A 71,861-nucleotide genomic window follows, 5' to 3' on the forward strand; every position below is an offset into this window, starting at 1 on the left:
CCATCCTTTGCTCTATTTTATTATTTTGTGACTACAAAGTCATCAATATATTTCAATTGGACTGTTGTAACATCACAGAGAAAGTCTTAAGTTTACACAAATCTAGACATTCTGGCTGCTGGTATGTTTCATGTATAGTGATGCATGTTACCTCATTAGAACTTAAATATATTTTATTTTTTATTGAATACAAGTTTTCAGCTTTATGATTCCACAATTCAATAACTGCAACAATTGATCTGATGTGTGGGGACTCAACCATACATTATCTGATTCTGACTTATGGACAGGGATGGAAGATATCAAGCTTTTATTACTCATACTTTATAAAGGCATTCAGATGTTATATCGCTAAATGCTACATCATTTATAAATAAAACAAGCTATTAATAAGAAGTTCTCACACTATATAGTAATTGTGTGCTATTATTTTGTACTATTAAAAGAACACCTCAATATCAAGTCCAGGAGGTGTCTAAGTGATTAAACAGTTCTCTGATTAAAAAAATGATTGACAGAGCAATGGAATGACCAAGCTGTTAAATACACAACCGCATCGAAGGGCTTTAGGCGATCCAGCCAGGTTGGTCAGAGTAAGAGGAAAAATGTGCCTAACAACAATGTATTAGCACAACCAGCTCTTGGTGGAGCCACCACTCACCAACGGCTACACCGTTGGGAGAGGCTTCGTTACGTCTTTCAAGTACTTTTCCAGTGGAGTGTGAGAGGACACTACAACCAGCCAGATCATGGTTGGTGTCTCCAGCCCGCTCTGCCACGATGGAGACAGACTGCAACACCAGGCAGCTGCCAGAGACGGGACATCATAGACTCCTCCACGTGCCCACCCAATTTATCCTACCATGCATTTCCCTGGCTCCACGGCAATGCTAAGATCTGGCCAAGGCCGCATGAGTAGATGAGCCAGGTAGAGGTGACCATCAAGTTAAGGACTGAACTGGTGGGCCATGCTCCGCACGTCAGCTCGCAGAGCTGGAGGGGGTCCCAGCGCCATGCTGCGTAAGTGTGTGAGGTACTGCCCGTCCGCAGGAAAGCCTGAGATGAGAGCCAATTGTGCGAACAGTACACTCCATGCACAAGACCTGGTCTGATTTCTTCCCATTATTAATTTGCCATGGGCTTTAACTGGCAGAAGACTGAAAACTGCTGAACTAAGAGCATAAATGCAAATGAAGTTAACACAGAAATCTGTATTTAACTAGCCAAAAATCCCACATGACCACTACCATTCTCCTCTTCCCCACAGCTGGGCACTGTCTACCTCCTAGCAAACAGCCACTAGAAATGTGTGGCAGTAACTGGAAACTGCTAAAATTTCACTCTTTTTGAAAAGTTTCAACAGCACATTCACAAATTTCAATAAAATATCATAGTCACAGTATATGCGCATAGAGAAAGTTTGAACAATTCTAAGTAGAAAAATAAAACACACCTGTCAAATAAAATCAGATTGTATTTTATGCTGAATTATCCTCTCACACTTGGTAACTGCAAAATTCTGTAACTCATAATAAATTTCCCAAGTCACACAATTTAGTGACGGTACTGTATGAAAGAATACAATCTGGATAAAGTTTCAGTATTATACGGTATCAGCTTGACTATTCTGCTTAAATGCTACATTATACCGTGTGAAGATTCTGTTTTGTTATTTGGAGAACTGCAACTAGAAAGTGCTGTTTATCTTGAAGTATTAATGTAAGACATTTTCTGTTACCTATGTGCAGCAAATTTGCCCATATAATGACTGCAGCCATGACCTTTCAGTCCACAATCAGATATAACATTTTTCATCTATGCATTTAAATGCTAAGTTGAGTGTAATATTGCAGAAACCAACAGCCCCAATCAGAAGTAAAGTTACATTATCCTTTTTTATAATTTGATTAATCCAAACTCCACAAGTCTTAGGGAGCAAGATTTTTTATACAAAGGTTATCTATAACCCTTCTCCCCCCTCCCCCAACAAACACAAAATTTATCAGGTCTACATCCAAGTACTGTGCTGGAAGCCCTCTTCCTCATAAATCTTCTGTTACCCTTTCCAGTAATCCCACTGCCCCTTCTTTCTCCATCCCATAGCTTTGTTTCTGCCACCCCAATAGATTTCCGGAACCTATTTCCAAATTTTCCTAGCTGAAGTTTTGAATTCAGACACAACGCTCACGCTTCTTAAAAGTTCTTGTATCAGAGAGTCGTACTGCTGCCAACTTCAAAAGTCAGTAAAAAGAAAACCCATACATATATTTACTTTTACAAGAGTCTTATGTACGCCAGATACCTTATTTTTGAACTCTTAACACTCATGTTCCAGCATACTCTTCAAACAACTAATTTTGGTGAGTCTCCCAACAGCATGACTGTTGTGTGAAAACACACGTAACCCTTGAATTTCTGAATTTTTTCTGTGGTTGATCCTTTTTGTGAAAACAGCATCAAGAGCTTCTTTTCTAAGCAAAGTGAGCAGAGAACTCAGCATGACTCCTGCAAATGCTCTCATTAGCCTCTCCTCTCCAGGAAACATGGAAAAAGTCAGCCACACAGAGGATACCTTCCCCTAGGCAAGGCTGAAAAATTCAACAAGACTAGAGCTTCTCAAAGTACTACCAGAACAGCTCTAATAAGGGCTGAGTCAAATTATATCACAATGATTTTTTTCACCTGCCTTTTCAAAAACAAAGTCTGAGCCTGTACAACTGAAATTAGTAAGAATTCTATTACAGACTAAAGCAAAATAAAGGAAGTGGAAAGAAGGGAAAAGAATAATGAAAACATCTGTATTTTGAAGTTAAGGTTCTTATAATATATAGCCCAAACACATTCTGGTGTATGTTAGTATTTTCTTCAATGGTGCAACTAGTTAGCCATAAAATGGGTACCCTGTATTTATTCATGGATATGGAAGGAAAAAAAATGATTTTCATGCTTTTGGAAAAATGCGTATTAGCAACGGGGAAGCAAAAACGTACAATAAACTGACCAAAAAATACTTGTTTGTATCACCTAGATAGTATTTGCCATTTCATCCTTTACAGATTCAAGTTTTTTAATGGCACTAAGTAGACATTTACTTCATCTGTAAGGGTATCAATTTTATCAATTATCTGTCGATACTTTCCATTGAACTAAGAAAAGAAACAGAAACTTGCTCTAAACACATTTTAGTGATTTTAGGAGTAAAAAGTTCCTAGCCATGAGCCGCCCTCTCCAGGCTGGGACTTCTGGGCTCATCTCGCTTCCACTGAAAGAGCCTGCAAAATCCCTTCTGAGCTGCCCAGTAATAAGCTCACTGGGCTGGCACAGTTCACCACTGTAGCCATCCAGCTTCTTCCTAACCAGATGGGTTAATACAATGCTCCGTTACAGGTGGTTATCAATTCCGTTGTTGAGGAATTGGCTGGGAGCCCATGCAGCAACACAGCGGTTGACATGCCAGTGTAGATTAGCAGTTTGTCTTGCTCAATATACTGTTTCTAAGCTCCACAGAGGTTATGGGAAAGCTTGCGTGTTGGTGAAGCTGCTCCTTTTCAGTTGGTAACTGGCTCATAACCTTGAACAAGAAACACATCCCCTGTAAAAATACAACTGCTCATTCTAGCTCTTGCCACAGATGCCTGTTTATGTTTTTTAAATAAACTGTTGGCCACAAGTTTCTCAGGTTGATAAATGTTTCCTTTTAGTCTTTTATTGCTTACTTTCCTCTTGAAAGGAGATAAACAAGAGAAGAGGTTTTTAGAAGTCTACATTCAATTCAAAACAAAGCAAGTTTTTTTTAAACAAAGTTTTTTTGTTTTTTTTTTAGTTTGACAAGTGGTACTGTCTTAACACATATTAAAAGTTTGGATATTTATTGCTTGAAGTTCATCTATTTTAGGGATTTCTTTGTAATAATAAGACAAGATCCTATAGCGTGTGTTAGTCATGATATTAAACACGTAGAATTCACTTTTCCTTTCCTTACACTGCCGCTTTGGTAATCAGTGCACACAAAAACCCACGTTCACTTATTTAAAGATCTTTCCCCCTTTCTCCTTTAGCATCAGTTAATTTGGAAGCCAGCAACATGTAAAAGCTCACTTGAAACTTCCCAAAGTTTCTCATTTGTCACCAAATCCCATCGACCACTGTGCTGCTTACTGCCTGTTCTCCTAGCTTTCGTAACAACTGGAAAAGAGGATGTATAGCTACCTATAATCTCGGTTACCCTGCATCGCTTTGCACCCTTTACAAATGTCTCACATTTTCAAAGTCATTAGAAAGGGATTAGCCCACCCTGAGTCTAACACAGGCCGTTGTTTCCTAATTCCTTGACAGCCGAATTGAACTGCATCAAAGGCTCTTTGAGACGCTGAGTGTGTAATCTGGTGCTGCTTCATCCCTTATTTCGTTAACACGCCCAGATACAATGGAACAGCCATCCTTGCTTTTCCACATTATCTTTTATGGATGTTTCAATCACGGCATCACCGGGAAGCCCTTCCAAGGGGCAGACGGCTCTGGCCCCTCTCCGGGGAGCGCGTTGCCCGGCTGGGCCTGGCGCCATTTCCCCCCGCCGGGCCCCAACGGAGCGGCAGCCAGCCGGGCCGCCAGCCCGCGGCACGACGCGCGAAGCCACCTCAGCTCCCAGCGCCTCAGGCGGGCCCAGGCCGCGCTCCCGCCACCGCTCCCGCCCGGCCGCGCGCGCGCGCGGCCCCTGAGAAGGCGGCAACGCCCCGCCCCCACCCCAACGGTTCTGCGGCTGCCGCGCGCCTCCCGCCGCCCGCGACCCCGCCCCCTCTGCCGCCTCGGCGCTGCCAGCCCCGCCCACACGCCCGGTGCCCTCCCCTCTGACCCCTCCCCTCCCCCCCCCCCCCCCGCGCCTTCCCGGGCAGCGGGGTCCCTCTGCATAAGGCTTTCCCGGAAAGGTTCTCTTTCCGGTCCGCCACAGCTGTTCGCTTCCGGTTCCGTGCCCCCAACATGGCGGCGGCCCCTGTGCCGAGCGGGTTCTGAGCGCCGCGGAGCCCCCTCGGCGCCGCCGCCGCCTCTCGCCCCAGCACCGGCCCCCCTCCCCGCGCCTGCCCGCCCCTCTCCGGGGCCGCCTCGCTCCCTCCCTCTGCGGGGGAGGGGGCGATCGGGCCGGCTGCCTCGGGCTGCTGAGCGGATCGTGCCCGGGGTCGAGGCGCCGCCGCCATGGCGCCGGTGCAGCTGGAGAACAACCAGCTGGTGCCGGCCGGCGGGGGCCCTGCATCAGCCCCGGCCCCGCCGGCCCCCGGCGCCGTGACAGCCGCCGCCAGCCCCGGCTACCGCCTCAGCACCCTCATCGACTTCCTCCTGCACCGGACCTACGCCGAGCTCACCGTGCTCGCCGATCTGTGAGTGCCCCGAGGTGCCCCGGGCCGGCCCCTTGCGCCAGCAGCGCGGCGGCGGTTCGTGCTGCTGCCGGGACGAGGAGAAGGGGACCCTGTCTGCCCGCCGGGCCCCGAGCGGGGTCGGCGCGGGCGGCGGCGGTGGCTCCTCTCCTTCTCCCGGCCCGGGGGAATGCCCCGTCTCTGCGGTGCGCTGTGCTTCAGGGCCTGGGGAAAGCTATCGATAAAGTCGGATAAAGATTAGAAGGGGCTGTGAGGGAAGCGGAATAACTGAACGCAGTTTATGTTGTTGAATAATCAAGTTCATCCCCAAGTTGCTGCCCCCCCCCCCCAAAAAAAAAAAATCTTCTGTTGTTTGAACTAATGTCTTAAAATACTGAATGATGTGAAGCTAAGATATTTCAGATATTACACTCCTTAAGCATGAATTATCTATATGCTCCTTCAAATACCATTTCGTTATTTTGGAAGAGATGAATAAAATTATTTATATCTCACTTCTTACTTTACTATGCTTTACTGTCTGCTGTGCTAATTTTGTTGTGTATGGAGCTGCAAAACAAAGAAGTGTTCTGGGGTCTAGAAAAACTTCCCTGGAAACACTTTGACTGAACAAACCTATTTCCTTTTTAGTTTGAACCTTAGAGGTTCCTATGAGGGTCGTGTACATTTTAAAAAATGGCCTACAGAGCAGATACAGTGTTCTACAAGAACAACGTATTTTTTATATCTGAAAAATTGACAAAATAGTTTTGCTCGACTTGGTGTTGAGAATGTTCAGTCTCTAGAAAGGACAAGGACTTTGGGAATCTCAGTTTTTTTCATGGAAAAACTGAAATGTATAGGAAAGACTTACTGATAAACGTTTATGATGCATAAGGACAGTGACTGATACTGTATGCATTCTTGTAGGCATATGTGCCTGTGATGTTGTCTCTTATGCTTTGTTTTATGGTATGGAACTTGTCCTTGTGACTTCGATATGTAATTAAGGTACAAAGTAATGTGAGTGGTGTGAACAATACATAGAGAATGCTTTGGGTGCTGTGAATCGCCAAGAAGCTTATAAGCTGTGTGGCTTATAAGCTATAAAGTTCTCCCCTAGAAGTGGAGCGAGCTGGTGGTTCTACTGTATTACACCTTGAAGTGTGGATTTGGCTAACGAAACAAAACAAAGCAATTCCTTTAGAAAGTATTCTCCTCTTCCCTCCATCAAGGTGAACTCTCTCTCATATTAGGCATCAGCCTAATTCTACAATAGAGGGGAAAAAATACTCAAAACTTCTAAATGAGATGGCTCTGGTTTACAAAAGTACACAAGGTACTATCCCAGCAGAGAGTAAAGTTTAGGAATAGGCATTTCTTCACTTTCAGATTAATTTGTTGTAGCAATCCTGGATCATCTGCAGCACATGTTAAATCTGACTATTTCCTGGCTTACCTGAAATGAGTTGCTTTACCCTATTTAATCAATTAACTCTCACTATGAGTACTTAGTGAGAATCACCAGTTACAAAGTAAAAGCTGTGATACTACCTGACTCACTAAATGGGCAAAAGTCTTGAGATTTTAACACCATTCAGTCTTTTAACTTTAACTGAAATGAACAAATGAACTTAACTGGCATGTAGTAGTAGCAGGTGCCAATGTGCTATTATATACCTGTTTCCCCCCAGCCCTCATAACTAGGCTCTTTTCTAGGACTATAAAGCTGCCTTCTTTATCATTTATGAATGATTTTCCTAAACGAGAGGAAAAAGCTTTAAAATGCTCTGTATAATTGTGTAGTAGTTTTTGTTGTTCTTTTCAAGTAGCCTGAAATGTAATAGAATAATGTATAGTAATGTATTTTTTTTTCTCTTTAATATAGATTACCAAGAAAGACTGATATGGAGAGGTGAGTTGCAACAAGATATGCTGTGACGCGTGCTGAAGTATAGACCTCTGCTTAAGATGTTAAGGTTAACATGGAACTGTTCAAATAAAATATTTTTTCATAATTTTAGATTTTATACAATAAAATAAGCTTTGCTTGTCTTGCTATTACTACATAGATTCAAGGTTTTTCTCAGCATCAATGGCAATACTAGTGTGTGGGGGTGGATTTGCCCTTCTGTTCAGGAGGAATTGTAACTGTTGCTACTATAGTAGGTCAGCTCCATTAAGGACATTTTTCCCTTGATGACAAAGAATTTTGAAGCAATAGTATGACAATAAACCTGATGTGAAAGGGAACTGGAAAACCCATATAGATCCTGATTTGTGTAATAGAGAATATTTTTGTTCAGAAGTAGCAATTCAACAATCAAAACACTATAGAATCTTCTTTTCTACCTTTTTTTTTCCATGCAACCTGGTCATCTTTCCCATCATAAGATGCTAACTGAGAACCTTACCTTCTATGTTTATACTTTAGAAATACACAGAATAAAGATTACTAGGAAACAAACCAAAGAGATCAGAACAGGGCCCCCTACCTCCCTATCCCTGAGATGAAAGAACTCTGTTTCTTTGTTACCTTGAATATGGAAGTTGCCAGGAAATTGGTTCCTTTATCTGTGTTAATGTTCTAATTGATCTAATTTACTTCAGAGATGTATTGCACCTACACAGTTTAATTATCCAGATTATTCTGTTTTACTAAGTTTGAGAGCCATGATGACAATAATCAATGTACTTCAAGCACTGTTTCTTGAAGCTGGCCTGGTAGCATGGCATACATGCTTTAATGAAGATGTAATGGTGTTATTCTCTGATGAAAATACAACATCTGTGTGCCTGACTTAAGGACTCTAAGATAAGAAAAACTGGTAGGAAATCATGAATCTTAATATAATAGGGGCTTTCTTTGCAAATCATTGCTGTTCTTTATTACTAATAATATCACTTTCAACATCTTTTTGCAGCAAGGAAGAAAAGTAGTTGGATAGGAAACATTAGTATTGTGGTGCAAAATAGTACTGAGAATGTGAAACATCTGTAGGGGAAATCCAGGGACTTGTTTCTTGAGGAGGGAGACTTTATTTGCTCAGTATATTTCTTTTCCTTTTTAATCCTTCAGTAGTGTAGCATGTGCCAGATTTTTATTCAAATACATTAATAATTGTTTAAGTTTTAATTGGAACTTGGGTTATAATGACTTCAAGGCTATATTTTCTAATGTGGGAAAATGGAAGGCAAAACTTATACCTGCTTTCCTGAACTAAGACTTCCTGATGAGAAGTATTCAAGAGTATTGTTTAAGTATTTCCAGCAACCATATGGACATGTTGTTTTCCTAAATGTTTTGCAGTAATTAGTGAACGAAGCTGTTCTTTCTCAAACTTGCAGCAAAGACCCTATCATGTACATGGGAAGATCAAAAAACAAGATTTTAGTACTGTTGTAAAAACAGGCTGTTCATGACTGAGAACAGTGCAGTTACACATCTATCTTTGTGTGAAATGTTGCTTTCCATTCTTTTCTAGTGACAGAACAACAGGTCCAACTCCCTGCTGAAAGTTACAGCCCATTTCAAAGTTTGTTCAGGCTGCACAGGGTTATATCCAAATGAGTTTTAAATATCTGAAGATGGAGAGGTTTTACTCCTAGTATTTTGCTAGTGTTTCACTCCTGTAGTTTGTAACTGTTGTCCCTCATCGTTTTGCACTTTTGAGAAGAATCTGACTCTGCCTTCTCTTATACACCTTCAGGTATTTGAAGGTAGCAGTAGGATCTCGCCGTAGCCTTCTCTTAAGCATAAGCAAGTACAGCTTTCTCAGCCTCTGCTTGTACATCATGTATTCTAGCCCCTAACTCATTTTGGTGCATCAATGTCTGTCTTGCACTGGGGAGCCAAAAACTGGACATACTGCTTTAGCTGCAGTCTCACAAATGCTTTTTAGAGGGGAATAATTACCTTCTTGACCAGCTGGCTGTTCTGATGCTAATACAGCCCCTCATTGTTGCAAGGGCATACTGCTGATTCCTCTCTGCTGGTTCACCAGGACCCTCAGGTCCTTTTCTGTGGAGCTGTTACCAGTCACTCAGTTCTCAACCTGTACTATTATGCGAGTTTATTTGATTCCCCAAGTGGAGAACTTTGCGTTTGTTTTTCTTGAAACTTGTGAGATTCCTGATGGCCCATTCCTCCAGCTAGCTGAGGTCCTTCTGATTGCTCCCTTCAGCTTGATATCCTCTGCAAAACTGTTAAGGATATGTTCCTTCATATCAGGTGGGCTCATGATGGAGGAGTTAAATTGTATTGGCCCCAGTATTGACTCTTAAGGAACACCAGTAGTAAGGGAATCCAGTTGGCAGCCAGTAACAACCTTCCATGCCTGGCAGTCCAGCCGTTTTTTCCTCTAACTAATTGTCCACTTGTCCAGGCCATATTTTACCAATACAGGGATATTATAGGAGATCTTGTCAAAAGCTTTGCTAAAGTCAAGATAAATCCTCTTGACCCTGTATGCCATCCTTAGAAGCCCATCATGTTGATCTGGGATAGTTTGCCCATGGTAGTTTTATGCTGGCTGTTCCCATTTACCTTGTTCTTTATTTGTCTGGATGTAGCTTCTAGGAAGATCTACTCCATTATTTTTTTTTATGAACTGAGATTAGTCTGTCTAGCCTCTGTGTCCCTGGATCTTTCTTCTACCTTGAAGATGGGCATGATGCTTGCCTTTTTCAAATTTATAGTTTCATATTAATAAAATGGTTATTGGAATAGTGTCTAGTTTTTTCAGTAATTAAAACTACATTATTAAATTGCTATGTTTTTTTCTGACTTTTGCACAGCTTTGGTTTCCAGCCATAAAACATCATTCTGAATTTTTCTTGCTAGTTTTTATCCCCCTCAGCAGTTTGATTGACATAACTACTTTTTAGATTTTTAGCGACTTCTATAGTGAGTTTGCCTGAGAGATTGCTGGCACTCTGAAGTCTCGCTATAGACATCTTCCAAATCTCATAATGGTTTTCTGAACCTTTAAAATCTTCAGCATCTTGCTTTAATATTGTAATTACTATTAGAGCTATGTACACATTAGTAGCTTGTCCAGCACCTGGAATTTTAATATCAGTCTGGATGTCATTCAAAAAGATATTCTCCAGAACACAAGTTACTGGCTCAATGCACAAATTCTTGGGTGAGATTTGTAGTTTGTTATGCAGACACTGAACCATATAATATTAACAGTGCTTTTGGCCTAAAAGTTTGTCAGCTATAATCAGATTATGCTTTATGTATTGCCCAATAGGCTTAACCTTATTTAACCTCAAAATCAAAGGGTTAACCAAGATGTTCAACAGAAACACTGCTTTTAACTGAGAATACATTATACCCATGGAATGGGTAGAACAAGGTGTATTGTAGATTAGAATCAAAGAAAGGAGGTGCAAGCTCTATTTATTAGAGACCAGTATCTGATGTGATGGATTTTGTCCAAGTGCTTTTGTCATTTTAGAAAATGTCATCAATAAAACAACTTCCCGCCTCTCCCCAAGTAACTGAAAAACTGTGATGTATAGAAAGGGAGGAAAACATCTGTGAACAGTGGATGAAATGAGATTTCAGAGTCCCTCCCATAGTGAAGGGGGAAAAGTCAAAATGAGGCAGTGTACATCTCCATGCCTTACTAGAGGTCTTTTTCCTTAAAGAGAGCGTAGTAGGGGCACACCCCAATTATCTCATACAAAGCATAGTGGGAAGAATATTGTCTATCGGTAATTTCTTATTATACTGATCACTTTGCAAGGCAGGAGTAATGGGGAAAGTAAGAATTTTCTGTGTCACTCCCCCTCCCTCCCTTCTGGCAACATGGAAGCGTATTGTAATGTACAGTGTAAAAACTTCTTAAAACTATTAGAGTAGTGTTTAGTATTTGATTGTATTTTTTTAAATCAGTGTAATAGTACTATTGGGTCCCATAACACTTAGGTAATTTGCTTTGTCTACTTTACACTGACAGGATTTCCCCAGGATTTATGATTAAAAGATTAGAAAAATAAAATAAAATCTGAGTTCACCATAGGATTGCTTCTCTTAAAATAGGTGATTCATTTGTGTGAGTATGCCTTCTTTGTTTTCCCAGACAGTCTTGGTTGCTTAGAATCCATGTATCTTTTTAGTTCTTAGAAAACAGTGAGCTCAACTTTTTTCAACATTCTATTCAAACAAGTCTGCTGTTAATGATGCCTGCATGAACACAATTAGAAGTTGTTACAGTTTTATGTTGTCACAGAGTTGAATTGCAGCCATCTTAAATATCTGAGCACTGACTTAATGTTTTTTGTTTTTTTTTTTTTACAGAAAAATAGAAATTGTGCAGTTTGCAAGCCGCACTCGTCAACTGTTTGTTCGTTTGTTAGCCTTAGTCAAATGGGCTAATAATGCTGGAAAGGTGGAAAAATGTGCAGTAAGTTAGCAACAGAGTTTAATATGAAATAATCTTTAAGTAGTAGTATGGGATTTTGATACATTCTAACTTTTTCTTAATATGGACATGTTATATATGTAACCTGTTTCTTCCTGCTGAGAAATTATATAAATTTGTCATTTAGCAGTTAGTGTTCCCCGGAACTCATCCGTGGTGAAGAAAGGTATGTCTGCACATTATCAGGAGTCCTTGGGGTTAGTGACAGGACAGGAAAGATGGTGATCTCAGTGTTAGTTCCTATAATCATGTTCATCCTGCTCTTGGTTAAATAAGAGTAAAGTCCAGAAGGTTGTGAAAAGCCAGCCCTGAGTGAATACAAACAAGATGGGTTGCATTCCAATAGCAATCATCAAATGAGGAGCTGTGATGCTTTGCAGATCTGCCACACTGTCAGAAATGACATACAGATTTAAAGGGTCCTTGCATAAGAATGTAATAAATGGCCAGAGCATTCATTCTTTCTTTGTTTATAGATTTGATTACTTGAACTGGGAGTAAGTGACAAATAATCATCTTCATCACGTATACTTAGATGAACTGAATGCTGGGGGTGTTGATTTGTGCATTTGTTGACATGCATGCATATTTTCTCTCCATCTCCCCCCACCCTCACTTCCTCTGCAGATGATATCAAGCTTTTTAGATCAGCAAGCCATTCTGTTTGTGGACACTGCTGATCGTCTAGCATCACTAGCTAGAGATGCTTTGGTTCATGCTCGTCTACCCAGTTTTGCTATCCCATATGCTATTGATGTTCTGACAACTGGATCATACCCACGTCTGCCTACCTGCATAAGGGTAAATAATGTTACAACATGGCTGGAAAGAATAATCCCCTGCATGATATCAAATGCATATTAATGAAACAAATTTTCTAATATTTTTAAATGGAAGTGTAGTGTAATACATGCCTGGTATCAAGTTTCTGTGCTGTCAGATCCTGACATGGAGCATTTCCTATTTTAACACATTATGCTTTCCTGTTCTCTGTTTAAACTGGTTCAGCTCTAGTACTGGTGTTATAGCAACACTTCTCCCTTGGTTCTTTATGTATTTGCACATGTTAAGCCAACGTCCCAGAAGAATGCAGTCTAAAAATGAGGTATTGATATCTGTTATTCTCGGTAGTTTTGGCTGCAGCATATTTTATCCAGAGATGTACTGAAATGCATAGAACTATCCTTAATCCTGCTGCCTTATCTTCCTGAGAAAAGGCAAAATAAACATGATTCTGTGAAGTAATTTAACCAGTAGAGTCTGTAACTAATATCTATCCCTACAGATAAGGATTGGCTTTAGATTTTAATATTTAAAAATGTATTTAACATGATATAAAGCCCAGAATTGTTTTAACTAATCTGAGTTGAACAATTTTGTCCACAGTGGTCAGTCTAGGGTAAAATCTAATTACTTGGAAGATGAAAAAATCTAGATGCAAAATTTAAAACTCCGTTTTTGTGTAATGGCCTGTAGTATTTATATTTTCGGATTTCTAGTCTGGTTAATTTTCATCATTGTTACTGATGATGCACTTTATGTGTTTGGGATGTGTAAATTTGTTTTCATCTTAACAGGATAAAATAATCCCTCCCGATCCCATTACAAAGAGTGAGAAGCAAACTACACTTCATCAGCTAAACCAGATTCTTCGACATCGACTAGTGACTACAGATCTCCCTCCCCAGCTGGCAAATCTTACTGTTGGTGAGACCTCAAGTTACTTTTTGAAGAATGGTTTATTGCAGGGTGATTTTAAAGTTGTTGGTTGAGTACTAAAGCAAAGCTAAAAGATAGCTTACACAAGGTCATTAGGCATACTTAATATAGTAAGCCTGGGATCCTGTCTCTGCATAACAACAAAGTATGTTTTTTCCTCTCTTGAAAACCCAGGACACTGATAATGTTGCTGAAATATTTACTCTCAAAAAGAAGTCCTGTGCTGATAATGGCAAAAGGTTGAAGACACTGTCTTGTTCTTTTGGCAAATATATTATGAAAGGTTCTCCCCTTCTTTGAAGATAATGCAAAAACGTAGACAGAGATGGTCATATCCCAGACCCTGTTAGATGTAAAAATAAAACTGTTTAATTGTAAGTTAGTTTAAAAATCCAATTTAATTAAACTTTGTAGAAACTCTTTGAACTTAGGTTAAACAACTTGGTCTAATGTTGCTCGTCTTTTTAATCTGTTTTAATATTCATCTTCATGCACAAAGTTTGTTCATATTTCTGCTTGTGAATTGTTCTGCAGCTCATGCTTTCTTCTTCTCACTGCCACCCCTCATTACTCCTTCTGCCTCTAGTATAGGGTATCTTCCATTTGTTACTGATTAGTAACTGTGTTTTAATTGCTGTTTTCATTTAGCACAAGTAGTGGCAGAAGAAAAATTTTATAGGAAAGATGGACTAAATTATTACAAAATCACAGAAAAATAGGGCTGGAATGGACCTACTCTTTGCTTTTGAGGCAACGTTAGCCATGTATAAACCATATCCCACAGATGCAGATTGAATACATCCTTGAAAAACCTTAGTAATAGTTTTCATTATTTCCCTATATGAACCATTGCAATTTTGATATTGGATCTATTTTTGCATAAATGAAGTGTGAATAGTACGTCTGAGTTCTTCAGATTTTTCAGTTAAATATTTGAATGACTTAGTTTTCGATGTTTGGCAGTGTGTTTTAAAAGTGTGTTTAGGGTCTTTTGAAAATCAAACTTCAGTTCATGAGTTAGAAATATTCCTGTAGAAATTTTAACTTTGTGTTAGGAGTTGTCAGGATGCATGGCATATTTTGTTAGGTGGTTGAGAAGAAGATTGACCCACTGTTTATGGTAAGGACTTGTACTAAATAGTTTGCTTTGCCACTTATTTCCTTTATGACTTTGCTGATGTAGTTTTGCCTGTTCTGTTCTTGAAATAGAATAGCATTGTCCAAAAAGTTGTGAGAATATGTATGTCAATTGGATAAATAGTCTGCATAATCTCTATGTGTGTGTGTGTGTGTATATATATATATATATATATGTACACACACACGCACATATATATACACACGCACATATACATATATACTATATATATATATATATATATACACACACACACACATACACACAGAGTATATATATCTTGACCACATGGAAATGGAGTTAAAATATTTTAACTTTACATAAATGGTTTGCAGTGTTATCTAAGATATTCATTGTTGATTTAGTAAAGAATTTAAAAAAGAAAAAAGAAACTAGACCTTTTATCTATGTAATTTGTGAGGCTGGTAGTCAGCTCCGAATTTTATTCTGTATTAAAGTAACATGAATGTTAACAAGTTATCATGACTAAAGTATTGCTGTTCTAGACAGGTTTTTTGACTTCTGTCCATGCTGCTTAGTGGTGCTGGTTCTGTTGCAAAAAGTTGCCAAATCATCAGAGTTATATGGAAATATATACTGCACAACAGACTCTTTGGGGAAGTAATCAATATTTGAGTGCTAGAAGCTACCATATTGATATTCTGTGGCATCTTGTGAGATTGAGTAAAATAAAACATTTTTCTTCCTTTAGCCAATGGTCGTGTGAAGTTTCGAGTGGAGGGGGAGTTTGAGGCTACCTTGACAGTGATGGGTGATGACCCAGACATCCCTTGGCGCCTTCTCAAACTGGAAATTTTGGTTGAAGACAAAGAAACTGGTGGTAAAAATAAATTAAAATATATTTACATTTTATTCTTTCAGCATGATGTTTATCGCTGCTGTGTAAGTCCTTATTATACAATGTCTTTTGCATGCCACAACTCAAGATAATGAAGCTATATGTACTATACTGTTTTCTCAACACCTTGCACTGTGCGTTTTTGATTTCTTGCCAATAGTGGACTGTAGCTAATGTTTCCTAAGTGAACTAAAGACTAGGTTATTTCTTAGAAATTTTGGTTGGTAAATATTTTTTAATATTAACCTTTTGCCTGATGCCTAATGTGCATTATTTTTTATTTGTGAAAGATGGTCGAGCCTTGGTTCACAGCATGCAGATCAACTTCATCCATCAGTTGGTTCAGTCACGACTGTTTGCTGATGAAAAGCCACTTCAGGACATGTACAACTGTCTGCGTATCCTTCTGAAAGTTGCTTTTGAGTAAACTGATACAGCCTTGCTCTTTCCAGTAGCTGGAGGTCAAGAAAGATGGATGCTAGGGAAGAATGTCTGTAAGTGGAGTACAAATGATAGCCTAAAAAGATCTGTTATTGGCTTGCTTGGGCTGGTAATCTGGAATCAAATCAGTACACAGTTAATATCAAGGGTAAAGGTGAGATACTGGAGACAGCAGGATGTATAAGTAGTCAGAAGGAGCAGCTGGCTGTGTGTGCTGATTCTTGAGATGCAATACAATGCTGGCTTTTAAGGTGCAGTAGCTATCAATACCTAGTCTCAGGAACTGTAGTAGGGTGGAGCTTAGCCAGTGCAGTGACTTCCAATGTGCAAAGGAAAAATTGCTGATGTAATGTGAAATGGCTTTCAGTGAAATGCTGGTTTTCTGGAGAAATGCACGGTGTTTCTTAAGAGTGAATGAACGTGGAAGATGGGCTTAATGGGTAACTATAACGTGAACTGAATTTCTTTGCTAGTAATCCTTTCCCCAGCAGATGATCAGAATTAAAATCTGAGATAAAATTACTGTGCTGCTCTTGCCTAACACTCTACATATGTGTGGCAGGGGGAACCTTGAAATATATCTCTTGGTTTGTATGTTAATGTATTTTCAGACAGCATCTTGTCTTTGACAAATGGATTTGTGTAGTGTACAGGCTCTGTTTGGATTTCTTTTATTTTCTTAACTCTGTTCTTTAGACTCCTTCTGCTTAGCACTTCAGTTGGAAGTCTTGCATTCACAAACACTAATGCTGATTCGAGAGCGCTGGGGTGACCTTGTGCAAGTGGAGCGATACCATGCAGGGAAATGTCTCTCACTATCAGTTTGGAAGTAAGTTAATTTCCAAGGGCTGTTCTTAACAAACTGGAATAAAATAATGAGATCATATCATTTACTAAGCTTGAGTCAGAAATTTCAGAACTGGATTTTCTGTTTTTAATGTGAGGCTCTTGAACTCCTATATTTAAGTACCTAAACACGTTTGACTCTCAAAACAGCAAGGGATGTACATTAATGTATAGGAGGGCAATGGATGCAGTCATAAGATCAACTCATGTTTAGGTGGTTGTCTAACTCAATATATTATCTAGTTCTTTGTCAGTCTTTTGTGATCATTATTTGTCCCTGGAGGTATTGCTTGACTTGCCCTACATAGAATTAAAAAAACCTGTAATACAGATGTTCATCTGGCTCCAATAGAGAATTTTTAGCATTCTAAATATTAACACAGCATTTAATAAACTATAACTCACAAAGATGTTTTAAACTAAAACACAGTATGTCAGCTGAATTACAATGAAGAAGTTACTTCTATGCAGAGCTCCGAAAATTAGGATTGGCTACTGAAGAACATACTTCCTACCATTATGATTATTTTTTTAATTATTCTGTTTATTTTAAGCCAACAGGTGCTTGGCAGGAAAACAGGAACTGCCTCTGTTCATAAAGTCACTATTAAGATTGATGAGACTGATGTCTCAAAACCTTTACAAATATCTCACGAGCCTCCCCTGCCAGCTTGTGATTCCAAACTGATGGAAAGAGCCATGAAGGTAAAGATTTGCTTTACAGTAGGCATCTAGTTTTATAAATCAAAAACTTAAATACTTTGTGTTAATGTTTTGTTTTGCTTTGATTATTTTTAATGAGCTGTTTCTAAGATTTCTGCCTGTTATTCTAGGTCATGATGTGTTTATGTTGAGACCTTAATTGTTGTTACAAATTACTGGTCTTGAGTTCATCTGAAAAATTAAACGTTTTTTTTTTCAGTGTCTGGTATACTGTATTATGAGACAATGCTGAGTGGAGAAACAGTAGCCAAGTTTCAGTTATGATTAGTGTTTGGTTTAAAAAAGACAATTTTTCCTTCTCCTGTTTTTGAGATGCTGTGTAATCTTCCTCTGCAAATCAGCTTCTCTGTGCGTCTTGAGTTGCTGTTCCCTTTCGTATAAAAAAGCATAACATAGGATTTTCTTAAAGAGTGAACATGACTTGTTTGTTAGAAGTGTTAGATAAAGTCTGGTTTTACATTATCACTAAGCAAGTTATGTCAGCTGGTCTATTTGATTGTATCTTTCTATTATGCAAATGCCTAAATGTTAAAGGTGGGATAGTTGAAATGATCCAAAACGAAGAACTGCAGTCCTCCTTCCTACTTGGATGAGACATCACTGTGGTAATTCCAGCTCTCAGCCAATGGTATCTAAGAAAAACTTCCTTCTCATCTTTATAGTGAAGATCCTGTATTTATGCCCAAATATAGGAAAATGTACATAATTTAGAACATCTGCTGAAGTTCCACTGGGGTTGGTGGAATCTAAGGAAGCTTATAGAATGGGGACTACAGATCACAGAACTGGATGTGAGGCCATTTTCTGTGTCAGTGTTAACACTGACTCCCTTTATAACCTGTTAATCTGAACTTAAAAATTTTATTGGCTTTTATACATTGCCATTCTACTACTTAAATAATGATTGCATAACTGTAATAACATAGCAAGCTATGCATCTGTTTATTTTAAATACCATACAAAGCAGTAGCGCAAACAAATATGCTTGTCTGAGGAGGTTATTATACATAAATTTACTGAAAATTTTACCTAGCTAGAGAAGAAGCTCCACTCAGTCCTCTGTGAGGAAGAGCACTAAGCAGTAGTAGCTGCCAGGTTGAAATGCTCTTGTGGATGGATAAACACATGTTTTTAAGGCCTTGTTTTGGAAAGCTAATATTCAGGGGAAGGTCATCCTGGTATACAAAGGCATGTACTGAAAGTTTGTATAATTCTGTACTGCTGTAAATCTTATCTGCATTTATTTTCTTACACTAGAAAAAAATTTGGTTTTGATTCATCTCAAACAGTTTGCAAAGCAATGAGAGATTAATTGGAAAAAGGTTCTTTCTAAAGTGACTGCTTTATTAAGCTCAGTAGCTTGGTTATGCATGAACACACTTTGACATCTGCACATCAAATTTGTACTTTCTCATGTATATTCCTTTTTACAGATTGACCACCTGTCCATAGAAAAACTCCTAATAGACAGTGTCCATGCAAGATCTCATCAAAAACTCCAGGAGCTGAAAGCCATTCTTAAGAGCTACAATGTTAATGACAACTGTATGTATTTTCTGTTGTACTTTGTTTCAGTTTTATTTCTCTGTGTGCCTAGGATTGTTTTCTTGATGCTGCTTGTTTTCAGTAATTTGAATAGAAAATATATGAACATAAATAAAGGAAAATTGTTCAGAAGTAACAAGACCTAGCTTTAAACTGTTCTGCATTAATAGCTCTAAAATACTTAATATATATTTCTAATGTAGTGTAATAAATGAAGCTGTTAGTGCATTATATTCTGAAAGAAGAGTTAAAAATTGTTTACTGTAAAAACTTGTGTTCAGAATCTAAATTAATCTTTCACCATTGTGAGCTGACTTTAGATGAGATAGCTCTAACTACTGTTTAAACTACTGGAATTCAGACTGAGCCTATAATCTTGATGCAGTTAGTCAAGATATTCAAGGATTTATCATCTCCTTCTTTAAATTGAATGTGACTTCCCCAGTGGCTGATTTTGTGTTATTAGAACTATTTTCACAGAGGAGTTCATATACTTCAATTCCCTCTTTATATAAACTGTATGGTAACATGCAAATAGACTTACTGAGTTCAGGACTACTGCAAGTAAAGTTTGGTCCCGTAAACTATTAAAAAAAAATAAAAAAGAGGGGGTTGTGATTATAATGGGCTAAGTTTTACTGTAATGAGCCTGAATTTTGTGTCAAATTATTAACATCAATTTTTCTGTAGCATTCATTGAAACAGCTCTTCCAACTCTCGTAATTCCAATTTTGGAACCATGTGGTCGTTCAGAGTGTCTACATGTTTTTGTTGATCTCCATTCTGGAATGTTTCAACTGATGCTGCATGGTGTTGGTAAGTAGCTGAAACAGCTTGTACTTAGTATCTTGAGAGAATTCTGAGTTATTGCAGTAATTTTCCATGAACAATTTTATCAAATCTGTGAAGTCTGTAAGGGTTATATGAGTGAATACTGCATGCTAGGTCATTAGCTGGGTATTGGAGCTGATGAAGAATGGAGAATTTGATCTTTGTGCTTAGATTTGTAACTCAGCTAGGTATATTTTAGGAGGACAGGCTAAATCTTGTTGTGCTTCATTTGCAATGCATGTTCTGTATGACTCACGCTGTCAGGGCAGTGCCCTTAATGGATGCAGTCATGTAATATGCAACTAATTCAGAGTTATGTTATGGGACCTTACGCTACTTGAGATATGTTCAACATAATGAATGCTATCTTGATGTATCAGACTGCTTAAGAAAAGGAAAAGGAAGAATATGGGTTGTTTTAGTTTATTTGTCTAATTGCATAAAACTGTGGTTCTACAAGCATCACAGGTCACTCTTTGAGTGTCTTAATTGTGATTGTCATATTAGTTGAGACACTTTCACTAAAAGGTCAAAATTTCTGTTTGAAATGTGGCTGTTAGGACTGTTCACTCAACTAATATTCTTATAGATCAACTGACGTTAGATGACATAGAGAAGTCTGTTAATGATGATATGAAGCGCATCGTTCCTTGGCTCCAGCAGCTCAAGTAAGCAACTTGAATGATCCATTTAGTTTTCATAGCACAATCACCATATTTGTGTTTTGTAGGGACATGCTTGCATAGCTTTTTGCTTTAACACAGACAGGAAAATACTTTATCCCTATTCTAAGCAGCTTTGAATACTTGCTGTCCCTGCTAAATGGGTGGAGGAAACTGCTTTTGCTGGGAGTCAGTTCCATAGTCATCCCTGGTCTGCCTGCCTGCATGTAGTCCCATGCATTGCTGCATGCACACTCTGCATGAAATGTTCTCACTTTAAGTCAGTAGCAAACCACTTGCTTCCTGGGGGTCTTATTTTGTGCTCATGCTTGTTTCCTTTCTCATTTATTCTGCTCTGTTTCTACAGCTGAACACTGCTTGTTTCTCTGCTTGTTTCTCTGCAAGAAGGACCCCCCTTTTCATAATGCAAGCAGAAACCTAGGAAGTGGCCTAAGATAATTTAAATTAATAGCCATTTTTCTTTTTAATGCTTCAACCCTTGCTAGTTTAAACTTTGATCTTGCCTCCTTGAAGCCCTGAGACTTAGATGCCCACTAGTACTTAATGCAAGATATATTTGGCTCCCATGAGCGGTTGTAGCAAATAATGCAAACAGTTTGCTTTGTCTTTTTGAAATTTCTGAATACTCTGACCAAATCTCAGAGTGAAACCTCTACTTCAGGAATTTTGCTTCTAAAAGAAGCACGATGACTCATGTAGCACTGGCACCTCAGAGCAACTAATCAACCTCCCTTTGTTACAAATGACATCTAGTTAATGGTTTGGGTAGTGCTGCAGTTCTTGAAGTAGCTAGACAGTCCCCTGAAATGCATTTTAGGACAAATATATCTAAAATATATCTGTAAGAATAAACATGTATGTTGCCTGAGAGGTGCTGAACATCCATACCTTCCATTACTGTTTTAATTGGAAGTTTGACTGAAAACTAAGCTGTACATTTCTGAACTCCCTTCAACCCTGGGTGGGTTTTGTGGTCTATCACTGAAGCCAAAATCCTTTGGAATATAATTAAGCTTGGTTCCAAATATCAGAATAAATTTACTGTCTTGCATGTGGTTCTGCATTTCCAAACTTATTCATGCAAATGAGTTCATTGATAACATAATCGAGAGTGACCTTAATCCAGCTTTGACCTTTATACTGTATTGCTTACCAGCATGTGGGAGCAAAGGTTTTCTGATGGCTGTCTGTTTCCCAAGCTGATGACAATTAGTAAAGGTAGTGATAAGGAAAGGTAAACCCTGAAATCTTCTGTGTAATATTCTGTGTAAAACTTGTGCAACAGTGATAAAGATTGATTTAGAATATGGCTGACTCTTTAATTTGACACTGGTGCTCTAAAAAACAGTATACAGTCACAGAGTACTAATGCCTTTCTTCCAATGCAAGGTTCTGGCTTGGACAGCAACGTTGCAAACAGTCTATAAAACATCTGCCTACAGTGAGCAGTGAAACTCTTCAGCTGGCTAATTATGCTAGCCATCCAGTGGGAAACCTTTCCAAACACAAATTGTTTATCAAACTCACCCGGCTTCCACAATACTACATTGTAAGTAATGGAGAAATGCTTCTTATCTTTTGCTCCCAGGCATGGATATACAAGCCAGTTTGTACTGTTAACTCCACTATTAGGAACCAGCTGATTGCTATAAGCCTTGACTATCCCTCTGCCTCCCTTCTCTCACTCAATGGGTTTGTTAAGCTGACAGGCTCATAACAAGGAGGGGACATAAGTTTATTACTCAGCAAACAGGGTGAGGGGCAGACAGAAACTGAGATACACTTAATCTTAAATTGAGGGTCTTCTCAATTAGTTGCTTTGTTTAAATGCAGGTTGTAGAGATGTTTGATGTTCCTGGCAACCCTACAGAACTAGAATACAAATACCATTTTCTCTCTGTGAGCTATGCTGAAGGAGATGACAGCCCTGCTACTGCACTTTTACTACAGCAGTTCAAACCAAACATTGAAGAGCTTGTACTAGACACAAAAAGTGGCAAGCAAATTAAAAGCGGTGTCAAACGCAAGGTATGTGCTTCAAAAGCTGTCAGGCTTGTTCTAAAATATGAAAGCTAAACGTATGTTCTTAGCATCGTATGTTCTTAGCATCAATGCCAATTTTAGTAGTAGTATTTCCAAAATCTGGAATTCCAAAATTCCAAATGGCTGATGTCTCATATATATTGCAGCTTGATTCTCTAGTCTGCTTCTAGAGATACTGGGAAGCTATTTTGCAATAGTTATTGTGTTTGAATTCATACCAGGCCTTCCCAGCTGGTCTAAAGACCCAAAGCAGAACACTTAGAGGTAGCTAGACTAACTTGTATAAGCAGAGCACTGGTGTCCCCAAGATGTGTATTGTGCCATGAAGGCATAATCTTGAAGGGACCAAAAAGAGTTACTTTATGGGATCAGGTTGACCTAGCTTACATATGGAAATTTGGTGATGTGCAAATATTGTTTTGAGGAAGGAGGTGACTGTAACATTAAATTAATTGTTTTAGTCCTAAAGTAAAGCTTTTCCTTGGAGGAGTTTGTGCTTGAGCTGTAATTCATTTAAAACTTGGATAAATGAAATTATTCTCTATCATATTTTTGAAATGCTTACTCCAAATATGCAAATACATTTGTGTCTATTTTAATTCTAGTTATCTGGTGATCCATGTTCAACAGAACCTAAGAAACCAAAACGGTCAGGAGAAATGTGTGCCTTCAATAAAGTCTTAGCTCATATTGTAGCCATGTGTGATACAAATATGCCATTCATAGGGCTTCGTTTGGAGGTATGTATCGAACACCGTTTCTGCCTTCCCTACTTCTCCCCTTCTACCACTCAATTCCTTTGTCTAGATGTGACTGTTTGGAGAAGTTGTAGATATGTGTTCACTTCGTAGTTCCCTTGATCAGCTGAGCCTGGGTGTCTTATGTTTCACACTGGCTTGCTCTAGTTGTGTTGCTGCTGGTTTTTTAATACTGAGCACTGTGGAAAAGACTTGGAAAAGTGAGGGGAAGGGAAAGGATGAAAGAGATCCTTGTAGGATCAGGGGATGGGAGAAAACTTTATACTCATTTTATACAATCTGAGTTTTGGCATTCCAGTGCTTCAGAATGTGAAACATCTGTGCAACCCTTAGCCAAAAAAATGTTGGTTTACTTGACTTTTTGCTTAGGATAATGTTTTTCTCATTCATTCTTAGCTGTCTAATATGGACATTCCTCACCAAGGAGTACAAGTAGAAGGAGATGGCTTCAGCCATGCCATACGTTTATTGAAGTAAGAAGATGTGCTCTCATGCTTGATTTTATTATTGTGTATATGTCTAAAAGAAAAAGGAATAGATCTGGAGAGCAGCACTAAAAATATCTGGGGGGGGTTAGGAGATTTTTGTTCTGTTTTTTAACCATCGTGGATCTTGAACCCCTAAGTGAAGAAAAGGGGGGGATACTGAAGAAAGGGAAGAGAAGAATAGACTTAGAGCCCAAACTGGGTTTGTTTCCTTCATTAGCCTAAATTAGGGAACTCTGAGAATAGTTCCTGATAGTTTTCAGGCCTGAAATCTCAGCAGTGCTGAGATTTGATGCAGGTATGATGCAATGATTCATTAACGTGAAATTGTGATTTTAGATCAAAGGCCTGATTACTCTGTGTATTATTTGACGGTGACTGGTTTTTGATATTCCAAAGGAAAATAAAGGAATCCCCGAAAGGACAGTTGCATGATGAACAGTGTGTATAGGAAGCACTTCAGAATCACACAGTCCTTTGGAGTGGAAAGGGCCTGGGGGAGGTCATCTAGTTCAACTTCCTGTTCAACCTCCCAAATTTTCAAATCTCTGGAAGATTTGTGTCCTCTCTGGACACAGTATTTGAGGTGTGATCTCACAGATACTGACTAGAGGGAAATACTCACTTCCCTTGACTACCTGGTTATGTTGATGCTAATGCAGCCCAAGATGCAGTTGCCTGTCAGTGCTGCAGTGGTACGCAGCTGACTCCTGTTCAGCTTATCTCCCAGGACCCCCGGGTCTATTCATGCAGAGGTGCTACCCAGACAGTCAGTGCCCTGCCTGGGCTGTTGCGTAAGATCATTTGGTCCCAAATCCAGGATTTTGTGCTTGTTTTTGCTTAACTTCATGAGTTTCCTGTTAGCCCAGTTCTCCAACAAGCTGTGGTCCCTCTGAATAACATCTCTGCTTTCCAGCCTATTGATTGCTTCCCTCAATTTTGTGGCATCTTCAAAATTGTTCTTCCTCTGTATCATGTAGGTTATTGAAGATGTTAAATTTTATTAGCCTCTGTTAACTCCTGAGGAATGCCAGCCATAACCAGCCTCCAGTTAGACTTAGAACTGTTGACCGTGGTGCCTTCTGTCTGACAGTCCAGCCAGCTTTTCACACTTCTTAGAGTCCACCTTAAGTCTACCAGTTAAACTTTGGCTTATGTCTTCAAATAAAACCCATTATCTCATTTTAAAAAATATATACCTTTTTGAATTTAAACAGCGTCAACTTCTTTTATACTGCAGAAATATGCAGTGATACGAATACATCACTCCAAATGAATCAGGGCACTACCTTTTTAACTTTGCATATGAGCTGAGAAGTCCTGATAACTTGTTAGCTGAAGTTGAAGGTGGTGCATCAGATTTTCACATCGCTGAGAGTTTATTTTGGAAGTTTGACGTGTTTTTATTTAAGCTTTATTTAGTCTGTCCTTTGAGCTAAATTCTTGCATTGAAATATGAATAAGTTAGTGGGTACCAAGATAACTGCCAGTGTTCACTGCATTGTGAATGAACTTGTTCTAAGAGGAGAACTGATTCATGAATTCAGGTTGTCATAATTTCTTTATCTTCATCTTTTGCTTTTTTTCTCTGTATAAAAGCTTTATATCAATTTGTTCATACACATCAGGAGACCAGGCCAATCCAATTCAGCTGATCCCTTAACAGTTTACAATTTGCAGGTGTTGAATCCATATAAAAGTTGGTCTTAACTAAGACTGCTTGTAGAGTACATTTTTTCTCTCTCCCCCTCCCCCTGCAGATTTGTGAAGAGAAGTAAGATATCTGACTATTCTTTGCAGTCCAACTGCTTCTTCTTTTTTTTTTTTTTTTAACCATTAATTTGTTCATTCCTTCAATACTCAAGTTTACTTAAGTCTTTCAGGAACTGTTAAATTAATTGTGTCACTTTTGGAGCTGCACTGTGTACAATTGATATCCTCTTTTCTTCATGAATAGAATTCCTCCTTGTAAAGGTGTAAATGAGGAAACACAGAAGGCTCTGGACCGATCTCTTCTTGATTGCACTTTCCGATTACAAGGTAGAAATAATCGCACATGGGTCGCTGAGCTGGTGTTTGCAAATTGTCCACTTAATAGCACTTCGTCCAGGGAGCAAGGTAGGTTTTATTGTAAAGTCTAATAAATTTTGTTTCTTTATGTCTTGTGTTAATCTGATTCTGTAGCTCTGATCTGCATTAATGGACAGCCCTCAAGATTTGTAATGAACCACTGTGCAACTGAATGAAACTTTTGACTGCTGAGATGACACATTCTTACTATTTTAATAGGCTTCCAGGTTACTTACCGCATTTCAACCATAGTCTGTAAAACACAATTTGGGAACCTCTAGTTTAATCAGTATTTACCATTCTCCTAACGCTACAGGACCAACACGACATGTTTACTTGACATACGAAAACCAGTTGTCTGAACCAGTTGGAGGTCGCAAAGTTGTTGAGATGTTCCTCAATGACTGGAACAGTATTGCTCGGCTGTATGAATGTGTCCTGGAGTTTGCACGATCCCTACCAGGTTCAAAAATGACTTCCTTTTTTTAAATTATTCTTTTTGTTACATGTTTACAGATTATGACATCTTTCTCACTCTACCTCTTTTCCTTCCTCTCTTCAAAGACATACCCAACCACTTAAACATTTTTTCAGAAGTTCGTGTCTACAATTATCGAAAACTTATCCTTTGTTACGGAACTACCAAGGGGAGCTCAGTAAGTAACTCCTAAGCACACTTAAAATGTTTTTTTGAAAACAGAATGGATAGGCTTCGAGCTCTCAGAATTGAGCTACAAAAAGTTTCATTGTATTATATTATTGTAAAATTAGTATTGCTGAATATAGGAACTAGTGCTAGATTACTAATTTGGTAGGTTCCTAGGTGTTTGGAATTTTTGAGGATTTGTACAGTATGCTCGTTCATTATAAAGACAGGTGCGTGCTCTTTCTGTATGCTTCTGAAGCTGTTGATGGATTGAAATCTGGTATGGTATACCAGGGTTATATGCAATTCTCTTTCTAACAGACTTATCTTAAGCATTGCTGTTGGTCACTGTAGTATTAGGATATATGGAGCATTTGATCTGAACAGAAGGTATGTGCTTAATGCTGCCTTTAAAAGAAAGGACTTTAGCAAAGATTTCAATGTAATGTTGTGCTCTCAAATGAGCCAATCTCTATTTTTTGTAGCAGCACTGTCCCATCATTCAGAACTGTAGCTTACTGTTTGACTGTTCTCTGTAGTGTTTGAATTTACAGCATATTTGGCTACTTTGACAATTTTCTGTGTACTTGCTCATACCCTTGCATTGAATTAAATTCTGGGTAGGGGAGGAACCAACCATGCATTTATCACGGGCTTAATATAACTTTGTGTACAGTTGAGGCAAAGTAGCTGGTGCACTTGAAATTCACATCCTGAGAGGTCTTTTCAATGTTTATATTCTAAGAAAAAATTTTAAGAGCATTTCTGTGCATTTTATTGTGACAATTTAATCTTACTAAGTAGCAGGAGTAGCTCTGTGGATTTTGCGTGTCGCTTCCTTATATATTAACATACCCAGTTCTCATTTCCATGTAATAGCTGACAAAATCAGTCTACCTGCAGCAACTCATTAATTACTTCTCTGCAGCAAGAATTCCTTGATTGGATTGACATACTCAAGTAACTGCCCAATTTGACTGTTGCCGGCAGTCCTGTTAGCTAAACATAGAAGTTTTATAATAAAAGCCAACAGTATTTGCTCGGAATTGCAAAAACTTTTGATGAAAGTGAGTTAGGATTCTTTTGAGGTCAGATGAAAAAACAAAAAGTGAGAGCAGATCAACTTTCTTGTTATAAAAACTTAATTGTTCTAGTTTCCAAGACCATTTTGTGTTCTTGATGTTGCAGATCAGCATTCAGTGGAATTCCATACTTCAGAAGTTCCACATTTCACTGGGAACTGTTGGCCCAAACTCAGGTTGCAGTAACTGTCATAACACAATTCTACACCAGCTCCAGGAGATGTTTAATAAAACACCAAATGTGGTGCAGCTGTTACAGGTAACATTTTGTAAATTATTTTTTAAAAAAATGTAAGATAACTGGGATCTGAATTCAGATGAAAACCTGCTCTTCAAAATTATGTATGTTTTTATTGCTTATGCATCTCATTGGAAGAAAGTGGCTTCCAGAAGATTGTATCTCTTTTCAGGTTTTCCCTGACTTTCACTTTAAAGATGAGCTACTTGATCTCTTTATTTGTTTTCTCTCAGGTTCTATTTGACACTCAGGCTCCATTAAATGCCATCAACAAACTTCCAACTGTGCCCATGCTGGGTCTGACTCAACGCACCAACACTGCCTATCAGTGTTTCTCAATTCTGCCACAGTCACCCACGCATATCAGGCTGGCTTTTAGGAATATGTACTGCATTGACATCTACTGCCGGAGTCGTGGCGTTGTAGCGATACGTGATGGAGCATACAGTCTCTTTGACAACAGCAAAATAGTCGAAGGCTTTTACCCTGCACCTGGGTTAAAGGTGACTGTTTCTGTGTTTTCTGGCATGTTGTAAGTAGAAGTGAGCTTAACCTGAAGTATGGATTTGACAAATTTTGTGAGGAGTTACAGTACTTCCAAAACCCTGAGCACAAAATGGATTTTCTGATTTATAAGTAATCTGTTAGAGTTAAAATATTTTCTTTAAAACAACTAGCATCCTTTTATTTTATTTTATTTTATTTTAAACTCCATAATAAAATAACATAGAGGCCATTTTAGGCATTCAGGTATTCTTTTTGTTAAAATTTGCTGAAGCTTTGTGACTAGCCTAGGTTTATTCTTCAGGATTAAAAGTGACTTTCTCCCAAATTTTGTGCTGTGGAACAGTGCTTATCTGTTGCAGATGAGGAAATATTCTATATCAAGTGCTTCTAGATACTTTTCTTAAAATGATTTCCACTGGTGTGTGGCAGGAGGCTGTGGCTTTGATCTTAAATATGATGTTAACTCATTCTAACTACACCTAAAACAGGGCAGTTTTAGGTGTAGTGCAATAGACTAGTAGCTAATGAGGAGTGGTTCTGGAACGGCTCTAGAGCTACCAATGTATAGAAATGGAAAGGGCTATTTCGAACTATTTCCAAGCACAAATAGTTTATTATTTTTTAAGAAAAATAATTGTTGCTTCTTCAGATACCTTGCTCATTAACATGAAATATCTCTAGTTATCTTGTCTGGTGGTTTTATAAGACTTTTTTTTAAAAAAAGAAAAAAAAAAAGAAGAAGAAAAAAGACTGGAGGGCATAAGCTTAAACATCCACTGAGGAGCTATGTTTGTGGATTGATATACTCTTTTAAGCTAGTATATGACTAATACTGGTTCTAGAGACCTACCTGTTTGTGTACTGTGGCTAGTAACGGTAATATTAAACTTCAACAAATACTGTGCTTAATTATCTAATAACATTTAATTAGAGAAAATGTTCACTAACTAAACTGATATATCCACAGACATTCCTGAACATGTTTGTTGACAGCAATCAGGATGCACGAAGACGATCTGTAAACGAAGATGATAATCCACCTTCTCCTATCGGAGGTGACATGATGGACTCATTGATATCACAGCTCCAACCCCAGCAACCACCACAGCAACCACAACAACAGGTAACATCCAGGCAAAATAAGAACTGTTGATCATCTTCCACAACTGTAGATTTTTAACAGTTTACCTTCTGAAAGGATTAGCAGTAAGTGAAGGGAGAATATATAACTGTTCTCTTCCAGAATTGCCCTGGATGGGAAGTGTATTAATTTGATCACTTCTTATTGCAGCATAGGGAGCACATAGCGTATCAGCAGCAGCTTTGGAGGGTCGCTTGCAACTCGCTGCCTTAGAAGCAAAGGATTAAAGGGGAAAAACTGTGGTTTAAGATAGAAGATAACTGGGGGGAGGAAGAGGGAAGAAGGCTTTTCTGTATAAGGTGCCAGATGAAGAGTAGTGAGGTGCGGAGTAATAAGGTCTGTGTCTATATGGTTTGAGGAACTATATCTTTAAATCTAAAAAAAAAAATGAAAAATAACAGTGAGCTCTGAACAAGGTGGTTTAGAAAATAAAATGTTAATGAACCTATCAGAGTTCATAGGTAGGGACTGAGCTTGCATTAATCATAGAATCAGTAAGGTTGGAAGGGACCTCTGGAGATCATCTAGTCCAACCCCCCTGCTCCAGCAGCATCACCTACAGCATATTGGACAGGGTTGCATTCAGGCGGACTTTGAATAAATATTCTACTGTACATTCTTTAGTTTTCATACAAAATGATAAACAATTTTCATTGTCCTGTGTTGATGCTTCCAGACATTTGCAAAACAGGCAGGAGCATCAGGAGCGTATCCTCTTACTTCTCCACCCACCTCCTATCACAACACAGTGACGCCATCTCCATCTATGATGCACACACAGTCACCAGGTAAGATGGCTGAGAGTTTGTGTGCTAATCATGTGCTGGAAATACACAGCTGCTTTTTTGTGTATGTGCTTTTATTATTTGATCTGTGCTTAGCTCCAAGTTAATTGAGGTAATGCATCTTACAATGCGAAAAATAGGAAAGTCCTGCCATGCATAATTTGGAAAGTGCATTTTGAAACCAAACAATACATGTAGCTAAACCAGCATTTTTAGCTATGTAGTATTTTATCTCAGCACAAAGGGACTGTTGGGATTGTTTTAAGGCTTATAAAAAGGCTTAAGGCTTATCAAAGCCTGTTCATTTAATACCTGGTTCTTCAGGAAAACTTTTCACTTTTCTGCACTTTTCAGCTTTCTACCCCTAGCCTTTATAGTGCAACAAAAAATAATATCTAAATTTGGGGATGGGCTGGATGGGGAGGGAGAGAATGCCATTTTGAGTATCTTGAAAAGCTTGCTTTGTGTGGTGAATCAATCTGGAAAATATAATCCTTGTGCTTGTAGAAAATGCAACCTTTGAGTGCAAGAGGGAGTTCTAGTGTATCTTGTTTGCCATTTCTGTAACAAAGAGATAACTGTAACAGGTAATAGAAAAACTTAGAGCAGAAGAATGGGAAATGTGTGATAAATGATTTGGTGTCTTTGATTAGGAAATCTGCATGCTGCAAGCTCGCCTAGTGGAGCTTTAAGAGCACCATCACCAGCGTCGTTTGGTCCAACTCCTTCACCTTCTTCCCTTGGAATCACAATGGGACAAACGACTAACTTTGCCAGCCCACATGGTGAGTTCTTTTACTTGCATGTATATGTGATGGCAGGAGGAGCAAATCTGCCTCTGAAAATTAAGCCTTTCTGAACAGACTTAAGTTAATTGGGAAAAAATAATATTTGTTGGCTTAAGTTAGCTGCTTTTGTTGATGTAGATGTACTTTTTAACAGCAGTTAAAAGTAACTGCATGGCATGTGGAGGTGTTCTTAACATTAGAAGTTGAATGTCAGTCACGCTCTTTCCTGCTTACTAACTTGGGGAAATTCTATGTGGACTTGCAATTAAACAATGGCTGCACCTTCTTAGTTGTCCACATCTTTTAAATGAGCGGTCTCCAGTTAGATTAGTTATGCTATTTTCACTATTTAAGTTTACTGGAAAAGCAGCTGGAACAGATCAGAAGTTCAAATGCTTGCAGCTTGAAAAATTCCTACTGGTTTGACATACATATTCGCAAGCCGAATGTTTTTCACTCCTTTCATTTATTATTTTGAAAACTGCCAGAACAGTTGTGTTGCAATGACATACATTGGAAACTGCTCCATAGTTCACAATAAATGAACAGTTCAGATCAGAACTTTAGCACATCATTACAATTGGCAAGATAACAAAGTGAGATAGATATATGACAGACTGTTTTAAGAACCTTGCTCTAATCGGTCTTTATAAGGGAGTACTAATGCAGTTACTTCTGCAAAGATAACTTATCTTGATACTTAATAGCTAAAGAACAGTTTAGCTGAGGCTTTCATTCATTAAGGAGCAGTAAGAGACCCACTCCACAGGGAAGAGCTCTTTTTAGTTCCATGCTAAGTAGGTGTTAAATATGTTGATTTGTCTTAGTGTTCAATTTTATTTTTTGGAAAAATACAACCAGGAAACACTTGAACTTAAAACTTGATTTCACAACCCCCCCCCCAACACACACACACTTATTACACTTTTTTTTATATGAATGTGAAATGTATTCTAAAAGACTGCAGATATTTCTGCTATTAGTATTTTAAAGATTTTGGTAAGCATTTTAAATTTCTAGATTAGAAAACCTTCATTTTTTTTTAAAGATGATGATGGTCTTGTAACATCTGTAGGTACCATAGACCCAAGCTCACCATACACAATGATGTCACCCAGTCAGCGTGCAGGGAACTGGCCAGGATCTCCTCAGGTCTCTGGTCCTTCACCAGCAGCACGAATGCCTGGAATGTCACCAGCCAACCCTTCCCTTCATTCACCCATCCCAGATGCCTCTCATTCCCCACGAGCTGGAACAAGTAGGTCACATTAACAGTATTACAACTTTGAAACATTCATGTTTAACATTTCTAGGTCTGTCTTTCTGGTAGTTCTGTGTTTCAGCGTAACAGTCCTTACTGTCCTTGTGCAGTGAAGTATCTAAGGAAATGATGCCTTCATTCTGGCCTAGTCAGCTCTTTCATAACAGATTGGAAAACAAGTTAAATCATAGAGTGTAAATTTCAACAGGATTCATTTCTTTTGTTGAGCTGAAGAAATTAGTCTTAAACAATTGAGCTCTGTGAATGTGAGGAAAATCCTTCAAAATGAAAGCAACGCTAGGCACATTTGCCTACCCAGAAAGTAACTTCTAACTTTATTGAGCTGTAATGCTGCAAGGCTGATTTAGCTGGCTTTATATTTCATTCAGTTTGTCATACAAAGTTTGTATCTGCTGGCGTGCTAAAGAAAGAGATGGGAATAGGACTGAATGTTATTGAGACTCTTTGCTTGTGTGGAGGATGAAGGCTGTAATTCCTTGACTTTGCTTTGTTGAAGCCCTATCCTTAGAGCAGCTAAGTTTTTAAATGAGGAAGATTAAGCTTTGACACAACTTATTGCTTATACAGGGGTGGCATATAAAATGGGTGCATATCTTATGTTTCAGCTTAAAGCGGTGCTTACTGTAAGTATTTTTTCCATACCAATAGGTTCCCAAACAATGCCGACTAGCATGCCTCCACCTCGTAAACTACCTCAACGGTCTTGGGCTGCATCCATACCCACAATCCTCACTCACAGTGCCTTGAATATTCTATTGTTGCCCTCTCCTACCCCTGGGCTTGTGCCGGGACTAGCTGGCAGCTATCTTTGTTCACCTCTTGAGCGATTTCTTGGATCAGTTATTATGAGGAGACATCTTCAGAGAATCATCCAACAGGAAACGGTATGGTTTAACTTCTAGTATTGACCTGCAAGTATGACTCTGCAACTGTTCTTTTTCATGCTTCTGTGCTCCATGTCTTTCAAATCAGACATAAGCTGAATTGCTTCAAATATAACTTATCTCCTGTTTTAGAGTTGCCAACAGTAAAATCAGGGAACAGCTCTGAATATTGTTGGCACTGGTTAGTGTTTGCATTTTCCTAGCTGTAACATAAGTTTTAGCATCTAGTTTGGAGATGCGTATCTTAAGTCCAACAGCAATAAGAGTTGAGTTTATGGTATATTTCTGAATCTTCCTGTCTCAATCGTCAAAATTTTTAAAAAGCATTTAGTTTTACTTCTCTTTCTCAGAAATAAGTAGTGGAAAACCTATTTGGTCAGGTGAAATATGATAACTGATGATAATAGCAAGACTGCAATCGTGTTTTCTGATTCTTTGGCTTCTGTAAGTTCCGCATGTTTGTTGTTAAATAACTAGAAATAGCCATAGCATTACTCTAGATGCTGCTACTTGGTAGGAATGCCTAAAAAAATTAATTACCAGCTGGTAATAACTGACATACTCTGCTGTGAATGTTGCTTTAGGGCTTGGGACAGAAAATGTGTACCTCTTCACTTTGGCATTGATTCAGGAGCAGAGAAAGAAGATGACTCTTGCATAAGCTTCATTTGCGAGGCAGTTTTGACCCTTGTATAAATATCACGTGTTTCTGTGCAGCTGAATACTTCCTTTTTGGAGAGAGGACAGATTAATCTCTAGTATCTTGGGAGTGAATGTGTGTGTATTCATGCTGTTTAGTGAATGACTAATTGAATGTGATACTTCTTTTCATACAGCTACAACTAATAAACTCCAATGAACCGGGTGTAATTATGTTCAAGACAGAGGCACTGAAGTGCAGGGTTGCTCTCAATCCCAAAACCAACCAGACCTTGCAGCTAAAAGTAACACCTGAAAATACAGGACAGTGGAAATCAGAGGAGTTACAAGTTTTGGAGAAGTTCTTTGAAACAAGAGTATGTACTCAGATTACTAATGTTCAGATTCTTGGGTATTACTTTTAATCTGTGGTTATTTTGAGAGGTTCTGCTGACTTTCATTGGGAATAGTGACACATAAGGGCTGCAAAGTAAAAGATTAACAGCTGAGCATGCTGATTACTAAATGATACAGCTTTGTCTAAATAGACAATACTAATTAGTGTCTTACCACTCTAGGTTGCAGGACCACCTTTTAAGGCAAACACCCTAATAGCCTTCACAAAATTACTAGGGGCTCCAACACACATCCTCAGGGACTGTGTACACATCATGAAACTTGAGCTGGTAAGTTAACTTTTTTTTTTTTCATTCACTCAACTTAGTTACTGTATTGAAAAAAATAGGTGCTATCTTTATCTATGAACACATAAATTACTCTAAATTTACATGTTTGCTAGTCAGCATTAATGGAGAAATTCTAAATTTACTGGAAGCTCTCCTGGAGGCTCCCAAAATTTCTCCCTAAACTTATGATCTTGAGAAACTACAGGCTTCCTTCTGTGTGATAGGCATACGAGTAGCCTGGGTAGAACCTTCCTGAATGTGGTTTTGTTTATATGTTCAGTTCTTTCAGTTTTATTCAGACTTGTGCTAAACCTGGGAATATCTGTAAGTTTAGCTGGAGAGGCATGTTCTACTTACTAACACTTCCCTAGTTCATAGATATGTATGTCAGTGATGGGAGACTTGTGCTATTCTTTCTCTGTGGTGCTCTCTTGAAACAGTTCCCTGATCAGGCAAGTCAGCTGAAATGGAATGTGCAGTTTTGTTTAACAATTCCTCCCAGTGCACCGCCAATTGCACCTCCAGGAACACCCGCTGTTGTGCTGAAGTCCAAAATGTTGTTTTTTGTAAGTCCGTTATCTGTTTTAAAATTTTTGTGGGCTGCATGCATTTGAAATGATGACCGGTTAGTGGCAAAACATATGCATGCTATGTCTGATAACTGTAGTAGCTAAAAATGTTCTACTGTTTGGAAGCCTAGGGTTGCATGCCTCTCTCTGTAGCAAGTTCAGTGAGTATTCCTATTGCCCTTTCTATAAAAATCACAGCAACTATTAGGCAACTTCTTGTGTGGTTTTCCTCTTGTGTGCCTTGTAGAGATGTTAGCTGTATACCCTAAAGTTCAGTTCCCTGTGGCCTGTGGGTATTACCTGTATACTCAGATTGGGGAGGAGGGGCTATTCCTTGAGGCACTTACTCCTTATATAAGGTGTATAATGTGATGCTGGGAAAGGAAAGTAGAAGCAGAGAGAGGTAGAACAAATCTGTATTATTGTCATCTCTGAGGGATGTTCAAGAGTGAAGTAATTTACGACAGGGTAAAAACTTACCAGTTGCAGAATTAATGTCTGAAAACAGAGAGAGGTGGAAAGGCACACAGACTGTAGGTCTAGAGTGTTTAACTGTGTTAGAAGTTGTACTGCAGTATATAATTCAGTTTAATGCATTTCTTTAAAATTTTGTCCACAGCTTCAGCTAACACAGAAAACGGCAGTCCCACAGGAAGCTGTTAGTATTATTGTCCCAATTATTTATGATATGGCTTCGGGTACAACTCAACAGGCTGACATTCCCAGGCAACAGAACTCTTCTGTTGCTGCTCCAATGATGGTTAGCAATATTCTAAAGAGGTTTGCTGAACTGAATTCACCACGACCAGGTACTGTACATGTCCAATAGATATATTCTGTCCACCCAGACATCTGTGACAAATCGCCAGTGTAAAACTAAATCTGAGTTCTTGATTTCTATGACCTTAATGATCACAAAGTCCTGTTGTGACAGGCAATAGATAACTTAATAGCTAATACTGGCATTGCAGCAGAGGTTTATGCCAGAGGGTTACATTGATACAAACTGGATTTCCCTGTTTTGGCACAGGGATAGAATGCACCTATTGTTGGCCTAACTCTTGCTGCACAGTAGCCGTCATAACATTTTAACAAATGGGCCCAGAATGAATCACAATAAATGAGCTATGGTTAAGTATCAGTTTTTGTGGTTAACTATAAAGTTATTGAGCTTAACAGTAGAATAAAGGGATGTTAAAATAATTGTCAAAACTTGTCCATGTACTGTGAATGATAAAAAGTAATTGGAGTAATTGTATGCACTTCTGTCAGTGTGTACACTAACAGAGGCGCATAGAGTTCTCTCCACCAAATGTGCTGTGACGTGTTTGAGCTAAACAGATTGTTCTGAATGTTCACTGGCCCATAGATGATGCACTGTGAGCAGCGTTGTTCTTTGCTCTCCTTCCTGTTGGTCTTACTTTTCATTTAGTTAATATCTGACATTGCTGAATAATACTAGCAGGTTCTTTGGGCAGCATGTTGTCTACAAGTGATGGTTTGGGAACCTAATGCACAAATGACTTGTAAGAACAAAAACTTTCAGTTCTGCTGTAGTTGCATGCTGAAGAACAAAGTTTTTTTTCCATATAACTCAGTGAATAGATTGAATTCATGAATCCAGAGGTTGAATTCTACTTTTGTTCTGTATATTTATTCATCTTATTGTGCAGTAACTTTTACTATGCTTGATGATTTATTTGGAGTGCTAGAACATAAGTAATATTTATCTTATATTGGTATGGATATGCATACACTTCTGAAGATTGTGATGAGATTAATATTATACAAGCATTTTCTGTTTAACATGTAGTGTAGGTAAATAGGAGAAAGAGAGACTTGAGGGGGTGTGGGCTTACCTGTAAGAGTTCTGTGTGTGATAGGCTAGTACTATTGGTTGTATAGCACTTTTATTTCCTGATATATTGAGTAAACCTCGTGTTTCTTTTAGAAAGTGTTTCCCCACTTAGTTCTAGTGGGGAGGGGTAGACACTTGTTTTGCTCTTGTATTTTAAGGTAAAGCTTTAACAAAATGCCACAGCATAGGGAGTAATTGTCAGAGCTACTCTGGAGATGTCGTCTTGTGATCAGTAGGTAGACGAGGGCAGACAATTTTTTGTGTGTCACACAAGTCTTGATGGAATTTAGGAGAGCAGTACAAGGAGCAGAACACAGAGAAGAAAAAGTCCATCTAGAAAGAGCTTGTGGTCCCAAGCAGGACCTTATCCAGGCAAAGAACAGTAGAGTTAGCTGAGCAAGAGCAGAGGACGTTTCTCATGGTCTTTCCTCCAATTTCTAATAGAAAGGATGTGTATGTATTGATTCTTTCCTTTTGTGGTTTTGTTTTGTTTTTTGTTGTTTTTTTTTTAAGTCTTCCCTGAGGACATTTTAAAATTTCCCATGTTCTTATTGTCAAAACTTTTACTATATCCAATAGAAAAGTACACAATACCTTTTTTACTTTGTTGTTGAAAGGTGTAGGAGAGCCACCTTAAGAAGTTTCTCTGTAAGAAATGAGGCTAAATAACTGGGAGACTTCTCCTTTTACAACAGCAGTACATGGGAGACCCCAGATGCACATCCTTTCTCTTGATGCTGTTGCTGCCCTATCCAGGATCTTCCTACCTGTGTGTTAGCTCTTCTGCTGCATTCACTCCAACTTGCTTGGTTAAGTGAATTCTTCATTTCAGTCAGAAAGGACCAGGGCTTCCCACTGTGCACGTCTGTTATACTGGCACTTTTGTTGTAACTCGTAATCAGTGTTGCCTCATTTTGGCTGTATCTTTTTTACCTTTCTCTCTTTGTGAGAAAGTTATTTTGTATTGAGCTTAATTTTCCTCTTAATAAAATGTTAGTAACTGAAAAGTAAGTTCTTCTGGAAGAGTTTTTTTTCAGAATCTGTGGGCAAACACATTAAGCTGTGTTTAACAGTAAGATGTTGACTCATTGTGAATATGCTGTCTTTCTGAGAGCACTTTACCCATGCCTCCATGGGGGGGGAAAATACTTTTTTTTTCAGCAGTTGTATGAACTGAGATATGGCAGAATCCCTGATGGAACCAGTGCCCTGGAATAACAGGGTTAACTTGGGCTGTAAGTCTGTAACTTTGCACTGTGTAGGAGACCTCAGTCTGGCAAGGAAAGAAGGTCCTTACAAGATGCATGGGGGGGTCACTTAAAGAGGAGCTTAGGGGACTTATGTGCTGGTTTTTTTTAAAACACTAGACTGCTAAGCGTTCCTCAGCGTCAGGTTTTCAGTGATGCCAGGGATGGCATTTAGCCCAGATTTGTAGCTGGATGTGAGCTTTGATATGATAATGACTTGCCCAAAATAATCTTGGGAATCACTAGTTTGGCAGTTAGGATTAATGCATCCTGACATGCTCTGCTCTTATCACGTAGCTCACGCTGTTACTCCATAGCAATAAAATTCAATGTCTTCTAATTGATGTTTCTAAAAATATGCAGGAGAAAGCCCACAGTGACAGGGTACAATAGTGGGAATTAACTGTATTCTCTTACCACAAATCAGTAGATCAAAGATACAGCTGCCTACTTTTTCACCTTTCTCTGCCTACTTTTTCACCTTTCTCTGCCTACTTTTTCACCTTTTGTTGGGCTAATTAAACCCTCTTCTATTGGTTTTAATTTTTCAAACTGTTTTCTGAATATTTGTATATCTTTGTCAGAAGATGCCACTGTTAAACTTGAAACAGCTGTGAGTAATCTTTATATCAGACTTCAGCAGATTGAAGCTTTTTTTTTTCTTTCTATTGCATTTATTTTGTAGTATAGAAGTCAAGGCTAGAACCAGGGCAATTCACTGAAAGAAAAAATTTCTGACTTTTGTCCAGTCTTGAGTTAAAATTGCTTTTAAATCTGGGATTAAGACAAGAGAACATCTTGCAGCTCTGTACCAGGCTCAGGTCTTTTGAAATGTTTAGATTCTGCTCTTAATCGATACAAATAGAAATTGGAGAAGCTTTGTGATAAGATGTAGTGCTTTTGATTAACAACATACAGAAAAATGTGGATCATAACCCCATATGATAAATTCTACGATGGATTCGTGACATTCTCAGAAAGCTATTAAAAGTTAAGAGCTGCTATCAGTGGTTTCTTGCAATTTTGTGACCAACAAGAGGCTTACCGCTGAGAAAGCAAGTGTTACTTCAGTTAAAATCGTTACAAATCCTGACGACTATGGAGGTAACTGGAATTTATAAGTTGCAGTAACTGTTTTATTGTGAGCCCCTTTCCATGTTAGACTGTAATCTCAGCGTTAGCTGTTCTTTTCAAATGCGTCAGCAGGCACAGGGTGAGCCTCAGTACGGAGGGGGTCTGACTGGCACACTTGTTTGCGTACTTGTTAGAATTAACCCCTGACTGTTGAATTTATGTTCTGTGTTGTGCTAATACGTCTTTTTTCCCTGTTCTAGGTGAATGCACAATATTTGCAGCAGTTCGTGATTTGATGGTTAATCTTACGCTGCCCCCTGGTGGGCGTCCATAGACACTTTTTTAAAAGAAGGCTGAAAAATGAGACAAAACAGCAAAAAAAAAAAAAAAAAAAAAAAAAAAACTCTCTGAATAAGCCTTCAGTTAAAAGAGGACGTTCTAATTTTACTTTTTTTAAGAGCTAAATAAAAAAAAAACTGGCAAACTTTCAGGGATGCACTTTCATCAAATGAGTATCACCATGACTTTTGTATAGTGCTGTTGTATAGTGTGTTTTAATGGGAGACACTTCAGACTAGGTAATAGATTGAAGTATCAGCTTGCTGGTAATAGATTTAATATTCTGTTTTATACTATAAAGATTATGAAAATGCCAAACTTGTTTGTTTTTTGTTTTTCTTATGTTTTGGTGTAATAGTCTTTTTTTAAGGCAGGTCTGTCATTTTGAATACTGTAAAACTGTGACAAACTTTATATTGAAGCTGTATTTTAATATGACTGCTTTGAATCCTTAAACAAATTATTTGGGCTTGTTGTAAACATGTCCCCCAAAAAGCAATATTTAATAAACTGGATTAAAAAAAAAATCTTAAACTGGATGTTGTATAATCTTAAACTTTATTCCTCTCCACTGTAGTCACTGGCCAGATCACTTGTGTTCACACTTGTTTGGCAATCTCTGTATGTAATCCTGTTTGCATGCATGCATGCCCCCTAACTGAAAAACAAACAAATCTGTTCCACTTAAAAATTTTTCATTTATTCAGTGGTTCTAATTGGTCCTAAATCATAGGAAAACAGTTTGTCTGTTTTTCTTAGTGTGTAAATAGCTGTCGTTATTTAAAACGGTGCTTCAGCTCTTACTATTGTTAAGAACCATGTATATTCTGTCCCAGGACCAGGCATAGAGTTAGGAAGCACCTGCTTTTTTGCTCTTGTTACTGAAGACTTTATAATAATAGATGTGATTAATGGTCATATTGTAAAAGAAGGTAAGATAGCAGCTTGGCCTGTATGCCGCAAAATTGGAGGCTGATCCAAAAAAGCTGAAGATAAACAAGAAAATAGCCGTAGAATCAACCCCACACTTAACTTTTTGAATTGGATGTACGTAATTTTGTTAGTGTTGACTGAAGGCACTTGTTATAGTGTAAGGGAAATTACCAGCTTAAGGAGTTGCTGTTGTTTGTTTTGTTCGCATTTGTCAGTAGTCCTAATTTTCATTGAGTTCAAGCTGTTTTTTTGGATACCTGCAAACTTAACATTCTGCTGTTCTACCTCATTCCTTTCCCAGAGAGTTCTGTTAGCTCCTTGCTCAGCTGAAGGATGTTTCCAACTAATTTTAAAAATCCTTTTCTGGCCTGCCTTACTGAATTTGGGGCTGACCATTGCCCCTGCAACTGTTACAATATTTCTTTTTTGTTTTGGATTTTCTTTTGGTTTTGTTTGTTTTTACAGCAATTTACCTTATAGGAATAGGAAATATTAGAATAGGAAATATTCTCTTGGTGTCTACTGCAAATTTCAGCCTTTAACTTGTGTTTGAGTTTTGGTACTGGACCAGTCAGTATTAATATAATACTAGCCTGACTCTTATGTGTCTATGGTTACACAGTTTCTGTTTCTTTAGTGGATTATAGAAATTGCTGCTACTAATTTGGAAGGATTTCTGGTTTTCACTATTAGACCTGATATTTTAAAACTGATGCAAGGATGATGGTTCAAGGTGATATAAGGGTATCTGGAAAAGACTGGATATCGTGCTGGCTGCTAGTCTGGATTCAAGGTCTGAACAATCCCATGCCTAACAGCAGATGTACTTTTCTGATGTGCAGAGAAACTTCTGTTTGTGCTTATGGGCAGGTAAGTGTATTCTATGAAAAATGCCCCACTGAGAATTTCAACATTTAAACAAAATGAAAGGGTGGAGGTGTTTCCTCACTGATGTATCACCCCATAGGGCAGAGAAGAAAAAACAAGCTTGACATAGTTATGAAATGACATTCCCAACCTGACACTATGGAAAGAATAGTAAATATTACTCATTTATACACCAATTCTCTTAACATGCTTCACAGATTAAGTTCTTGTTTTCTCAGGGAAAATGCTGCTATATCGAGGAAGCATTTTCTTCTGCCCAACAACACTATTGCTTCTTCCAAAGAAATGATCCTGCATATTTACAAGTGCAAATTTCATTTCTATATTTCATGGGGTCAGTCTAGCTTTGAGTTCAGATGTTATACCCACCAGCTGCATTTGAGCTATTTGTAGACTTTCACTGTTCTAGGAGATCTGGTTGTCCATTTACTTCACTAAAAATGCTGTAGTGACTCATACAGTGGCGCTCCTAGTCATATTCAAGACTACTTTTAAAAGAAGCAGCAAAGGCAAGAGTAAGCTTTTGCAAGCCCTGCAAACTCAGACAAGGAACTGAATGAAGGTGTGTTGGTTTGGGGGAATGGTGGGGGGAGAGGGTTGGATGGGTTTTGTTTCTGGGGTGTTTGTTTGCTTTTTTTGTTTGAAACTGCAAGAGTTTGTTACTTGCTGTGATTATTTACACTTCCATGAGTCCTGCAGGTTGCCTTCATTGGGAATGCAAACATGTAATTGAGTTTACAGAGACTGCAGTAAACAATTCTCACTGTACAGATTTGTTCTAATAATGAATATTGAGACAAGACAAAGCTTTGTATAGCTGGAAACTTTTTCTTTCAAGAGCTATAGTTTGAATCTCTAGGCACATGTTAAGGTTTCATCTATTGGTTCAAAGTTACTCTAGAGTACATTTTAAAGCAAAAATGTTCTATATGAAAAATAGTGACTACAGTGCAACCCTAGGAGCATAACTATTTGTATCATTTTCTCAGATTTATGATTAAACTGCCAAAGGTGTCATTTCAGTAATTGTTGTTTCCTGGATCTTATTTTAGCTCAAATGGTTATAGTTGTTCCTCTGGCCCACATTTTGCTTGTATTCAAATAATTTCAAATGTTTTTAAGGTAAGAATGTATTTCAAGGAATTAGTGTATGATTAAATTGTATTAACTGTATATGATATCTAGACTGTTGTTAGTTGTAACTGTTCTGTAACCCTCATAATATAATTGAGTTTCAAAGTTTAGGTTAAATTGCACTGACTTAAAATACGTGAGGCTCTTCCTAAGACAGTCTAACAGCAGTCAGTGCTCCGGCTTTCCGTATGTAGCACCATGCTTAAGATTTAACTTCTTGGGAATGCTTTTAAGATTTAGGTATGCCTCCACAATCACCTTAAACTTGGGAAACAGTGCTGTTTGCTGCACTTTAACACCATAACTCCTTTTGTATACTCCCAGCCTGTTGTGTTCTTGCAGAACAGCAATCAGCTGCTTTGGGAAACAACCCAAATATTAAAGGAAATGTTCAGCGGCTGCTCTGAAAGATAAGCGATGCTGAGTGAGGAAGGATTCTACTCATGTTGGTTGGGAGTTGTGCACAGTAGCACAGAAGCTGAAAGCTGTGACAGCTTAATCCTGGACAGCTTGAATTTCTGAACATAGAGATGCTGGTTGCAAGGGACAGCTGGAGGCCACCTAGCCCAACGTCCTGACGGTTGCCCAGAGAAGTTGTGGAGTCTCCTTCTCTGGAGATATTCAAAACTCACCTGAATGCAATCCTGTCTAACATGTGCTAGGTGACCCTGCTTGAGCAGGGGGGTTGGACAGAGGAGTTGATCTCCAGAAGTCCCTTCCAACCTCAACCATTCTGTGAATGGGAGCATCTTCTTGCATTCTGCTGTGCTGCAGAGCTGCCATGTGCAACCAGTGGTGACTTGTATAAGCAAGCGCTGTGGAGAAAATAGTCTTTGCTGTGTGATGTGGGCCTCTAAAGAGGGCAAAAAGGCATGATGTTCAGGCTTGTCGTTAACTGGTTTTATTACTCCCCTTAGAGCTTTGACAGGGAGGTGAAGGGGTCTGAAGCTTTGTCCGAAGGGACAGAAGCTAAATCAGGAGTTTGTCTGAAACAGCTCAGACCCTACAAAAAGCCTGAGTGAGTGCTAATACGCTTTTCTCAGGTGGGGAATGCCATGCATTAAGCCTAGTCTGTCAGTGGTCAGCTGCCTTCCAAAGGACCATTTCCTATGAGATCAAGTCCCCTTTTACTCCTCTGCCACACCAGAGGACATGTCCGTCTTGTCAGTAGTTCTTCTCAGTACTTCTTCAGCTAATCAAAAGTAAATGACAATTCAATAATAAATAAATTTCCTTAGGAGATCTACCTGCCCTTTGCACTGTGGCCTGAAGTATACTTGTCTCCTTACTGCTATAGCCTGGCCCCTTGCCCATGGGCTGCTGCTCTGTATGGGTCCCCTGCTGGCCTACTACCACTTGCACCATGGGGAGCGGTGTCCTGCCAGCCTGGACAGCTGTGGGCTGGTGGGTGGCTTCCTGGTCCTGCCTGTCTGTCCTGCTTGCTGCTGCAGGGAGCTGCTCCCTGTTCTGGCAGCAGCCTCCTCCTCACCAGCTTTGTGCATTCTTCTGCTTCCCAGTTGCCAGGTATGACCAAAAAGGAGGAAAATATCTGGCTAGCTTACAAAGTGGTTTCCGTCTATACATTTCTGAATTGCTATTGCAGAGTGGTACTGTTTTGTTTGTTTGTTTGTTTTTTTAAAAAAAGAAAAACACAAAAACTTGCCTTCTGCTTCCCTGTGTCTTGCTCACTGTCCAGTTTGGCACAATGTGGTATGATGCACATTCAGCTGAATCAGCTGATCAAATAAGGAAAGATTCAAGTCTGAAGGAAAGTAACCTTTTATTCAAGCATGCCGCTCATTAGCAAACATAGCAAAGGGAGTTCTGGGAGAAGAGGTTTATTCTGCTTCTTTCATTTACTTTAAATATGACCTTGAAACATTAGTGGCATTTATGGCCGGGTAGGGGCATTTGGAGTAGAGTTTTCAAAGTACTTTAGAAGAGAGACGCAGGTCTGAAACCCAAGGTGACCCAGGAGCAGTGTTTGTTTTGTTCTGCAGATTCATAGAGCTTGCAGGCACATGCAGGTTTCTGGACCGGATCAGTGTGACACAGCAGGGCTCCTCCACCTTTTAATCTTCTGTAACCATTTCAGCGACAGGAGTCAGCTGAAGGTCACAGAGGTAAAACTGACCAGACTGTTTCCGAGGAGTCCTCTCTTCTTTCTTAATGCATAGTATAGTGTAGGCAAGAGCACAAACTTCATTTGCTCAGGGGTCAGAAGGAGCGTCTGCTGAGTCCATCACTGTGACCACTGAATTGCACCGGGCAGGAGGAAATGTCCTCATCCTTCACCACCACCTCTTACATATGTCCCCAGGTTCAACCCATGAGTCCTACCAGTGCCCCCAGCTGTGGTCCCAGTGCGCCAGCTCCTCAGCCCCATATCCCACAGCCTCACAGTTACCTGCGGTGACTGTCTGGGTGTCCCCATTGCTCCTGCCCTTGGGGGGAGCCCCTCTGCCTGACACTTGCAGGTTTGCACGGCATAGAGCGGCTGTGGCCCTGCTGTGGCATTGCTGTTTCTCCTCCTCCTTTTCAGGTGATTAAACATCACCATGAGCTAATACTTTCCTCAGAAGCTAGGGCTGCTTCTCCCTGGTTGGAGGAGTTTGGGAAGATGACGCTGGACTCACTAAGTGGATTCCAGATGGTGCCAGAGGTTGGATCTGCTAGTACAGCTATTAAAAAAAATAATAAAATAAAACAGGTGGCTCTGTTTTCTTTTGCCTTTAATAAGAAACATAGGATTGGAAGGGTCTCCTGTGTCTCCAGATCCAGTTACAGCACATTCGCTGTATAATTCTGTTTATAAACTTAGCAGGTTCCATCTCAAAATTAGGTCCTTTTGCCTAAAGTCCCTTCAGTCACCCCCTTTAGAGTCTATTGAAGGTCCTTACTGCTGATTTATAGTGTACCCTAGACATTACGTTAAGAGCAGACAGCTGTGAGCAAGAAGCTGTAGATACGTGTCTAAGGAAAGAGACACTTTTTTTGTGCGTCCTCTTCCACCCCGCCCTGGGCACACTGTGCCCACTGCCCGCATATGCAGAGGAAAAAAAAGAATGCAAAATATTCATCCGGATCAGCTCTGAGCCCAGGGGTCCCGCGGCTCCCTCCGCCGGGTGAGCCAGGATGCCGGGGCACGGGGCTCCCCGCAGCCCGGGGGCCTGGGCTCCGCCACCTGCGAGTTGTGTGCCAAAAAACGCGGCTCGGCTCGGGCCCGGCTGTTCTTGCCCGGGGACGGCAGGAGCAGGCTGCGGGCTGGGTAGGGACCCTCTGGGCGCTCCTAGTCCCTTTTCTAGGCACTTCTGGTGGTTTTTTTTCTGAACTCCAGTTCTTCTGGACACAGTTAGGACCCCGGTCAGGCAGTGGCTGTTAAATAGTGATTTCAGAAGCATCTTTAATTCATTCTCATGCAAAAACAAAAACAACAAAAAAGAAAAAATCCTCTCTGCAAGAACTCTCTTTGGCCTAAAGCTGAGGAGGACTGGGAAGGAGTGGGATAGGAGACGTTGTTTGCGCCTAAGACAGCTTCTGTCATCGGACTGAGCTGTCTGCGTACAAGAGGCAGCAGGTCAGCTGGATGAATTGGAAAAAGAGAGGGAAAGGTTTTTGACTTGCCTGCAAGTGAAGCAAACGAAGCAGGAATTACTGAAGGAGAAACTGTTACTGAAGGAGCTCTATCTTCTGATAGAAGAGCAGGAAAGCCTGTCCGAAAATTTACTTCGGTGCTTCCCACTGAAGTCATTTTATCATTTCAGACAGATTATTTTTAAGAAAGAAATTTATTTTTAACCCATATTTAGCAGTGAAGGCCTAACCAAACGAAGGCAGATTTGGGTAGCTGTGTGACAAACTTGAAGTCCCTGTAACGGTATCAGAAAGGTCCTCAGTCTCCCAGCTCTTCTGTTCCGGCGCAGCTCGGCATTATCCCACCGGCTGTCGTGTGCGTTCATGTTTGTCTCTGCCTGCTTTTTCCAGCTGCTTCCTCGCTCCTTTGGTGCAGCTAGGTCATGCTCTTATGCACCCCTTGCCTGCCCAGGCAAGTAGCAAAACATCTCAGTTAATAAAGAAAGATTTTTTTTTCTCAGCTTTTTTTCCCATTCCAAAGTTTCTTCAATCTTCTTGTCCCAAAGTTAAGATTTGGCATGTATCACTCTAGCCCTTATGAACTTTGGCTACTAAAGCTTCTAGCAGTAAATGGTATCGCTGTATCACTGTTTTATTTCAATGCCTTTCATACCTTACATTTTTAAGGGAGAAGCAACAACAACAAAAAAATCTTGCTCTGATTCTTTTTGATCTTCCAAATTTTTCTCTTCAAATATTTTAAGTTGTGTGAACTTTTCCTTTTTTAATAAAAAAAAAATAAAAAGAAGCTCCCACGCCATCCCGTCTCATCTTTGCCAGGGTGCATTGCATGCTAAGACATGCAGGATTAGCTTGGTTTAGGGATCAGCAGAGCGAAGGTTAAAGCTGACCGAACGAAGATCGCAGCGGTGTGTCATTAAGGAAGCTAGCAAGAGCAGACCGACTGCGGAGAATTAATTCACAACATCCTCTGGAGGGAGAGGTGCTGGAGGTGCCTGCTTGCGGCTGGCCGACACTGGGAGCGCACCGGGAAGGGCTTGGTTCTCATCCTGAGCCGGTCTGGACTGGGACTGCACAGAGCCTTTCTGAACTCTGTGCACACTCTTACTCTGGGAAAGATTTTTATTTCGTTTTTTTTTTTATAAGAAACGTTACTCTGAACCCAGGTTGAAAGCAAGGTGAATTCTTCTACCTTTTAATTTCCAACAGTAGGATGGTATTTAAAATACACGGACACACACGCGCACGCATACACGCACGGAGTGTCTCTATTTTAGGTGACTCTGTCTGCTGGCTTTGAGACCTTGCAGTGGTGGTGTCTCTCATTTGTCTCATGTTGGCTGCTTTGGTAACACTCTGCACAGTGAAATTGGGTCACTTCCACACACACACCCACCCACCCACCCACCCCTGAGGAGCAAAAAGTATGTAATAGCTACAGTTCAGTAGTGAACCGCTGTCGCCTTCTGTAATTTCTGACCTTTAATTTTGGATATCCCCTCAAAAGCACCGTGCTGTCAGAATCCCATTTTCGTGCTCTCAATAGGAATCTGTTTTTAACAATCATCTGTGCTGTTGTCTAGATAACAGCTTCCTCAAGCCCTCCTCCATACGCAGCTCTTTTTTTGCTGTTTTCCTCCTTAGATCAGGAGTTAAAATAAAGCCTTCAGCAAATCTGGCATTTCCTCCTCCTCTCTTCACAGATAATTTTGTGGAACAAATCTAATTTTACCTTTAGCAAATGCATGTGTAGCAGGGCTGTTATTTTTTTAAACAGCAATTCTTATAATAATGAAAATGTTCTTTTTTAAGTGAAGTTTTGATTTCTCTGGGGAAAAACATGCTTCAGCTTAGTTTTCCTCTGTATTCCACTTTTAGGTTCTTTCTAAAATATATAATAGGTTTTCAATTTGGCTGAGTAATTTTGACCTCGTGGTTACTTGGGACATACCCGGATCCATAAAGAAATACTTCTTTTTTTCTTTTAGTTATTTAATGTATTACAGTTATATTTGTTGTCCGGCTCTGCTGTCTGTTCAGGTGGGACACTCAAATATTCCTTCAGATGGAACTTGAAAACAGCACTGTGTTTCAAAACCAACTTTTCGCTTGATTTTTGCTGTAGGGGTTTTCCAATCCTTTCTTTTTTTTTTTTTTTTTTTTTTTTTTTTTTGGTCCTCTTTAGGGAAGAGCACCCACCCTCGGCATGCTCCCCTCTCTCCATCTCTCCTGACCCTGATCGTCAGTGCTCCTTTGCCAAGGTCTGGCACTTCATAGACTTCAATCTGAGAACATCTGTTTTATTTCACAGGTTATCTTCACAAACTTGTTTCTGACATAGAAACTTAATGCTCTTCTCTGTACTCTCGGCACCAAAGCCCTTCCGGAGCTGCAGCACTGAACACTGCAGAAATTTTAGGGTCTCTCTGTTCAGGCTCTCACAGAGCGTGGACACGTGGCATCAGTGCTGCTCCCAGCACGTCCACGTGATATCAGCTTACCGCTCCTCCTAGGAATCGCTCTGGCAAGCTCCAGCTTCTCAGGGCAACTATAAGACTGTCAGATTCGAGTGGATGTTTCTAGGAGTTAGCATTTCTGGCAGCCTCTCTGCTTTCAAGGAAGACTGGATTCTGAAACTGCCTGTCAATTTTTCTTTCTCAACACTGTAGTGTAAAAGATAATTTTGCAATCATCTCAGGAAACCTTTTTTCCTTTTACTATGCAAATCAAGCTAGTAGTTTGTTAAATATCATCAGCTTAATCCTGTTCATTTTCACTAATACTTCAAAAGCAGCACGTTTAGGTGCCCTCAACAGTCTTCACACCAAACTCCTTGGCGATGTGAAAAGGCGAGGAAGCAGCCAGGGAGGGCTCGGGCAACCCTCGGGGCACATACGGGAACGCCAAGGCGGTGTGAGATGAACTCGGAAAATGGGGCAAGAGTAACTAAAATTGCCTCACTGTTCTGTTAGGCTGGCTCCACTTGAAACTGTCTATTTAATTACAAGCGTAAATTAAAATACGAGGCGATGAAAGGCCTGTGGCCCAGGAGGTTGGGTAAAAGTGCTGCAGCAGAACAGTTGGATAGGGCAGTTGTTCTTACAGTGATGGTAAAACGACCGGATCTTTCACAACACGTCCTAGGTCTTACTGAGTCTCAGCTTTCAGAACAGCATGTGGTAAAATGCTGATCTTTCAGATGAAGAAGTCCTTCAGATGAAGGAACAAACCAGTCCACCAGTCACAGCTTGAGGTTTTTACCACTGAGAGCTATTAAACAACTTACTTACCACCTGCTTCAGGTATATTTCCTATATCTTGGTCCTTCTTAAGTCCCAGATCTGCTTCACAGCTTTTACTTTTAAAATAACTTTAACCACAATGGTTTTTTGCAGTTCACGGGAGAGTCTTTAGAGTTGAAATGTTTATTTCTGGATAGAGAACACAAATCCTTAATAAACCAACAAAACAGTTTTTTGAGATGCGTGAGATCACAGGTCAGAGATCCAATATCAAGAAAATGAGACAATATTTATATGGTGATGTTTTTGTTCCATCAGAATATTTTTGCCTATTTCTGTGACTCTAGGACTTACAAGGGCTATAGTTTATACAGAACATGTTGAAGGAAAGAATGGCAGAGGCTAGAGAGCTCTGAAAAATAGAAACATGAACAAAAGAGAACTTTAAAAGAAAGCTGAGAAGAAGAGCTTGAGTAGGAAGAAAATTAAGGTAAGAAAGAACGTCAATGTATATCATTTCTTTTCTACCTGAAGTGGTATTGTGTGTTTTAGGGAAATTCATAAAGGAATTTGGCAGGAAGCATAGTTAAAACACTTGCTGCTTTTTGTATTTTTTTCCCCTCTGCCAAAGAGTTACTTTGGCCTTCAGTAATGAATGACTCCTACACAGTGATGGCAATAATACCAACTGGGACTTGTTCTACCACTGAAAATCAACAATCTGATTATTTCAACAGATGTGGAATCTGTTAAGAATTAGGTCTGTAGGATGAAACTGGCCAAACGCAAGGTAGAAAGAAGAAATAAAGGTGATCTCTGTGGGGAAGAACTCCTGGGAGCCTCTGGAATAAAAACAGGAAAAATCCAGGAAGCAGGAGAAGAACTAAAATGCTGTCTGATTGTCTGTGATGTTAAATCTAGGTTGCTCATTAAAGAAGAGGAAGCCGGTCTCATGACGGCGACTCCTGTTGCGAAAAGCCGGAGACACTGCTTTCTGAAGAGGTGTTCCTGGCACCGAGTGATTGGTCTCATGGCTAGCTCTTCACACAGCTAAATCCTGATGAATCTTGTTAGCGGGCAGTCATCACCCGAGACAGACAGCTGCTCTAACAGATGAGCTTTACAGGGCATGCGCACAAGTGCGAAGTGAAGCATGTTCCTTGTTAAGCTCAGCTCCCCAGTCCATCGCCCACACATCTGCAGAGAGCAGGAACCAGGGATGGGCTATGGCAGAGGTCGGTGCAGACACAGCTCCTTTAAGTTGGGAGTGTTCACAGGTGCGTTGTTCTGGTCATGTGTTGTAATGCCCCAGCTTCTGTTCACTAGAGGCTTTTCCAGATCCTGATGTAACCTTGCTTTCCTTTTCTCCCAAGGATGCTTCCCTTGCTTTTCCTAAGCCATCAGTGCTGCTCAGGGCTGCTTAAATTGCACAGTGGAAGCTACTCTTCTCGTTTTGGGGGAGTCTGTCATGGGTGATTTAGCCAGCTGTTGCTTCTGTCGGCTGCATGCTCCCTGCCCTGCAGCAACAGCTTCCTGACACAACCAGATGTCTTCAATGCAAACCTTACACCTGCACTGTGACCACATTTGTGTGGTGCTCTGTGGGGGCAAGTCCCATGGGTGTACAGAGGGAGGCGATCCAGAACTTCTCCTGGAGCTGGCAGCGGCCAGAATCCTGTAGTAATAAGCATTATATAGTATTGGATTTTTCTCTGGCATAATAACGCATACAAAGAAATAAGCACTTAGCATTTATTTTTTGGTAGGAAGATCTTGTTTTCCTCCAAAAATAACACAAATCAAAACAGTTTGTGGCAGTCAGCATCACCTTTGGGATGTTAATAGTAGTTGGGATGACTGCACTTGTCATTTAGATGAATGCAGTCCTATAGCCTTCTGAGTTTATAAATCCTAATTTTTACAAAATACCAAGCATACTTTTTCTTTTCAGTTTCCATTAAAAGATGGCAGCAATGTAAAAATATTTTCACTTTTTAATGAATGACATGCTTTTAATAAGATGTTTCCTCCTCTTCTTCCTATAGACCATTTCATTTGTAAAGGCAAACATACAACTGTGTGTGTGTGTGTGTGTGTGTGTGTTTCCATGCATGTGTGCACACAAAAGAGATCAAAACCAATTTGTACATATCGTTCATCTTAGTTTTTGCTTTTCCCAATTATGGCTCCTCAGTCCATCCACTTCTCTGCATGACTGACAGCTGATCATATTTCCTTTTTCTAGTATGTTTTTCTTTCCAACTAACCACAGCTACCTTGACCATCTGGGTGTTAATAGACTTCCCTTGAGAAAGCAGCTCACACCTGGACATGAAACAGAGCCTCTCTGCTCCCAAGGATATGTATAATAACCTAGATCGCACCTCCCTGACGATTTCCAGAGGCCAGAGCTGCACACTCGCTAATGTGGCTCAGATTATAATAACACATCTGTCTGAAAAACCTCATGCTTTTCTGAGGATTGGCTGCAACACTTACTTAGAAGTGCTCCCTTCTAGCACTTCGAGCAAGCGCCTGGCCTGGCTCCCACTTCAGTAGTGACAGAGATGGTAGCTCAGCTCTGGTGAGCAATAGCAGTGGAATCCAGCTTCCTCCTTTCAGCTCTGTCAATTTGTTAAAGCATTTGAGTTTGAAAATAATTGGCGCGCCATTTTTTTTTTTTTTTCTTCCTTCTTCCTTTTCACTGCCGCAGAGAGCAAGAGTGACAGAAATGGATTTTTAGGAGCCGAGAGCTGTCTGATCACTGGAAGGGTTTTTCATTTCCGCGCTGATGCTGCACATTAGTCAGGATTTTGATTGATGACCTACTGTAGGATGTACTTAGAATTCCCATCTAGCTCTGCTGTGTTCCAAATGCTGTAATTGATTATGTGGGTATTGCAACAGACCTTTTCTTTTTTTTTTTTTTGTTTTGTTTTGTTTTGTTGTTGTTTTTATCAATTCCCTGGTGATTTTGACTATGGTATTTTAAGGAATACTTAAAAAAAAAAAGTCAGTATCAGGTATAAGTAGATAGGCAGCATTGAAATCTTTCAAAAATCAGTGACCTCTTTGTGAAACACACAATTTGTCTGGAATCCTTCTTTTAAAGCAATACGAAACAGTTGTTAGTTACAAAACAAATTTTGGCAGAGCACCAATCAAGGTGTTGTTTAATAATTCTCAGTAATAAGACATTTAAATGGAAAGGAAACCTAAGAAATAATTGCATATAATGAGGGAAAAAATCCTGATACAATAACTGAGTATTTGTATTGTAAAGGGTTCTGATTTCTTCTGATATCCCATTTATTGTTATACTTAGTGGAGAAAGCAAGGAGAATATATTCCCCATGTCTTCACCTCAGATCTAGCAGATTTTCCAGCAGAGTTCTACATTCACAGACTACAGGAAATTTTTACTTACTATCAAGAAGTTTTCCACGCATTGTGATTGAGAGGTCTCCAAAAATGACCAGTATAGCCCATCATAATGATTTTTTTTTGAGACTGAGAGCCTGAAACAACAGCTCGGAAAGGCACAAACTTTCAAAATTTTGCTTAAAAATCTCTAGGGACTTGCTTCAAAACTCACTAATGGTGATGAACGAATTTTTCTTTCGGTGTCAGTTATGTTACTAGGTGTGAGGGGAGAAAAGAAAGATACTGGAAAAGAAAGATAAACAGGAAAAAATGGAGAAAATCGGGGAAAAATGGAGGAAAACACAAAACAAATGTTAGGAGCAGGAATGGATTCTGTTTCTAATGTTAAGTGTACTTGCTTACTGAGTGTTGGCTAAAAGACATCATTTATTATGAATTTATGTTGAGCATACTGATTCTATCTCCACTGCCCAAAGTAAAGCATATGCTCACTTGGTTAAGGGCATGTAAATTCGTCATCATAAATTCAGGCACAGGAGCATAATTAAATAGAATTTGACTGCCTTTGTAAAAACATTTGGTGCTGCCATGCATTTTATTTCTTTATGAAGCATGCTAGGCTATTTTGTGGTGCGTATTCATGCCAAGAATTTAGCTAATGTCACTCAACGTCACCAAAAATACATAATAGCATTACTAAATTTGATTGCCATAGACCTTTACTGTGGAACTATCTTCAGCAGTCGAAGATTCTCTTTAAACTCTGAACACACTCTGGTAAGGCAAGTTCATGTTTAAGGAGAGGTTTTATATTCTAAAAGCTGTCCTCAACTACTGTGAGTGGTTGTTCATGCCTTCTTGACCTATTCTGGAAAAGGATTCCTATTATTATGTACATATATATCTCTAACAGAACCTCTTCACAGTCCCTGAGCTCTGCTAGTCTGCTCCTGGTTTTAGATCACCCAGTCCAGTGCTGTCCCCTGTCTGAATTGCTGAAAAATCAACTGATATAGCCAGCAACCGTCTAAGACAAGCAGGGGAGGAGTCTGCAGAAAGGCTGTTTGGATATGTGGCTTCATGCCATCAGTCAGTTTCCACTCTGTTTATTTGGCAGGAAAGTTATCACCTGGGCTCTCTGCATCCCCTACCTCATCATTTGTCAAGCAGAAAGCACGTCACCCAAGTGTGAGTGGAAAGAATAGCGCAGCAATCTCCGCATTCACAGCCGCTGCTCTGTGCCGGGGCACAGTTCCCTAAGAATTACGCGCATTGCCACAATACCTGATAGGGCTTCACTAACTATGGGAGACCTTTCTCCCCAAAAAAGAACACGAGCTGAGGGACACAAATTTGGCTTTGCGATACCAGAGCATATGCACTCACAGCAGATCAAAGACTTGCCCAGGAGTGGATCCCAGTTCAGAGACCAGCTGTGGTCTGCAGCTGCGCACAGCGTGTGGAGAAGGGCTGGAGGCTGCGGGGCTGCCGTCAGCACAGCTCTGCACTGAAGGGAGTTGTTGATGCGTTCACACTGAGATCCAGCGACGTGCGGCATACGAGCCCTGCTCCTGGAGGGACGTGGGGTCTGCATACCCGGGCTAGCTTTCACTCATTTCTCTTCCAGCCTTTGTTCTGTATGCTGCAAAAAGCCTTTATAGTTTAGCACTTCGCACCTAAGTGCAGTTTCTCCATAGAAACACCTTGCATTATTGGCAGAACAGGGAAGGGAATAAACTTCTGGGCTCATTTATTTTCTGTTTCTTTTGTTTTGCCCCATTTTAAAGCCTGTAGCTTCACTTCAGTCTTCCTTGCTTTGCCTGCTTTTCTATCTTGCACTATTTGGATGGGTTGGGGGGGAGGGTTGTTTTGTTTTGTCTCCAGTCCTTGTAAAGATGAAAATACTTAAAGCTATAGTTCAGGGCCTGCAGAAGAGAAACCCAAAAATGCAGGAAGATGGTTACAGACTCCTGCTCAATCAAGAAATCTTATTTTCAAGAGAGCATTTTAGCTCAAAGCACCTACTTCACAAAAGCCATAAAAGTGTAATAACAGGGTTCAAATGTTTGTTGTTTTTTTGAGTTGAACATTAATCTCCTCACAACAGACAGGGGCCCTGTTGCCTCCATTTTTACTGAAGGCAGACCTCTGCATCCCAGTACTCACTTGTAAGGTTACTCAACGTTTGCATTTTGAAGCTGCCTCTTTATTTCCACTTCCTTCTTTTTAGATCTGAATGTAATTATTTAGGTATTTCAGATCTGTTTTGGTCTTTCTTTGACTGTGTGTTGGATCAATAGTGCATTGGCTGGAAGAACGTTGAAAGCTGTCATGCCTGTCACAGACAAGCCTGAAAAGCAAAAGCATATGCAAAGCTTAAATTACACCTCTCTTCTAAAGTTTAGACCTTTGGGGATGACCTAGAGGAAGCATACAGACTCTTACAAGAAACCTTTACTTCAGCTTTTATGGCTTAGTTTTTAATCTAAACAGCAAAAGCACTGCTCAGGCTTCAATTCCACCTCAAAACTGATCTCCTCTTTCAAAAGTGTTAGTACTTTGTGAGACAGCTTCTCAAACTGCAACACAAATATTGGACAACATTTAGCTGTTTAAGTTCTGAAACAGAGCTTATCAAATATTTAACCCATTATGCCAGAGGTCAAACTGCCATTTGATCAGCTACCTGGATAAGTTCTCTTTGACTGGATCCCCACTGCAGCAATTACATTGTAAATCCTACAAACAAGCGTTTTATCAAGCCTTTCCCAGCATGGCTTAAAGTTGCTTGCTGATAGGTATTGGGGGCACGGAAGGAAGAATCACTCTCCTGGCCCTTTCACCTTGAATTAATAGGATCCCTGCATGCCCTAGGATTTCCTCATATTCCTCACCTTCCCTTGACTTTGTGGGAATGTTTCTAAAAGAAGAGTGATTTTTTTCCCCTAAAAAAAAATAAAGAAAAAAAAAAAGATAAAAGACTGCGTGGGCTTCTACTCTCAGTGCTGTCCTCTTCTGTAAGACTTCACATGAGTTTCATTACTTTCCTAGTAGTACTGTACACAAAAACTACGATTTCTGCCATATCACATAAATCTTTATACGATTTATATTCTTGGGAAGAAAGATTAAATTTCAAGAGAATGATCAATAGCAGGTATAATGCTGTTGACAGCACCTTCACTCTAATTAATTGAATTCTAAATATGGAAAGGCTATTCCTGGCTCTGGATCCGTATTGTAATTACCTAGCTAAGGATTAGTACTGTTGTGTAATTTAACACATCTTGCTTACCTAGCTCAAACTAAAGCAGGGCAGTTTTAGGGCCATTCAAAAAGTAGCTTGCGCTATCAGAAGCGATCACTATTTTAAAAATACTGTTAGAAATATTAGCGTTTTAAAGTACACTTAGTAGCCATGAGAATGAATGTATGGGATATTAACTGACTTTGAAAGTGGAAATTTAAATGAGTCCTTCAAACAGATTGCCAAGAGGACGTGGCAGTAGTCAACCACTAGTTTTAAAAAAGTAAAGTTAGATCCTACAGCAGCAGCAAGAATTCTTGCTGGAACAGAACTGATGGGATGGCCACCTCAATGGGAAGTTCTGCATTTAAACTCTATGCTGTAAGCCTCAGACTGAATACAGTATGGCTATCCAGGTATATTCAGCACAGAGAAGTCTAAGACTCAGAATTATGCAGTCACTTCAGGAAAAAAAAAAACACCTCCTATAAAACTTTGCACCAGTATCTGAAGTGGACTATTAATCTGATAAAGACATTTTAATTAAGTAAATGAAGAATGCAAGAATTTGATATAGACCATTAAGAAGTTCAAGCTGAAGTAAACCTTACCAAAAAGTCTAGAGTATGAATAGTTTTCAGGCAACCAACACTTCACATAACTTAAAATAAGGACCTCCAGGGCTGATTAATAATTTAATCTTGCAAAAGCACAAGAAGTTCTAGTACTGGCTAGTAGATCTGCAATGTGCTGTTTATCTGATTAAGTCCTAGCTAAAACAGTGCTAGGAAGCTGAAGTTTGGTTTACTTACGGCTAATAAAAGAACGTGAAAGAAGAGACTAACATTTCTGACACTCTAATGCTTGTCCTATCCAAATACCTAGGTAATCTTTTTTTCCCCAAGCAGCACTGTTCTACCATATGAGACTCCCACTCTAGAAGGTTCTTCAGAGACAGTTACAGTAACAATATTCAGTTTAAAGGATTATAGCAGTGTTACTCTTGTGGCAAAAATCTTCTTTCTAATAGTACATACAACCACCTTAGCACATTTTGTAATCATTGTATTATCCTGTAGCAAAGATTTTACACTTGACTAGGAAGTTTGTGCAACAAGTCTCAAATGTGGCTCAGACATCTCCTCCCTATTAAAAACAGAATACAAAATGATTTAACAACTGTAAATCAGTAACCAGTAATTTTGAAGAATTATTTGAAGAATTATTTGAAATATTACAGAAACTATTATATCATTGTGTGTTAAGAGTATTTTTAACATTAAATCTCAGCAGGTTTTTTTTAGGACAAGCAGAATACCATAAAGAATACTTAGTCTATTTCAACTGCTTTATTTCTAAGATAGATGCAAACAGAGCAAGCTTCTAAATCTTCCCCGAGCATTTACTTTTGCTTTACCTTTGTGTTTGTTATTTTTTTCATTGCAAACTGTTCCCTACAATCTAACTTGATAAGGGCCATTCTTCTTACTGCCTTGTAGAGTGTTTTCTTGTTTAAGTATAATTTATTTAGAAAGATGCAACACAACCTCTTTTCTTACCATGGATCATGCTTTCCCCTGAAACTCTGAGGTACTATTTCCACATTAAATACTCTCACAAGAGTCAAATAAATTTAAAACAACATACAGATGACCACATTATAGTTTACTTAAAACACTAGGGCTCACTGCCCATTAAATAGGATCGTAGGACAGTATTTCAATTATTTTCATAATAAAGTTGTACAACTTTCAGATGCTTACCAAGACAATGCAAGTATGTTACAGGATGTTCAGTAATTATGCTACACATTCTTATCAAGTTAAAATTGTCCAGAAAATCTTGCAGTGAACTTTTCCTTTATATCTATTGATGCTGTTTTTAAATTATGCAGTTAAACTTCATCTGGTTTTAAAGGTTAACTTTAAATTAATGCAAAAATACTACACCAGATTCCCTACACTTGGGCAGGACTGCAGCATGTTACTCAACTCAACACAAAGCGTTGTCCAAGGTCTGCAAGACAGACATGTATGTAATTTCAGTCCCTCCAAATCTGACAAGTGCAGTAAGCAAGACAAGTTAATTTGCTGAGCAGATCTTTTCTGATACTAGAACAAGTCTCTCTTAACAATAGGGAAAGTTAAGCATTTTAGAGGATGACAAGATGAAACAGGATCTTCCACTCCTGTTACTGCAGTTTAGAAGAACTTTATAGGAGCAAATGAGAGTTTCTGAAAACTGTATACAAGATTCAACCTAGAGATTAACTGCTTATTTTAATTATAGCCACAAAGTTGTTAGAAGTTTAGTTTAAGGAAATTAATCCCTACAAGGTGACCTTCCAGCATTTGGTTTCGAAAAGACACTTAAAACTAAAGTGTATCTGACAGCAGGCTCAAGTCTGAAACAGGAGGCTGCCTGCACCTGTTCTATCCAGTTGAGCTAATTCTACACAGAGCTAGCCCTTCACCTATGACACCAGAAGAATAAATACATTCAAGAACCACTATTCTTTGTTTTATTGAGTTATTGCAACAAGACTATAATCCAGGTATATTTAATCAAGTGTTGGTCCATTCTTACCATCAAAAAGATTTGTTGATTTTTTTTAATAACATCAACACAAGTGGAAGGAATATGAAGCATCATAGTAGGAACTTTTAACCATACATGACATTAAGCTATAATCAGACTGGTGCTACTTCAATATTTATAGACTCTCCACCATACAGGCCAGCCACACTAGTGTTATTTATCTCCAAGTCATTACAGTTTTAAGCAAATTATCCTTCTGGCTACAGTTCATATTTGAGTCACCACCATGATGTCAAAATGCCCTTTGTGCAGCTAGAATGCTAGTCTTGTAGAAATATTTCTATATTTAGTATTTTACTAAAGAGCAATAACTATCCTCCCAAAAGGTACATACAGCCATTATAAATATTTACATCAAACATTTACAACTGATTCATAATATACAACACAACAGTTTAGCTATAATTTCTAATCCTCCAGTGTAAAACTTTCAAGCAATGTCTTGCTACCATAATTTCAGTTCATCTGTTTTGCACACAGTCACAGGCAGTACAGGCCATCTCTGAAACTCACATAACATGATTAAAAGAAATGGAATGATGTCACCTTAATAACAATTAATTTGTTTTCCTTTCAGACAGGCGGGTTTCAAATTGCAAATCCAATCAGGTGCTACAAATGACCTTTAAAATAGCCTTGAGAGGAAAAGAAAGAAAGAAAAAGAAGAAAAAAGGACACCTAAAAATAAATACACTTTTGAAAAAATTCCATATTTAACTATGTCAGAATATTTGTTTTCACATAATTTAAAGGAGACCTTACTCTTCTTCATTTCCCTGTGCTGGAATACAGCATAGTTTAATCCATTCTTATCTTCTGGTTTGTCATCCTATAAATAATGCTGTCATACCCAGGATCCATATTCCAGAGGTTATAGGAGATTACTATTACAGCTAAAGCAAGACCTATCATCATCCACAGAATAATGTTGAAGATTACAGCATAGTCGTAGTTATACGGATAGGCAAGGTTAAATGGATTTTCTGTATCACTCTGTAATGAAAAAAAAGTGTTTCACTTTAGTCTGCATGCAAAACACATTCTGACTACATCAAAAATCTGAGTAATCCGAATAAGAGATATGCATTTTTGTCTAGACAATTCTGATGTTAGGGCACAAAATACAAAGTGATTATGTGACTGACATTAATGAAATCTGAAGAAATGGGCTGCCAGGAACCTCATGAAATTCAATGAAGACAAATGCAAAGTCCTGCACCTGGGACAGGATACCCCCACACAACAGCACAGGCTGGGGACTAACTGTTGGCAGCAGATCTACAGAGAAGGATTGGTTGGCCCTGCTGGACAAGGTGAACAGCAGTCAGCAGTGTGCCCTTGCAATGATGGACAACTGCATCCTGGGCTGTATCAGGGGTGTAGGCAGCAGGTCGAGGAAAGCAATGATTTTGACACAGCACCCATGAGACAGGACTTGCAGTGCTGTTCTGGGGAGCTCAAAACTAGACACAAAAGACTGACAAATGGGAGAGACAGCTGAGAGTCACTAAGGTGAGCAGGGGCTGAAGCACATGATACATGAGGACTTTGGATAGGAAGGAAATCTAATTACAGTCTTAACTCCCTAAAGGGCTATTACAGAGAACACATAGCCATATTTTTCCCAGAGGAGCACAGCAAAAGCATAAGCAGCCATTGTCCAGAACAGCAAGACAAATTCCAATGAAACATAAGGGGGAAAATTTTCTCAATGAAAGTGGCAAGGATTTTGAACAGGTTATTCACGGAGGCTGTGGAACTTCCAACATTCAAAATTTTGAAAACTTGACATGAGAAGGCCATGCATAGCCTGATCTAACTTCTAAATTAACCCTGGCTGGAGTAGTGGCTGGGATTGGATGACCCCTAGAGGCCCTTTTCAACCTAATTTATGATTAAATGAAAATCAACACAAGTAAGTTGATTTCTCTGCACTCGTGCCTAAACCAAAGTCAGTATTCTAGACTTTTAAAAAAGTTACGCTAAAGTAAAAATGTGATGCAGTTTGGATGCATTTTTTAAGAGATAAAAAAAGAGAAATATACAGCTCTACTACCTGTGAAGACTGGAGAATGGAGCGAGTCTTCCTCATGAGGGGAGAATTAAATGTCTTTACAGCCACCACTTCTACTACTGCATTCCCACTATAGAGATTATACATCTCATCTGCAAACTGCAAGAAGAAAAGTAATTTAACTTAAAATCTACACAGCAGCCAGGACTTTGAGGAGAAGACTTTGTCAGCAAGACACACCAAACCATAATGTGTCAGCTTTGGGATTAAGAAATTTATAAACAAGTTTTGAAAGTTTATAGTGTTTTAGAATTCCAATGTAAAAGTGTCAACTTAAAAGCGCTGGTTTACAAGATATCTTTAAAATTTCTCAACCATTATTTAGCAAACTGAAGGTTATTACTGCTTTTTAGGCTGGAACAAGTTCTTACATCCCTTTACAAAATGCACATGGCCATACAGTTTACTAATTCTGTATGTGTCTGTTTCAACAAAACATTTAGGCTCTCCACCTTTCACTGGGAAATTATAAACCTGAATATTTGAATCTGAGCTAAAGACTGATATTCTAGAGAGGAACTGTAGTCAAAAAGGTATTTTTATAAATTTGCTTAACTGCAGAGAGGCTAAACAGTATTTACAGAAAACAGTTACTTGGCTTAGCAAATTCATGCTTTTATGTTCTTCCATCATGCTTTTAAAACTCTCAAACCTGGCTAGTCTCAGCTTTTAACAAAGATTTTTACGCCTTTTCTGATGATTAGATAAAGAAATACTTTCTTGAACACACTGGTAGATGAAAAGCAACCATTTTGGCAGCTTGGAAATTTAGATTTACACCACTTTAGGGGCAAGAGACTAACAATTCTACTCTGACATAAGGATATTTATTTCCCCTTTTGGAGGGCCAGTTTTGGTGAAACATACTGGTAGTTTAAAATGCAAGATATTTGATTAGGTAAAACAGACATACCAGCTCATATTTATGTATGGTTTTAATATATTCCTACTCCTTTAAACAAAACATCTAATGTATTGTAGAATCATGTCAACACTCTTCATTTACAAAATCTAATGTTACAAAATTTGTCACTTTGAACAGCTGCAGTACCAAAACATCCCCCCAAACCCTGATTGGTCAGGCCATCGCTAATGAGGTGACAGTTCATAGCAGAAAACAATCAATAAACCTGGCACTTACTCCCCTGTAGTTAACACACAATTAGGTAGAAATCATACCTTTTGCAAAGCATCTGCAAGAATTTGAGAAGCATCCTTGAATTGCTGAGAGTCTTCCCCATACCGTTTTCCAATCTCTTCCAAGCCAGCCAGTTCCAGAGAATACAGGTCTGGTGAGTGATCTTTGGCCAAGTGCTTGTGTCGAGACAACTTTGGCATGCCATTGAGGACAGAAAGGAATTAATTCATACATAAGTTACTTTAAATACACATTTGGCAAAAGCAGTTTGCTAGAACTAATCTGGCAACACTTTCCACAGTCATATTCCATGTCGACTAGAAAGTAGAATTTCTTGCCAACTTAACTAGGAAGATGTCCACAAGTAGCTTTTTTTTTTCTTTTCTCCTGTAGAATAAGAAGTGATCATCATGTACACAATCTTGTATTTGGAATAGATGCTACGTGCAACAGAGCTTTACTAAAAATAAATTTTACGTTTATTTGCATCATACTCCTATTTCTATAATTGACATAAAAATAAAATGTAGAGGGAAAAATACATAACTCTACAATACTCAGATACGACTATTCCCTCCACTAAAGCTGGCCCTTGCAAAACCAAGTAGGTTGCAACTTTAGCTTGCTGTTGCCCACATACAGAGTGGTTTACTTAGGAGATCATCCCATATGAAATCCATCATGAAATCCAAGCAACATGTTCTAACATATCTTAAAGTAGTGATATACTTTCACTTCTACAGCTGTGAAATCAAGGAACTGACATTAAATGTGTTCACAGACTGTATTCCCTTGTGCAAGCTAATTTAACCTGCTCTGTGCAAGCTAATTTAACCTGCTCCCATCTTCCTGTCTAGTTTAACTATAGCATTTCTAGTCTGTAAGACAAAAACAAGTCATGCTACCTCATTTTCTCAGAAGTCCCATTTCTCCCCACCAGCCCTTCCCCTAATATCAACTTCTGAGCTCTTCGTGACCATTTATTTCATTTTAAGTAGCTGAGGGGTGCAAAAAGGACAAAACTGCAGAAACAGTAACAAGGTGGGAGCATGTTAGTACAAAGACTGTAAGAAGCTTTTGGGTTAAAAACTCAGAATTAAAAGCTCACCTTGTCTGTTGGAATATTTTTACTACCACCACTATTTACACTAAAAAAGCCATTCCAACCTTCTCAGCTAAATGTTATAGTGACTTTTTAAAGTAAAACAGTAGACAGGACTAAGAACATGTTCTTAACTACCGTTATACTTCTTAATTAAGAAAAGAAGGAAAGCCTCAGAAAATTCCTCACTGAGGATTTTCTGTGTCTTTGGGTATGGAGAAACAGCAGTTCAGAATTCCCCATTCTCATCAGGTCTAATACAAAAGAAACTAGAGGTGTTTAAATTTGAATTTAAGCTGATTCAAAACCCATAAAAATGCATTATTTACACAGATACAACCAACTGATGATACAATTGAATATATTTCTGTGCCTGCCAAGTATCTTAGTTATAGCTTTTCTAACTTTAAATTAGATGTCTCAAATGTAAGATGAAAATTGTAAGTGTAAGTGTAAATTTGAAGTGTAAGATGAAACAAGTGTTTCAAAAAACTTTACTTACCAGACTTGCAATATCATGTAGGACTTGTAGTTCGGACAAAAAAAGCAAGTCAACCTGGGGAAAGAAGCACAAAGACAAGACAGGTATTTCCTTTCATGAAACTAAAGTAAGGGAAGCCTGGCTTTGTTTTAAGTTTCAGTATTTTATAACAGGTTACATCTATTACAGGATCAGATAATGCTAGAAAGCAATTATTCTTTTAATAAAGTTATTTATAGAGGAACATAAAACTTAGAATTTGGTTAGAAAAGGGGGAACTCTCCTGGGCAAAGCAAAGCAAACAAAAAAAAAGGGGAACAAAGAAAGAAAAGCATAAGCTAATATACGCATACCCCCCCCAAAAAAAATGTATCCATTGATTACTGTTTTTTTCTTTACCTCATTGTTCCTGCTGAGGGAGTTTAGAGGAAGAGAGCTGAGAATGGAGTTATCCTGGAATAAGCGGTTTCGCAGTTGGCGCAGTGTGACAGAAAGATCTTCAAATACAGAGTTTGCCTTGCCCACCATGTACACTCTCTGCAGGAACAGTCACTGTTTTATTAGATCACAAGTTTGGTTTTAGTTTTTCCAATCACACATTAATGATTAGTCACACTTGCAATCTCCCTTCAATGCAAAATATTTCACATAACCAGTTGGTTTTGCTCCAGCCACACAAGTGGGAATTGGTTTACTATTTAGAGCATCTGAAATCAGAGATGAAGCAATACTCACTTCCTCACTGGGGGCCAGCTGCAAGACTACAGGAGTTTCCTCAGAGAACAGAGAATGAATAGCATTTGCAACACTGTCAAGACTGAACGGAACAGCCTGAAACACAAAATCTAGTTAAGATTTTGGGGTAAAATAGTGCCTAATGATAAAATCTAGTTAGATTTTTGAGTAAAACAGTGCCTAATGATACAAGAGAATTTGCTTAACCACAGAAGTTTGGAAAAACAGGACAACAAAGAGTTGTTTCAACAAAGAGCATGTACACTTTCAAAGCAGTAATAACAAATAATAGGGGACAATGAGCAAAACAAAACATCAACTGTATATTTATCAACAGATTATTTATTTGTATACACAATAAACAGAGTATTAGGGTTTTTAAGAACCCCCAGAGGCCATGATTCTGTAATTAAGAGGCTTACTTGAGCTAAAACTATAGCCTCATTTACCAGCGAAGAAAGACCAACAAATAAAATGCAATGCAAGATAGAAGAAAACTGATGTTACTGTATATTAACAGTTATGAGGCAAAGAAAACTGATAAAAGAAAATATATCAATAGAAAGATCAACTGCTGAAACACCAAAGAAGAAAAAAAAGATTATAGCAATGATATGGAGTCATCACTGGCAAGCTAATAAAATTGTTATTTTTTCTAGGCATGTATTTTTATCTAAAAAAAAGCAGCAGAACGACATATTCCCTTCCCATTCACTAGCCAAAGAGTATCATCTTTTTTCCAATAGATATTACTAATATTAGGCTAGGATAATTTGTGCCTGGTGATTCCTGAACATAAGCTTACTGATAATCATTTGAAATTACTCTTGAGCACCGAGGGACCACTTAGGAACTACTGCTTTCCCAGTATACAAAGAGAGCAAACAAAGTCACCTGAGGTAGCTTACTTGATAGCTACAGACAAAATATTCATGAGGTAATTTATGAACAATTAAAGCTTAGGAATGTCAATTCCTATTAATGAGAAATAAGGAAAATAGGTACAAAGTACACTTCAGAACTTTAATAAAGTTACATATGTGAGTAAGACTGTAGACTTTTTAATTATATTTAAAATTTCCACAAGTTAGGTACGCCTACAGGGTCAGGTCCAGACTATCCTAATCAGTTTTGGTCCAGAAACCATTTCACATAACTGAGCCTGAACTAGCACGCTGTACCAGAAAACCAATGTGAAAGAAAATTTGTGTCCGGCTCATTTGACCCATTTGATTTAAAGCCACATAACAGCCTGATTAAAAGCTGACACTTGAAAATAGATTTAGAATTGTCTGACAGCTGTCAAAGAGATTTCATAGGGAAATCCTCCCCTCATCTTACAGTGCATAGCAGGGTATCAATATTATATGAAACACTACTGGACATTGTCATGGATAATTCCAAAGTTTGAATAAAGTAAGAATATTATTTGTCATTTTAGTAATAAGAGCACAGCAGCTACACAGATCCAAACTGTGGTAAACTAGATGCCAATGAAGTTTTCTGACCCAGTCAGAGGCAAGATTAACCAACTAGAAATAAAGAACAGAGGTTGTAACTAAAGAACGGGGAAACAAACTGAAAACTAACTTATTTGAAAAGGATTTTCCTTTGAAAAGGATAGGGAATGTGTTACGGTGGACAAACAGCATTTTGATATGAACTACTGGTGCAATATTGCAGCAAAACAGACTCATGCACACAATGTATTAGCAAAGCAAAAACAAGCAGAAACTAATTACCACCATTTTGTACAATTACTGTGTTCCTGTTAAGTGTTCCTGCTAAGATGTACATGGACAAAATTGTATCTCAAATGAGAGGAAAAAAGCCTCAGCGAAGTCTGCATATCCATGACAGGTAAATGTAACATTTTAGAGAGGGGGGGGGTCCCTTCTTTTGGGAAGAGATATAGCATAATCACATTTTGTCTCAAAGTACGTATTTCACAGTAAAGTCCTTGAGAAAAACCTCAAAGATTGCTTAGAGGAGAAGTGTATCAAAACATCAACAGCACACAAGATGCTATCACATACTCAGCTGAAGCAATCCTAATTATGAATCAACAAGCTAACATGCAAGAGGCAGACTCTCAATTATCTTGGTGCAAACATATACTAAAACTAGATGCCTTTTGAGGAGAACATGGTCTGAAGTTGCTGAACTTAATGCAGGAGAACCTGGGTGTTCTTCAAAGGCCTCTCATCTTATACAGGAGTCTGACTGGATTATTTATTGATGTAGTCTGATCTAGAAGTGCATAGGGTTATATGAACGTCCAGTGGACTAAGTGAACTTTAAGAACTATAGTGGAAATTCACGTACTTCTAATTAGAAGACAAGAGTCACAGAAGTTTGACAGTTCCAAACATGCAGCTACTCACATTCTCAATAGGATAAGAAACTCCTTTCACAGGCAATGTCAGCTTGTCTACTCCTTTCACTGTCACCAGCACAGTAGCTCGTGGTCTGTGAAACAAATCACCGACTGCAAGTCCAGGCCAAGAAAGGTCCTATTACAAAACAGTAAAAAACTGGTATTTCACAGGAAGAAAGAAAGAGAGAAAACTTCTCCCACCTCTTTACAGAGCAGCCTACTGGAAACTTCATGGGGAAATAAGTGTCACCAGAATGCTTAAAACGCTTTTATCTTGAATAATGCTGTCTCAAGTTATCCATAACAAAATTGTTAGTTTAAAAGCTATCACTAATTTTATAGCTAAGTCTGCACTATAACAGCATTACACATATTGTATATATCAAGAGATATTTTCCACAACTGGAGTGGAATTATTTTAGTACGTAGCTAACAAGGGAAGCTTGAATTAAAAACAACAAACCTTCACCAAGCACCATAAAAACATGCCCATGTATAGTAAAACATTAGTATCTTGACGGGGTTTTTTTGGGGGGGGGGACCTGAAAAAAGGGTCAGTTATACCAACATCCTACTAATCTAACATTTATGAATTAATATAGAAACATACGAAGATGTCTTAGTAGCTTATTATAATTACATACCAGCAAGAAAACAGTGAAGGCTAGCAGGCTGGCTTATTTAGGCACAAAATGCCAATTCATCTATTTGTCATGAGTTCAAACAGAGATTTCCCCACTCATGTAAGAGAAAATTGCACATTTAAACTTTATGAAACTAAGTTATTTGGATTTTAAACATCTGTTATGATATGTATCACACCAAAGAAACAAAAGAAAAACTTTGATTTAATCAATAGGGACAGAAGAAAATTCAGTATTATCATCCCTTTACAAGGGACGAACACTGAAGGACCGTTTTTGAGAATTCCCAATTCAATGCAGTGAGTATTTCAAAATTTCTACACCTACTGCACTGTCAGTTTCTTTTCCTAGAATACAGTCTTAATGTAAGCTGCAAAATGTTTGCTTTGGTCCTGCAGTGTCCTCCATACCAGTGCAGGAAGCTGCCTATATGATGATCTCTATGTTAGTGACAACACTGATACCAGCCTTTGGTTTCAGGGCTTAACCCAACAGAACAATTTAAAGAGCTTCCATTTCCCCCCACCTTCTCAGATTTGAAATAATGACAACATTATTTCTAAAGGATGCTATGGACCAATCACAGCAAATGAATTCTGAACTTAGGCAAAGGAACAGAATGAAACAACTTCCCCCCACACACCCCCATGATGCCTATGTTCCCATTATCCCTCAGAACGACCAGCATGCTGACAATCAGCATTCATAATGCGCCAAAACCCACCGTTTCATGGGGTGTCTTTACATGCAATGCACAGTATCATCTGACATATTTCTTTTTCTTGAAAAAACAATTAAAATATTATGAATACTACTCTTAAAAATTTGTTACTAGGTCTGATAGTTCTTGTTTGAATGCAGGTCTGTTCAGTCTGTGTTCTGGAACTTATCTGGAAATGTCTAGCTGTCATTTAATTATGTTTACTATCATTAAACCAGTAACAAATTTTTAGGAGTAGTATTCATAATGAGTATATTTTAAGTTCCAGAACACAGACTGAACAGACCTGCATTCAAACAGGAGCTATCAGACCTTTTGCCCAGCTGCAGTATGGAAAAGACGGGAACACGGGAACTCTTACCCTTACCACCACTATGAAAACATCCCAGCTTGTAGCTTCAAGTAGCTGGCTGCACACAGACACAGTTGAAGGTACTTGGCTATTAAGCTTTCATGTGCTGCTTTAATAGCAACTCCTCATCCCTTGTGAAACCCCAGTAAAAAAAATCAGTAGGCAAGATGGAATCAGTCCATAGGCTCCTAATTGTCTGCCCTGCTTTAAACATTATTAAACTATGTTCAGAAACCTAATCTGGGACACAAATTAGGTTTTCAAACATTTGGATTACTTCCCAAATATCTGTTTTACTGGTTCTTATTAACTATGCTCAGCAGACAAACTGCTGACCTGACAAGAACTCCCTGACTAGCCAAGACACTCATTTTCTTAAGAGTACCAGAGAGAGGAGCGCTATGGATTAGTTTACAGGCAAAAAGCGACAGTGGTTTCTACTGTTCTACATGACGACAGATGGGGAAGGATATGGCACGTATTTGGGTCTCAGAGCTGCTCACGAACATCCCCCTTAAAGACTCGATCAGGCCTGCTTTCTTCCACAGTTCATGATTCAGAATAACCTCCTAGGAGAGCCTTTTGCTGCTCATATGACTAACACAGCTCTATGGTTGGAAATCACACTTTGATAAGTCACAAATGTGTCAAGACAAAAGGAACTTTATATATATGTATATATATATAATATATTCCAGCACATGACAGGAAGAGTTGCATGCTGAGTAAGCTGGTCTGTAGTTTTAGAGCTGTTTCAAAATCAAGACCTGAAACGTACATCTTCAACGGAAAAGCCCATAGATAATGCAGCTACATCTGGAATCCGCTCTCCAGGGATTGGCCAACTTCCGTCTCGAAACACCACTGACTGAGGTGACCGTAAGACACTAAATTCATCACCCCACACACCTAAAAAACAAACAAAAAAGCTGTCAGACTTTTTTAAACACAGTCTTTCCCTTACAACACAGAAGCAGAGTATATTAGACTTTTAAGTCATTTTTCTTCCCTCTCACACTTAATTTAGGAGATACAAGTAACAAGAACCTTTCATTTTAATGCACCGGAATACAAGACAAGGTTTTTACATAGTAGTGAATAAGGATGGACAAATCCACATTACCAAAGCAGGGCAATTATTAAAGCAACAGCACAGTACGCTTCTATGTATTCAGTAACAATTTGTGAACTGACTGTACTACAGTTCAGACATGGTAGAGTTAGCTATCAATAGAGCCAGGCAGACTTCAATAAACCACTAGCTCACACATAGCTATGTACCAACACAGCTCTGTTTGCTTCCAGGACTGTTTGGCGTTACACCTGTTTTCACACAGACAACAGTCTGAGGCACCAAACCCAGAGCCAGCAGACCAGCTGAGTTTGTTACCGCTGGTTTAAACTGAGCGCTGCCAGGAACAATCTGGCTTCTGCAGAACTGCTCCAATGGCTCTGCACTGGTTTCTCACGGAGAAGGTTGTGCAAAGGGTTTTTTCTTTGGATGCCATACTGGACCTAAGCCAACCGTGTGAAACTCGATCCACAATAGTTATTATCTTGGATTTTCTCTTATTTAGGATCCCCCTTCACTCCTTCCCCCACTACTTTGAATAGCAAAGTTGACTAAACACATATTTTAAAAGTATATTATGAGGACTGTAATTTATTCTGTAATAAAGACAAGATGATGTCCATGAAAAAAGCCTTTCTTAGATCTTTTTTCAACTTACCAACCCACTTTAAAGTCACTTAAGAAGAACTGAAGTTGTGTACATAAACAAACTTTTATCAATCTATCTAAATCAATTTAAATAGATGTTTGGTGTAAATTTGTACATAAGCAGTCATATGCACAATGCAAAATTTCAGAGGTGCCCCCCAATGAGGAATCTACATATGTTTCCACCAAAAGACTAGTCATAAGATTACTGAAACTTAGCTACCAATCCAAGCAGATATACATAATAGTTTTCCAGGGTATCTGCAAATACAAAGGCTGTTCACAAAGATAATGTAGTAATACACAGGTATGATGAGCAACTGTAATTTTTTAAGCACGAGTTTAACCTAACTCACCTTGAAAATGCTTTCTGTTTCCAAGCCCAGATCATGATCATACATACAAATGTTGACAGTAAATTTGAGTTATGCTATGATAAACATACTAAAAGAACACAGTACTGTGAAGCAGGTTGGGAAAGGGTGGCAAAAGAAGGCAACAGGCCAGATCAACCACTGTATATGGAACAGATTCAAGTTCATTTTTGTTTTAAATTTGACAGTAGACCATCTAATAAATAAATATCAATTTAAAAGTGTAGCCATTATTCTGAAGGGCAGAAAAGTTTCCAGACCTATTTACAAAATAGTTATAAATATTTTTGTTCAGCCTATTTGACTTGACATGTTGCTTTAATTCTCCACATGGCTATAAGACAGCCAAGTACTTTACTGATGACAGGTTGGGCCGGGTGTATAAAATGAGAGCCAAATCCACATTACCAAAGCAGGGCAATTATTTTTTTTTAACCCAAATTTTCTTTACTAGGCCTGCTCAAGATCTCAATGAGCAAAACTGAATTTGAACGTAGGAGCACATGCATTTTCCTCGGACATGCTGTAATTGCTCGACTACAATATCCCATTGGGCCATATATTAAGTGAGGTCTAGAGAAATGGATGAATTCATCGAGCACACAGCTCGCTACATTTTCTACATTTTCTGCCCGCCTACAAAAAATGTAATCACACTTCTACAAACTTCACTGAAATCAGTAGCATTTTAGCTCTCACAAGCCTTTGTGAGTCTGGTCTGAAGAACTAAGATAGACTGAATGAAAATAATTTACGAAGCCCGGTAAGTCTTCAGCTCAAATAATAAAGTTGATTCACACTGAATAACAGAAAGCCTCCAAATACCGCAAACGCAGCTTGGCAAAACACGAAATCCGTACTAGGTAACAAAACGATTTACAACTTTATAAACCCTCCACACTCCCCTTTGGTAGAGGAGGTACTTCAGCCTCCAGAGGAACCCGAGTGGGTGCCGAGAAGGGGGGCAGGGAGAGGACAGCCGCTGCTCAGAGGGCAGCCTCCCCCCGCCGCTCTGAACCTAGTGCAACCCCCACGCCCTCGAAGAGCGCTGCCCGCGGGCAGCAGAAGCCCCGAGGGTTATCTGCGGCAGACAGGGTAGAGCAGGGCGGGACCCGTCCTTTGAGGGTGCATCCTGCGCCGAGGCGCCGCAGTGCCCGCCGCGCCAGTGGGCCGCCGGCGCCGGCCGCCCCCGGCCCCGCTCCGCTGCCCCCGGCTCCCCCCGCCCCGCGCCCTTCCCCCACCCCCCGCCGGCCTCGCTCGCGCGCCCGCCCCCTCGGCTCGCGCGCTCCCTTCTCCCCTCCCCCCCCTTCTACCGTTGCGGCCGGGCTCGCCGGCGCGCCCTGCGCCGCTCCCCCCTCAACGGCCCTCCTCAACGGTCTTCCTCAACAGCTAACGCGGCCTGTCCCGCCCGCTCGGCCCGGCCCGGCCCGCGCCC

At 39.3% G+C, this 71,861-nt stretch overlaps 2 protein-coding genes across 4 annotated transcripts in view; one reads left to right on the forward strand and one right to left on the reverse strand.

Annotated features, from left to right (window-relative positions):
- Positions 1 to 5,152: 5,152 nt before the first annotated feature.
- MED14 (mediator complex subunit 14) lies at positions 5,153 to 40,195 on the forward strand. Of its 3 annotated transcripts, none has more exons than XM_062599724.1 (31): positions 5,160 to 5,372; positions 7,237 to 7,263; positions 11,659 to 11,764; positions 12,410 to 12,583; positions 13,360 to 13,489; positions 15,352 to 15,480; positions 15,789 to 15,896; positions 16,636 to 16,768; positions 17,340 to 17,490; positions 18,942 to 19,053; positions 19,744 to 19,869; positions 20,474 to 20,552; positions 21,957 to 22,116; positions 22,401 to 22,595; positions 23,216 to 23,350; positions 23,765 to 23,841; positions 25,811 to 25,971; positions 26,240 to 26,386; positions 26,488 to 26,579; positions 27,758 to 27,910; positions 28,123 to 28,392; positions 29,364 to 29,519; positions 30,214 to 30,325; positions 30,976 to 31,107; positions 32,186 to 32,368; positions 33,041 to 33,276; positions 34,113 to 34,292; positions 34,494 to 34,601; positions 35,042 to 35,167; positions 35,790 to 35,979; positions 37,724 to 38,035. In XM_062599724.1, exons 1-31 carry the CDS (start codon positions 5,191 to 5,193, stop codon positions 37,804 to 37,806), a joined length of 4,353 nt encoding a protein of 1,450 aa, XP_062455708.1. In that variant the 5' UTR covers positions 5,160 to 5,190; the 3' UTR covers positions 37,807 to 38,035. The 3 variants fall into 3 exon arrangements, with proteins under 3 accessions (XP_062455724.1, XP_062455708.1, XP_062455716.1); XM_062599732.1 differs by lacking the exon at positions 37,724 to 38,035 and adding an exon at positions 39,610 to 40,195 and having other exon boundaries at positions 5,161 to 5,372; XM_062599740.1 differs by lacking the exon at positions 32,186 to 32,368 and having other exon boundaries at positions 5,153 to 5,372.
- A 17,559-nt stretch (positions 40,196 to 57,754) lies between these two features.
- Positions 57,755 to 71,861, reverse strand: part of ATP6AP2 (ATPase H+ transporting accessory protein 2) — a 14,307-nt gene continuing 200 nt past the window's right edge. The window contains exons 2-9 of the mRNA XM_062599752.1: positions 69,111 to 69,241; positions 66,623 to 66,751; positions 64,239 to 64,334; positions 63,903 to 64,040; positions 63,525 to 63,578; positions 61,962 to 62,111; positions 60,765 to 60,881; positions 57,755 to 59,701 (exon numbers count right to left, since the gene is read on the reverse strand). Coding sequence (XP_062455736.1) covers positions 59,507 to 59,701; positions 60,765 to 60,881; positions 61,962 to 62,111; positions 63,525 to 63,578; positions 63,903 to 64,040; positions 64,239 to 64,334; positions 66,623 to 66,751; positions 69,111 to 69,241 — 1,010 coding nt within the window. The 3' untranslated portion in view covers positions 57,755 to 59,506. The remainder of the gene's footprint in view (positions 59,702 to 60,764; positions 60,882 to 61,961; positions 62,112 to 63,524; positions 63,579 to 63,902; positions 64,041 to 64,238; positions 64,335 to 66,622; positions 66,752 to 69,110; positions 69,242 to 71,861) is intronic.

The sequence above is a fragment of the Rhea pennata genome, chromosome 1 (genome assembly GCF_028389875.1).
Source record: "Rhea pennata isolate bPtePen1 chromosome 1, bPtePen1.pri, whole genome shotgun sequence".
NCBI lineage: Eukaryota > Metazoa > Chordata > Aves > Rheiformes > Rheidae > Rhea > Rhea pennata.

Coding starts and splice junctions, on each gene's coding strand:
- MED14 (XM_062599724.1), top strand. CDS start 5,191: ATGGCGCCGGTGCAGCTGGAGAACAACCAGCTGGTGCCGGCCGGCGGG. Junction 13,490..15,351: donor GCTGGCAAATCTTACTGTTG/GTGAGACCTCAA, acceptor TTCTTCCTTTAG/CCAATGGTCGTGTGAAGTTT. Junction 20,553..21,956: donor CCTTGGCTCCAGCAGCTCAA/GTAAGCAACTTG, acceptor TTCCAATGCAAG/GTTCTGGCTTGGACAGCAAC.